We start from the raw sequence: 72,089 nt of genomic DNA, 5'->3' as shown, positions 1-72,089 counted from the left end.
GTCAGTTTAAGACCGTATTTTTAAGGGGAGAATTCGTCTCTATTAGAAAAAGGAATCTGTCCTTTGTTAATAACTTGAAAGAAAAAAAATTTGCTGCCAAAAAACCCAACACCTACTTTGTATGTGTATAATATATTTAAATTTATATGTATGTATAATATATATTTCATTTTTTCCTAGACTAATCTTACACTACAAATTTCAACATTACCACCATAGCATTTACATACATTCTAAAACTATCCAGTGATGTGGCATAAAATAGCTAACTCATTTTTACTGAGGATCATAAAATCTTAGAAGAATTTAGTTTGAAATCTCTAAACAAAAATTGCAAAAGTTAATATAAGGTAGAAAAAGAGAAATAAATTTTGACTTACTAGAGAAAAGGGTTCAGGTGCAGGATGAAGCATACCAAAGGCATATGAAATGTCATTACTTTGAAGAAAATAAAAGGATGACAAGTTTAGAAAATTAACTATCAAATTACATTTTTTTTAAGAGGGGCAGTTAAAATGTTGATGAACAAATATAAGATGATGACTCAGGGGCACTAAAAATACAAAATGTGTGGGTTCTACTAGATAATACAATAAGTACTGGGAGTTTCACTTTATAACCCGTCGTGATTAAACAGCATACTGCTGAAAATGCAGACGTGATACTACCATAGTAAAACCAGCCTTTTAAAAGATGTTTCTAATTAAATCATGAAAAATCAAAAAGAAAATGTTGAGAGAAGCCATTTTGAAGATTTTATTAATGGTGCATTCATGGAGAGGGCTTTATTAGATTTGAACTAGCAAATGCTAATGCTAGTGTACAAAATGATAGATAAGCATTTTTCCCCTTAAAAAGTTATTTCTTCTAGGGTAAAAAGTTTGTTTGTAATATAAGCATCCTTTGATTCAGTTAAATTCTAGTAATGAGGTACTTGACTATTTGAGTTAATAATACTTTAATTAATCCATACCTGTATATGATCTAGATGTGTTTATTGTTGCCATTTCTCACTTGGAATTTTACTCCTAAATAGGGGACTCCTTTTAATATTCAAATTGCTTTTATCAGGAGTCCAGAAGTCATTAGTTTTACTCGATATTAATACCAAAACATCAGGTGTAAATTGATCCATTATAGAAGCTCTTGTTAAATGCTTTCTAGTCAGAGCACAGTGGCTCACACTGTAATCACAGCAATTTGGGAGGTTGAGGCAGGAGGACTGATTGAGCCCAGGAGCTTGAAACCAGCCTGGACAACAAACACAGTGGGACCTTGACTCCACGTGCATCTTTAGTTCCAGCTACCCTGGAGGCTGAAGTGGGAGGATCACTTGAGCCTGGGAGATGGAGGCTACAGTGAGCCGTGGTCTTGCCACTGCACTCCAGCCTGAGAGACAGAGCGAGACTTTGTCTCTAAACAAATAAAATGATTTCTAAGGAAACCCAGGGAAGACCTAAATTAAGATTAACCCATGAAATATATGAATAATTCCAGAAGATGAAAGGTAGATTTCTTGTTTTGAACACTATTATCTCCTCATTCGCCTGGCTAATTACTCATTATCCTTCAAAACTTAGCTCAAAATTCACCATAGCTTGGAACCTTTTCCTAATTCCTTCCTCTTTTGGCTTCTAGATGCTCCCCTATCAACTTGTGGACATCTTGCTCTTTGCAGAATATCTCTTACCTGCAATTATAAAATCTAAAAAACTCTAAAAACCAGAAGCCTTTTTGTTTGGTGCAAATTTATTTGGGGGTAAAACTTGACCTATAAATTTATTTGCAGAAATAGTAAAATATTTGTTTGATTATGAGAGTGCTTCCCCAGACCATACAAAGAAGTTAGCATAATATATGGCATATGCACACTATAGGTCACCCTTGGTATCCTTGGGGGATTGGTTCCAGGAACTCCTACATAAAAATCCTCAGAAGCTCAAGTTCCTTATATACAATGGCATAGCATTTGCAGATAATCAACACACACCATCCCATATACTTTAAATCATCTCTGAATTATTTAAAATACCTAATACAATGTGAATGTTCTGTAAATAGTTGTTACACTTTTTGGAAATTTGTGTTATTTTTTATTGTTGTATCATTATTTTTTTTTTCCCAAATATTTCTAATCGTGGTTGAATCCACAGATGTGGAACCCACAGATACAGAGGACCAATTGTAGTATTTTTTAAAAAATGCTCTCAGATTTTAGAGGTTCCATTGAGGCTTGGGACCTCAATGCCATCTCACAATTCTTAAATTGCATCCTACCAGCTCCATTTCCCATTTGGATTCCATGACTCTTCAACATCTTACCATTTTCTTTAACTTTCGTACCCAAATGAACTTGCCTTCTATTTTGCAGAAAAAATGAAGCCATGAGGTTTGAGATCCCAACCAATTCATTGGCCATCCCCTGCCCTCATGACCACTAGTTGATCTATACTTGCTATTCATTCTTAGTTGCTTTTCTCAAGTCTCAGGGGTGTAGGGAGAGGGAAGTAACATATTTTTCTCACCCATCACAAGAATCGTGGTTCAGGCATCTATAATAAAAGACAGACTGAGAAGCAAAAAGCTTACAAATGTATTTAATATAAATTTTACGCAACTCACAAGCTTTTGGAAATAAAGACCTAAAGAAACAGAAAAAACAATGTGATATAGTTTGGCTGTGTCCCCACCCAAATCTCATCTTGAATTGTAGTTCACATAATCCCCATGTGTAGTGAGAGGGACCCAATGGGACGTAATTGAATGATGGGAGTAGTTGCCCCCATGCTGCTGTTCTCATTTTAGTGAGTGAGTTCTCATGAGATCTGATGGTTTTATAAGGGGCTTTTCCCCCTTTTCCTCAACACCTCTCCTTCGTGCCACCATGTGAAGAAAGACGTGTTTGTTTCCCCTTCTGCCATAATTGTATGTTTTCTTAAGCCACCCCAGCCATGCTGAACTGTGAGTCAGTTAAACCTCTGTCTTTTATAAATTATCCAGTCTTGGGTATGTCTTCATTAAGAGCATGAAAATGGCCTAATACACTATCTATTTTATATTTAGATTTGATTGAGAGTGGATAACAGTATAGAATTATGATTGGACAAAAGGAAGTATGATCTAATGGTAACAAACCAGGGGGAACTTAGCAAGACCTGTTTGTACAAATTCTTCTTTGTATCTCTGTGTCTTCGTTCTTTCCTCTGGGTATAGGAAGGATCCCTCTAGAATGAGTGTCTTATGACCTACTTTAAAGGATGGTCAGAGAATTATTTTATAGTCTGCTTCAGGGGAGAGCCACAGTAGAAGGTCAGAAAGACCTTCCTGCTTCTACTCTTTTCTCAAGTGCCAAGGTGCCAAATTTGGGGATAGTGTGTCCTGAACCCTGTCAAAGGTTAAAGTCTACTTCCCCAGTTTAAAACCTACATTCCTTATTCTTTAGATCTTAGTACTTACTGTCTACTCCAAAATTGTACTCTTTTGTTATTTCCATGCTTTATTTTCTCTTGTTTGTTTTTATTGTCCTATAAATATGTTTAACTGTCTCCAAGTCTTAAATTACACGCCCCCACACCAATCCCACATCCTATGCTGTCTCCTACTTACTTCTCCCACTCTCCTGTATTGCTTTATTAGCTGCTTTTAAAGAGGACATAATTCTTGCTTCCTCTATGACTTTCTAATACTCAAACTTCCTGCAATTAGTTTCTGCAGGGACTAGTGTTGGAAAAAATTACCAGTGATGTCCAGATAATCAAGTCCAATGGTCATGTTTGTTACCTATCTAGATGAATCCCCCTATGCCATTTAACACTATTGACATTTTCTTGAAACTCTCTACCCTTTGGTTGACATTTTACTGTTATTTCATTCTCTTCCACCTCTGTTCATTCCTTTTTCATTTCTTTGGGATTATTTCTTCTTGCCTGTCTCTTTCATACTGATGCCCCACAAAGTTCCAGTTTTTACTTACAGTTATTTATTTTTTCTTTTATAAATTCTTTGTGTAAATGTGTGGCAATCTCATCATTTTCATGACTTCAATTCTTACTTATAATGATAATGACCTCAATAAATGTATCTTCAATCCTAACCTAGTCCCTCTCCTTTATATTTATAGATGCAACTGCCTATCAAACATACTTCTTTAGATGTCTTATAATCACAATATATGTAACATGTCCTAAACTGAACTCAACTCCCACCCCCACCCCCATATTTCTTATTTATTCCTGCCACATCTATAGCAATGATGCTATATCCAAAACACAATCTAATTTTGTTAGATTAACCTCTGCTTTTTTGTTAGATTAGCCTCTGCTTAACCCTTCCTGGCTCTTCATTACCTAAAATCAGAACTTCTTAATTGGTATATCATGAGACCCTCCCTGATCTGCACTTCCTTACCAATTTCCCTGGTCTCATCTCCAGCCACTCCCAGCTTCATGGTTTAAACATTAGGAACTCTAAGCTGCTTATAGTTTTCCATGTTCTCTATGCTGTTTTATGATCTGCACGCTTGCTCGTGCTTTTTCTACAGCCTGAAATGCTATTCCAGCTTTTCTTAATCTTTCAAAATCCAAGACATTATTTCATCTAGGAAACAACTTTTATTGACCAGTGATTTTGAGAATAGGAAGAGCCAAAGCGATTTACTTCCAAAGGCAAGATCTGCAAGCCTAGTGTTGGGTGATGTTTATTTTATATTTTTATTTATTTTGTTTGAGACAGAGGCTGGAGTGCAGTGGCACGATCTCAGGTCGCTGCAACCTCCATCTCCCAGGTTCAAGTGATTCTCTCGCCTCAGCCTCCCAAGAAGCTGGGATTACAGATGCCTGGCACCACGCCTGGCTAACTTTTGTATTTTTAGTAGAGATGGGGTTTCACCCTGTTGGCCAGGCTGGTCTCAAACTCCTGACTTCAAGTGATCCACCTGCCTAGGCCTCCCAAAGTGCTGGGATTACAGGTGTGAGCCATCGCACACAGGCCAATATTTTAAATATCCTCAATGCTCCTTTGTAGGTATTTCAGAAGCGTGCAATGATTATTGAGGGCTCATTCAAGAACAGCTGTTGCAAAAGCAGTATTTTATTCTTCAATACTATTATGATAATATATTTGCATACCTAGCTCTTTCTAGGTTTTGTTTCCATTTCCTTACATCTTTCACTTGGGAACAAAAAATGTCTAGGTGTGAAGTAGATTAACCGTGCACCAGTTACCAAGTAGTCTGAGTCCAGTGAGACAGAACACCTCCACACGTAAGTTACATGAAGTGGGTTTATTAGTTATAGATAGGTAGCAAGGGACAACAGAAGCCTTGGGTTCATTACCAGTCATTCCCTCAAGGCTCAGGAAACCTGCCTAGGGAGCATGGAGTCTCAGCTGCAGGTGTCCCACTTGTGCCACACACAGCTGAGGGTCTCCAGAAAGCATCTAGCCCTGGGTTTTGTACCTCAGGAACATGTGACACTCTGGGCTAAAGCACTGAAGGACATCCTGTCTCCAGGATTGGACCACAACAGAGCTTGGGCTATTCTGGTGAATCCTTTCCTATCTTAGGATGTTGCATTTCCAGATCATTCTACAGTTATTCTTGAAAACTACAAGAAAGAAAGGGGGAAGAACTTGGTTAGTATAAGGCTACTTGGAGAACTGTTCTACACTAGGCCAAAAGTTTGTCTTTATGTCTTTCTCTTTTTATATACATATAGCTAAATCATTTCCAGAGTTGTACGAATCTGTAATACCACAAGCAGAGTTTGACTGCATTTTCCCCAACACTGAGTATTTTTATTAACATTTTCTTTTACTCTTGTTAATGCTTAATAGTGAAACAGAGCAGAGTATCTTTGTGTTAATTTGGATAATTTGCATACTCATGATGCTGTTCATTTTCCCAGATATTTTTTATTAGTGATAGTTCTTTGTTTTGCCATCATAATTTAATTTTCATGAGTTCTTCTTGTTCTCTGAATTACCATCCTTTTTAAATAGCATTCTGTTTATACCTTATGGTTACAGTATTTTCTGAAATATTTGTGAGGTATTATTGAGATTTTTTTTTCTTTATTTTCTTTAGCTTGAACCCTATTCTTCTTTGATGGTCATTTCTTTCTGCTTGTACTTCTTGATCATTCTCTTTCATAATACATGCTTCACTCAATTCCAAGTGATTCCTTCTTATCCATCGATGTTTCAGAATGTGACAATGAAAATAAGTGACTGTGTGCTGTGTACATGAGCAGTTTATCCACTGGCACGCTTTGCTTTAGGGTGAGTAGGGTGAGTAGGGTGGAGGGTGAGTAGAGTGGAAGCCAGCCATCATGCTGGGAGGCCCTAAAGCAACAAAAGAAGGCTTTGCTCTGGAACAGCCTTATCATACTCCTGAATTCTTCCCAGAGAAGTGGTTCATTTTCTTTGAAAAAGGAAACACTGATTTTGTTTTCTTTTTAACTGGGGAAATAAAAGCTTGACTTCTGAGGATTCTGCTTGCATGTGTATGTGTATGAAGGAGAGGGTGAGATGGGGGTGGAGGGAGACAACAGTGACTGAATTCCGTGTACACCCTGTCTATTAACCCCTGTCTTTAGAGTCCCACGTGTCATTCATGGGGTTTTGGAGGCCAGCTTCTCTCTGGGGCTCCGTAGGGCAGATCAGTCAGCCTGTTCTGTACTTTCTAGGTTCAGGCTCCCCCTTTGCTCTTTCATCAGTAACCACTCTTTCACTCACTTTCTATCTTGCAAAAATTGGTTGAAATTTCTCATCCAGTATATCTTTATTATTATATTTACCTGGATTTTCCTTCTGGGACATTGTTGCCCACATAATGTGCTTTTTTTTTCCCCTCAAATTAAGATGTTTATAGTTTTAATTCATAGGCTTTTTAAAACTAAGGAATTAACACATTTAAGTTCATATGTGATACAAATATTTTTGTCGTCTTTTTACTTTGGTTTATTTTGATGTAAAGAAAGTTTTAAATTTCATGTAGTCATCTCTCAGTCTTTCCTACACATATTTTTCTTCTATTGAATGTATATTTGGAAAATTCTACTTATTTCAGATATTTGCTTCTGGTAAATTACGTGTTCCTTTGGATTTTCAGTGTTTTATTTTTAATAATAAATATTTCATCTGTCTAAATGTATTTTGGTATATGGCAAATTTTCAAGCCTTTTTGTTTTCTTTTTAGTAGAAAAATTTTTTTCAAACAGAATCTTAGATGGAAGTTTAATTTATAAAAATTGGAAAGTTGGGCCGGGTGCGGTGGCTCAAGCCTGTAATCCCAGCACTTTGGGAGGCCAAGGTGGGTGGATCACGTGGTCAGGAAATCGAGACTGTCCCGGCTAACAGGGTGAAACCCCGTCTCTACTAAAAAAATACAAAAAAATTAGCCGGTCGTGGTGGCGGGCGCCTGTAGTCCCAGCTACTCGGGAGGCTGAGGGAGGAGAATGGCTCGAACCCAGGAGGCGGAGCTTGCATTGAGCCGAGATCACGCCACTGCACTCCAGCCTGGGCGACAGAGCCGGGATCCGTCTCAAAAAAAAGAAAAAAAAAATTGGAAAGTTGACCAGGTGCAGTGGCCTGTAATCCCAGCACTCCGGGAGTCTGAGGCAGGAGGATTGCTTCAGTCCGAAAGCTCGAAACCAGTCTGGGCAACATCATAAGACCCCTCTTTTTAAAAAAATTAAAAATCAGAGGAGCACGGTGGCACATGCCTTTAGTACCAGCTACTTGGGAGGCTGAAGTGGGAGGTCACTTGAGCCCAGGAGGTCAAGGCTGCAGTGAGCCATAATCACACTACTGCACTCCACTCCAGCCTGGGTGACAGAGTGAGACCCTGTCTCAAAAAAAAAGGAAAGTGGAATGGTCTAAGTGAATTTGTGTGAGAATGAAAATTCAATCAGTCCATCTGATTCCTTCAACCATGGTCCTATATTTGAAGTATCTTTAGTTTTTCAGAAGTAAATTTAAAAACAGTGGTTGGTATATGGTATAAAGTAAAAGTCAAAATTGATCCTATTCCTGAATTGCCAACCAATTATCTAAAAACTAATTATTGGTAAGCCCTTTTTTCCTGATTGAGTTGGAAAACACCTTTCATATATTAATTTACTACCCATCATAGATTCTATTTTAGGGATATCATTGACCTCTCTGTCTACTTTTATACCAGAATTCTACTGTTTTAATTAGTATAGAGTTACATGTTTCCATTTGTAGTAAGGCTGTGTGTTAGTCTACTTGCACTGCTCTAAAGAAATACCCTAGGCTGGGTAATTTATTAGGAAAAGAAGTTTATATTTGCTCATGGTTTTACAGGCTGTACAAAAAGCATGGTGCTGGCATCTATTCCTGGCAAGGCCTCAGGAAGCTTACAATCATGGTGGAAGGTGAAGGGGTTGTGGGCATTACACATGGCATGAGCAGGAGCAAGAGAGATAATGGGGAAGTCTCAGAGTCTTTTAAACAACCAGATCTCACATGAGCACAAAGAGGGAGAACTCACTCATTACTGTGAGGATGGCACCAAGTTATTCATGAGGGATCTTTCCCCATGACCCGGACACCTCTCACGAGGCCCCACCTTCAATATTGGGGATTACATTTCAGCATATTTGGAGGAGACAAACACACACTATATCAAGCCAATTCCCTCTTTCTTTCTTTCTCTTTCTTTCTTTCTTTCTTTCTTTTTTCTCTTTCTTTCTTTCTTTCTTTCTTTCCTCTTTCTCTCTCTTTCTTTCTCTCTTTCTTTCCTTTTTTCCTTCTTTCTTTCTCTCCTTCCTTCCTTCCCTCTTTCTTTCAAATCATCGTAACTTATATTTTCAAACAATGGTCCTAGTTTCCTGCTTTGCTCTACCCTATCTAGTCAGGTGCACAGGGAAAGTCAGGTCACCTACACAAAATGTGCTCAACCCATACAATCTTAGGGGTATTGATATTTTAATTCTGTAGTTAATTTTAGAACCATTTTTACTGATTTCCCTGTATTACAGCATTTGACTCATTTGTCTTTCAAAGACTAGTAAACCTTAATTTGCTTTAGCAGCTCTGAATGGATTTTTATTGTTTCTTACCACTGCCTTTCAACTCATGTAATTTGAAAACTAAATGCAAACTGTAAAACTCAATCAATCTGGTAGTATTCTTTTAATATCAATTTTTATATAATTAGCCTCCAAACTGTGTTCAATTACTAACAATTAATCTTACGCACTTTCAGGGACAACACTAATTTCACACTTAGCAGCATTTAAAAGAAAGGTAGTGTGAATACCATAGGGAAAAAGTCCCTCCCCAAGGAGTTATGCTTTATTATCACTGACTAGAGAATAAACGTGCTTTCCCATTGCAGTCTACTGTAGGGGCCCACATTTTCTTTAACTGTAGACCAGGAGAATTATGTAACAAACACACAAGAAAATCACACATACTTTAATTACAGTTTTCAGTGAGACAGCTAGCCTTTTAAAAATGATCCTGAATGTTCTATGTTCTTTTGACAATTTTCTCGAGTTAGTATTTTTATCAATGCTGTATGGTTAATTGCCCCATTAAGGCTGACTGTGAGAAACCAAACAACAGAACCATGATGGGACAAAGAATGAGAACAACAAGAGCTGAAGGTAGAAAATTGTAGAAAACTTCTTATCATAGAAGAAATGCTGTTAGAAATCAAGAAATTCCCCCAAACAGAACGTAGTCAGTGCTTAATACATGTTGTAATATGGAATCGCTTTTTAAATATTTATTACTGACTTTTTTCTTTAATAGTGCCAATTTCCAATTGACAAATTACACTCTATCTTAATACTACATCTATATGTAACTCCCTTAATATTTGCTATCTAAAGATCATATCATGTCTGAATCATATGAAAGTAATTTTTTTTAAATATCACTTTAGTTTCTTCTAATAATTCAAGGTCAACTACGATGAATAAACCAAGGTTTAAACTATTTCCTAGTGTCAAAAATATAATGAATACATGTTGGATTATATGACTGGTATTTAGCAAAAGGTGCACACATATCTGTTTACTTTGGTATTTCATGATTTTGACCTTTTAGGTGCTTCTTGTTAGTAATTGGTTGATGAGGAGTTGTAGCCAATTTTAATGTTTGTAATTCATACTCAGATATGCAAATTGATGAGCACATTATAAATTTTTAAAATTATCGGAACAATTTATAGTGCAAAGCGGCGTTGCTCCAGGGGCTGAGCAGTGGCCTGGGAACTCAGAGCCATGCATTTTAATTTTGATTAACTCTCAGTGTGACCACAGGCAAGTGCCTTAATCTCCCTGTATCTTGGATTATTTATCTATAATATGAATGTAACAATTTTCTTGCTGTAGCTAAAGTGAGGAATAACTATGAAGCATAGACTGGCTTAAAACTAAAGAGCACTATATATATCACACAAAAGACCAATATGAGGCTAAAGATTTTTTGGGTTTAATAAACACAGGTGTCATGTCATTCACACAAAGATAAGACAAATGGCCCAACATGAAAACCATGGAAATCACCATATCTCAATCTAGAAATTTTATTTAAATGAACTTAGCATAAGAAATAAACATTTGTAATGGTGTCAGACTTATGTGGACATTCATTATTAAATAAACTTTATTCCTTATTCTGTTTTCTTCAATGCTATCTTTCAAAAGTATAATAATGAATTTTAAAATGCTTTACTAGATACAGTCTTTAAAAGAAATCTTTCTTTTTCTCTCCCTAACAATGAGTAGGTTTCCATTAGGCATTTTAACTTTACACCAGGAAAACAAAAATTATACAAAGGCATTCAGCTTAAACTAAGACATTAGAAAACAACACTCAAATTCACAGTAATTCATAGCAAGGGGTAAATCTGTATTTTTAAACTTACCTAGTTTTTCCACCTGTTAAATAATATACTGTATCCTGAGAGCCACAGATACATAGGTGCAACTGGTGAGTTGATGATGGAATTCGAGTCTCTTTACTTTTCCATATATTGAAACATCAATCTTTTTAGCTTAATAAATAGTTCTGCAACACTGAATTTCAGCAGGGAGGCCATTCTCCAGTTGTGTATGAATACAATTTGAGTTCTAGTGTCTTCCCAAGCCTCCCTTGCATTGGGAAGCCAATATTTAGAAAGCTGTAGCAAACTAACACCTGTTAGACATAAATCACATGCAGAAATCTACAACTGGACAAGCTCAGGAAGATGTAATAGATCAAATCCATGAAGAACCTCACAATGAATTAGGAAAATCTTAAACTTAATCCTATAACCTGACAGGCAGTCAGCAGACTGACTTATGGAGAGCTATAATGTGGGAATTAGAATGAATGCCAGATGGCTTCTAGAAGTCAAATTTGAGAGAAAAAAAAAAGAATAAACTGCATTTGATGATAAGCACAGGGAGGGAGGCTGACAAGGAAAATGCAGTCACAAAATAACACACAAGGATGAACTAATATTTTACACTGTATTCTCTTTCTTTTGTTTCTCCCAGCCAGCTTGACAGAAAGTAGTAATATTTGACTAGTCACAAGCCTAATACCAGATGCCAGTTTGAACAGGTGCAAAAACAAAGAACAGAACACTTGCATTTGGAACATCAGCTCTTTATGTAGTCCCTGATATGTTTTGTGGGAACTCACCTACTAAGTTTCTTATTGCTATTTCCCTGATTGGGAGAAGTTCTATTTGATGAATACATAGCATATTCTGTTAGTTAATGGAAACAATTAAATAGGGGGAATGACCAATTCATCTGGGACTTAGTCTAATTCAAACAGTCCACCATCATGAGATGATATCAGTGCTGGAATTTTAAGATCACCAGGGTAGAAGAAAATGTGCCTGTTGCCTGTTACAATTACCACGCAATTGTAACACGTTACAACATTCTTTTACTTGTGAAAGATAGTGGAAGTTGGCACTGCCAATTATCAGTGTTAAATGTATGACCAATCAGTATGAAGGCCACAAACAAACCAGCAGCTTGTTCCATAGAGTCAGTTGGTAAATTGGATGCAGGAAGACAGAGGAACACACTATCCCTCCTCTGTAGGTGGTCTCTGTTTCATTAGGTTTCCAATTGATGTTGCTGCACAGTAATCCAAAAATGTGTGACGGGAACATCACTCTCATTTTTCATTAACACCCCCTCGCAAATGTGTTGGAGGCAGGTACAAAACAATGATTTTGCCAGGCTTACTTTTATCCTTTTGGAGACTATTTCTTATCCAACATCGCTGCTGGATGCTTCGTTTCTCCTTGTTTAGAATCACCGTAGTGACTCAACACTGTTTGATATGATCAACTTCCTTTAGGATGCTGTGGAAAGAGTGAGAGAGCTGCTAATCTTTAAAAGACAAGTGATTTAGGAAAATCAGCTTATATATAATAATGAATATTGACATGACTACAAGATAGGTGAGAAAAGAAAAAATAGAGATGATGCCTATTGTTTCAGGAAATCTACCAGCAATGTATAAAGCATGGAATTTTTGAGAGATCTTAGAGATCATCTTGACTGAATTCCTCATTTTCATTTTATAAATGGGGGAATTGTGGCTCATACTGGCTCTAGCTTTTGCAAAGCAATGCAATTACTGGCAAAAGCTAAGTCTGGAAAGCAGAATCTATGACTTGTGCTCTATTCAGTATACCATGTTCAGTCTATAATATGTGGATGCAGATAACTACAAAAACTACACAATTCACATCTTCTGCTTCCTTAAGCCTATATTGTAGCTTTTATTAATACAATTTCATCAAGTTATTATCTAAAATATTCTTCAATTTGTAGTTTTTGGAGAAATCATTCAGCATTATGCTATAAGTAGCAGTGTTAATTTCCTGGTAGAAAGTGTTACACTTTTTAGGTCGATTTCCTGAGACATTAGGTTCATCTGTTTTTCTTTGTATTACCTAACTTCAATTCCTGTGTTATTATTAGCTTGAAAGCCTGCCCTGAATCCTCATCTATTGATGGAGATGGTGTCATCTTGCCTTGATTGTATCCAGAAGCTTCATCCCCAAGATAAAGGATGGACACCTCTCAGATGACCAGCTTCTTTTGCTCGACTCTAGAGAAGGTTGCTTTCTGCATTCTGGCAACTGCCCTCTGTCTACATGATTAGACTCGTTGGTTGCAGTGCTTTCTGGAGTAATGAAGGGATCCAGTGCACAGGGCTTAACTTACTGGGCACAGTCTCTAAGCCACCTCCGCCTGAATGGGTCCCCTGTTTTTTCTCTTCTGCTCTTGTTGAACCATATCGCTGTTCCTTGTGCTCCAGGGAATTTCTTGCTCTGGTAAGTGGAGAATCACCATGCCTCAGTCATAGGCAACATACACCCAGAATGTTGAATCATGACATTTTTTTTTGCTCAGGATTATTTATCTAGCTACTTTGATAGCTAATGTAATCATTCCAGAATATGAATCTCAAGAAAAAGAATGACTGATTTCAAACTATTTAAAATTATTCAGAATACTTGATATTTTATATGTACAAATACAGAATAGTTTATAGATATATTACAGTTTGCTAAAATTTTCCCATCAGTCTTATATTTATTTCTTTACCACAAATGCTAGGAGTAAATTTGTTCTATTCATTGTGATTCATCTTTGTTCTATTTTAAGAGCATTGAGCCCTCATCACCAAAAAGAGAGTTCTAGAGGTAACAGTAACAGATACAGAAAAAATAGGTAGCAGGTTTTTGTTGTGTTTTCTTGTTGTTGCTAAAAGTCATGCGATTAACCATATCCTGTTTCTTATAGTAAGGGTAAATAAGAACATGCTAACCAAATAATAAAAACAAATGGTAAGTATACTAAGTGCATTACGGTGCTGCCAGACAAATGTTAATTTCATTTGTAACATTCATCTGTCTTCTTAAAGTTGCTTGCAAAGTTATCAGAAAAGATATAAAAAACTAAATTATTAGTCAATTGAGGAACTTAAAAATAAAAAATGTAATAGCCACTCAGTTTCTTCGGAAAAGTGTTTCCTTGATTCCTATCAATACAAATATTGTTTTTATGATATGATTAATGGAATGATTTAAAGATGGCTCTTTGTCATGCCACTTTGTTTAATGACATGTACGTATATCTTTAAATGTATCTTAATGAAATTATACATATATATCTATTTTTTAAGGATAATGTTCAAATAATGTTACTTTGCTTATACTCTTTGCTTGAGTAAAAGGATTTATTGTGCACAGAGTGTGCATGGTGTGGATTAAACCTTCTGCTCTTATTAAAGGATTTCTCTATCAGGGCTGTATCTTTTATGAAACCTTAACATCCCCAGGCTCAGAGTCGCTTGGGAGGCAGTCAAGTCTAAAACAAGTGTTTTTGAAAATGTAATTCCATATTGACTATGATATTAAAACTAACGAAAACTCAACTGAGAAAATGAATTTGGAGTTTAAATATTCAAATAGTGGAATTTGGGGCACAGCTATGTTGCCACAAAAACACACAAAACATAGGATTTGCCATAAGTGATTTATGTCCCTTGTGGCAATAACAAAATAAGAAAGAAAATATATTTACATAGTGAAAAGTTAGAGAATCAGTTAGCACCTGTAAAGCTGCAAGTAACAGAAAACTCAACTCAGGAATGTCCAACTGAGAAAGAGGATTGATTCTTCAAGCAAAGAAAATAAAGAGGTAGGGCAAACTTCAAGGCCACTTGATCCAGAGACTTCAGCTTGCCTCGAGTGCTTTTCTACCTCTCTAGTCAGTTCTTGTGGGTTTCAGAAAGGGCTCTACCCCATGGCTGCTTCCCACTGTGGTGAGATGATGCTTCCAGCTTCAGTGGGAGTCCATGCTTCTTCAATTCATGGGAGAAAAAGTTTTCAAGCAAGTCTACAGGACTCTCCCAGAACTGGGATTAGGGTCAACTTTCCCTAAAATTATGGATTATATAGCAAAGGGGTATGTAAGGATTATGTAGGGAAGGATTATGTAGATATGTAACACCTCCCCACCCACAAACACAATTTCATATTTATTTTTCTTTTAGATTCGGAGGGTACATGTGCAAGTTTGTTCAATGGATATAGAGTGTAATTGTAAGATTTGGGCTTCTAGCCTACCCATCACCCAAATAGTGACTATTGAGGGTAATTTTTAACTCTCATCCTCCCCTCACCATCCCCCATTTTGGAGTTCCCAGTGTTTATTATTTCCGTCATTACGTCCATGCGTACCCATTGTTTATCTCCCACTTATAAGTGAGAACGTGTGGTAACAAACCCTTATTTCTGAATGAATGGGGAATCTGATAGGTAATCAGTATTAGTGCATTATAGAATTAGACAGAATTTTCAAGTTAGATTTCACGTGTACCAATGAGATGTATTAGCCCAGTGCCCATCATTTTAGTTAGGAAAATTATCAGGGAATCTAAAACCTTAAATCTTAGGATATGAAAGGAATTCTATTACAGTAATAAAAATAAGAGATGTGTAAACTGAACCTTATAAAACAAGAAATGTTGGGAAAATATAGAGTCATACATTTATTAACAATAATATTAAGGAAAGTTATATTAAACACTTTCTATTTCTTGCTGGCATCACTTTAAATTTTCACATCCAATAACTCATCTCAGTGTTTTTTTTCTTTCTTTCTTTCTTTTTAGGTCATGAAAAAAATGGAAACTCTCTCAAGGACTAACAATCAGAGCTGTCTGGTTGACAAGGGACGTTGTGGTTGCAAGAACACCCTGAAGCAAGGATTCTACATCAAAGATTCAGGGGCAATCTGAGTTTGCATTTAAGATCCTTCTGCCTATAGCAGTAGCTTATATGTTATGTTCAATTGACATATAAGCACTGTGAAGAAATATTCTATTACAACCTCTAATGACATTAGCATTGTGTATTTCATAATGTAATTGTAGACAGAAAGTTGATATATTTAATTCAAATTATTATTATTCTTTAAAAACAAAACCTGAAAATTCAGTTTATCTACATAATTGGCTTAAGTATTTGTTGCATACCTGTTCCATACCAAGAAATAAGCAAGGTGTTATAAAATAAAACATACAAAAACTATGTCCCTTTTTACAGATTAATTTTTACCATTTTAAGTAAGAAATATAATCTAATGCCCTGAAGAGTTATTCAGTTTATTTTGGGAATATCATTACTTTGAATAGAAGATTTTACAAAAATAGATTATAACTGTGAGAAATTCTCAAAAAAATTAAATGACCATAATATTCTCATCTCAGAATAAGAGAAGTGATTTGGCTTAAGCTGTGGAAAATAAGTCCTTTAGAATCCACATTTCCAAGGAGTTGCAGTTGGCTTTGCATGTAGTGGCTACTCCTTTATAAAGCATACTTCTGTGTTCAAAGTCTGTAGCTAGGGAAAAGCAAATTTATCCTTTAGCTAAACAAAAGTTCAATGATGAGAAAGAAAGTACAGGAATTTGTGAGTATCTTTTTTCTCTTCGTGCTTAGGGAATGCATGTGCATTTCTGCAGCAAATAAGAAAATTAAAGGAAAGCATTCTCCTCAAGAATCTTTCTTTGAATTTCATATATAGACTCAGAAAACAGTATTGTTAGCGCTATTTATTCTGAGTAATACTTTTCAGTCAGATGTAAGCTGTTTTTCAATGTTTTGTTTTGGGGAAGGGTGTACTAATTTAACTAAAACTTTAAAAGGCAAATATAATGATTACAGTGAAATATGTGCTTCTGAACTAAATTTTCTCTTTGGTCAAATATCATTTGGATGGAATTTTTTCCCAGTCTCCATTTTCAAAATCAGTATAATTTGTGAAAAACTCTTTTGCTTATCAATATAACTAGACAACTAAAGTTCTAATCTGTCTAACACCTTAGCATTTTAATTTGTATTCATCTCCCTGTTGGTGATATATTGATATTCTTGTTTAATTAGTGGTATGAATGATAGAATCTGAGGTCTCAAATTATTTGCCAAAGTCACTGGGTTAACTCCTTAAAGCTGATCAGATGGGCTTTCTTTCTAACATCCTATTACAGGAGGTTTTTGTAAACTAGTATTATAAACGATTATTTTTAGTTAAGAGAAGCCCCAGGAAAGATTAAAAAAATGGAATAAAGACATTCCAGTTCTTGATCTTATCTTTTTCTCATCTCAACCTTTAGAGAGTCTTGCTGGAAGAACACAAGGAAAGGCAGGAAGGCTTCTTACAGATCTTTGAGACCTCCTTCCACTCAAATCCCAGGGGAGCTAGAACGCTATACCTCTGTGGTTCAAAAAGTCTTTGGACCAGAAAAGGGGCCTTTATCTGCCAACATTTCAAACATATTCAATCAAATATTGATCTAGAAAATCAGTTACTTTTTCCTCTAGCAAAGAGATTAAATTAGTACTACCTACTGAAGGCCTACACATGGTCCTCGGGAAGATAATGATGGTACCCTAGGCTATTCCTAGGATCAAAAGTTTATATGGACACCAAACTGATTTAACGTTTTCTGTAATGCATGGAGACAAAAGGGTGAAAGATCTGCTTGCCAATAGTAATGTGCTGGAGATTATCTCATGTGGCGAGTCCTTGCATCAAGAAGCCAGGTTATGGTTTTCAAATCCATCTCATCTCTGAAAATAAAAGAAATGGAACGTGGCCTGTTTCACCTCACTGAAAGGTTTTCATCACCAGAAATATCTGATGCCTCTTATTCAAGTTGACAGTAGCACATGTTCCTCTGACTCATAAACAGTCCTTCTCTCTATTGTGTCCTGTTTCCAAGAAGTACTTAATGTTATGTTATTAAAGAACAGGAGGTTTGTCTGCCTGTTTGTCCTCAAATAGGAGGCTATCAAAAATGACAAAAAGCTTTCCAAATTGTAAAATCAGTTGGAATTTCATGCTTATGAAATAATGTGTTCAAGTTGGTGTATGATATAAAACGTAAACTTTAGCCTCCACATGCTACACAATAGGGACAGCTCAATTTTAATTAGAAATTTTAGATTGCAGAGAAGCTCGTCTCTTCCAAAGTACCTATGATTTATTTATCAGTCACCTTTGTACTCTAAAAAAAAATGAGTTTTTTGAGTTGTCTTTGCGTTTACCTTTACCTAATCAAGGAAACAAGAAAAGATTACATATCTTACAAATTATGCACACTCAAATCAAAATTTCATGAGTTAGTAAAAGTAGGAAAATAAAACATTACCCTTTTTCCTATGGCAACAATGGCATCAGTATAACGAACCTATTAATTAGAAGCTAATGTTGTAGAGACTAGACATACGAAGAGTCATTATACTCAGTAAAAAACAATAATCTTTCAGGTTATGAGACTTTAGTTGTTTGACACAAAGGTTAGATTCTTAGGTAAGATGGGGCATATTTTGGAAATGTGGCTTTGGGTTTTTATGGCACTGGCCATAATACATTTATTATTAAGAAGATTATTTCAAACATTGTCATCATGTGGTCACTCAGTTGTTTTGGCTGAATTGACTGCTAATGCAACCAAATCAGTTCTCTGAATTCACTGTTGTTTTCAGCATCATGGCAATGCAGTCAAAGAATTATGGAAATTCTTGAGCAATTACTCTATGCTAGCCACTTTGCTAAGTGATGAGAATATAGTGATGACTAAAGATATACATGGGACCTCCTCTTAAATAACCGAATAATAAACACAATATTACTTCTGTAATAAGTGCTGTGAAAACGAGGTACAGACATCTGCTGAACACCTGGTTTGTGTAGGGCATTTTGTTTATTTCATAAACTAATATAGAATCTTGTATGAAGGTTGAAAAGATTAATTGCAAGTTTAAGAACTAAAGACCTCTGATTTCACAGGATCCTTGCATGGAAAAAAATGTCAGAAGGGTTCAGTTTATGGCAAGCTTAGTAGAAGACTGTGGTGTGATATGGCTTTCAAAATAACTCATGTAGCTTTAGTCCCATTAACAAAGCCCAGGGTATAGATTAAGGAAGGAAAAGGCATTTGTGTAATTGACACCAGTCACATATAGTGGGTTCCATTTCCAGGAAGTACAAATTAAAGTGGATATTAAAAATCTGGTGATGTCCACAGGAGCTGAATCCACATGATAAAAGGTCCAGAAATCATGTCTATGAGAAACATTTGAATAAAATGGAAAGCTTGGCACAGAGAAAACAAGGGGTATTATGATGGTGTCTTTAAATAATTAATATGTTGTCATGGAAGATAAATTAGATAATGTATAGCCATACATGACAGATCTTAGACCAACCAAAGGGAGGAAGTTACAAGTTTAGATTTAACATTAATGATGAACCTTTCAACAATAAAAGCTGGTTGAAAATGCAATGAATCACTTTGTAAGGCAGATTCCATGGCATTAGAAGTATTCAAATGGTGGCTTGAATAAAGTGTTTTTAAGAAATGCTATGGAAAATTTTCTTATATTTATTGATACATTAGACCAAATATTTTCTAAGGTTTCTTTCAACTCTAAATTTTTATGGTTTCATGTTATAGTTACTAGAAAAGCTCATCTTCTAGAACGCGCAAATGTAAAATTTTCATTCCTTCTGCAGAAATTTAGTGAAGGTCTATAATTGTGGTAAAATACGGATAAATAACACATAATTTCTGACCTCAAGGTATTATCATCTTGTGGAGATAACAAGTGCTTGAAAATAAGGAAATAATTCAGGATGGAATAAATGCTGTGATGCAGTTAGATGGAAAGATCTCTGAGAAGACATGATAGTATTCAATTCTGAAGGAGGTGGTAATGAAGGAGAGGCAGACAAGCTTAACAGAGAAGCCAGGAGTTAATTCTTCCTGCTTTTGTTTCTTTTTGGAGGATGAATAAAAAATAAGAAAGGTCAATAACTCAAAGGAAAGAGCACGTTACATTACCTCTCCCAGGTTACTTCCATTCACTATGAGAAATATTTATGCAATATTAGAAAAGTAGGGTTCTGTATCTGCCCTGAATTAAGTCCTATACTCAAAACAGAGGATAGAGTTATGGAGCATAGGCTCTGCTATAGAGCCCTGTACATAAGCTATAGACTTATATACACATTTTGGGCATAAAATCCTTTATAAATATATAAATAAAATTGAATATATCCTAACACCACTGTGTGGGTTTTTACCAAAAGCATTTTATTTATTTTTATTGAAGATCTCTACCTGAAGATGCGTAATTTCCTTTCTCTATAATGGATTTTAAAAACCCAGCTTTTAAAAATTTAATTCACCATACAATTCACCCACTTAATGTGCATGATTAACTGTTTTTAGTATACACACAGATACCACAGCTAACTTTAGAACATTCTTATCACCTCAAACTGCATCCCTCTAGATATGACCCCCACTCCCTCTTAGCTTCCTCATCCCCAAAAAACCATTAATGTTTTCAAGGTCCATGTGTGTTGTAGCATGTGTCAATGCATCATTACTTTCTATGGCCAAATAATATTTCATTGTATGGACACACTACATTTGTTTATTCATGAATTGGTGGGAACCTTTTGACCATTATAAATAATGCTGTTATAAACACTTGCGTACAAGCTTTAGTATGGATATATGTTTTATTTATCTTGGGTATTTACCTAGGAGTGGAATTCCTGTATTTTATGGTAACTCAGTGTTTAACTGAGAAACTGCTAGACTGTTTTCCAAAGTGGATCTACAATTTAATATCCCACCAGCAATTTTTCTATATCTTAGCCAACACTTTTTATTATCTGACTTTTTGATTCTAGTCATCCTACTAAGGGTGATGTGGTATCTCATTGTGGTTTCAATTTGCACTTCCCCAGTGACTAATAATGACATCTTTTTATGTGCTTATTGCCTATTTGTATAACTCCTTTAGAGAAATCAAAATTCAGATTGCTTGTCCATTTTTAATTAGGTTTATCTTTTTATTACTGAGTTGTAAGAGTTTTTTGTATATTTTAGTTACAAGCTTCTTATTAGATATATGATTTGTAAATATGTTCTTCCATTCTATGGATGGTCTTTTCACCTTTTTGTAGTGTCCTTTGAAGAACTAAAGTTTTTAATTTTGATGAAGTCTAGAATTATTTGCTTGTACAACAATAGAAAAAATAGATTGGACTTCATCAAAATTTTTGTTATGTCGAAGAATCCACTGCCAAATCTGAAGTCATTAAGATTTACAGCTATGTTTTCTTTTAATAGTTTTGTAGTTTTAGCTATTACATTTAGGTCTTTGACCAATTTGCATTGATGTTTGTATACAGTGTGAAGTAAGGTTCCACTCTTATTCTTTTGCATGTGGTCATTTGCCCGAGCAACATTTGTCAAAAAGGCAATTTTTCCCTATTAAATGGTCTTGGGACCCTTGTTAAAAATCAGTTGACCGTTGGCATATGGATTTATTTCTGAACTCTCAATTCCATTCCATTGATCTGTGTGTTTATCATTGTGCCAGTACCACACTCTCTAGATAACTGTGGCTTTGTAATGAGTTTTATATCCTCTAACTTGGTTCTTCTTTTTCAAGATTGTTTTGGCTAATTTGAGTCTCTTGCAGTTCCACGGACACTTTAGAATCAGCTTGCTAAGTTGTACAAGGAAATCCACTGAGATTTTGGTAGGGATTGTGCTGAATCTGTAGATTTGTATTGGGAGTATTACTATGTTAGCAGTATTAAACCTTCCTTCCAATTTATATATATGGGGTCTGTTTCCATTTGCTTAGATCTTCTTTAGTTTGTTCCAACAATCTTTTATAGTTTTTGGAGTATAAGGTTTGCGCATTTTTTGTTAAATGTATTTGCAAGTATTTCATTCTTTTTGGTACTATCTTAAATGGAATTTTTTTAAAATTTCATTTTCAGATAGTTCATTGCAAGTTTTTAGAAATACAGCTGATTTTTGTATATTGATCTTATATCTGGCAACCTATTCATTTATTCTAATAATTTTTAGAAGGTTTCTTAAGATTTTCTATACACAATACCATGTCATCTGCAAATAAAAATAGTTTTATTTCTTCCTTTCCGGTCTGAATGCCTCTACTGTGGCTTATTAAAAAATAATCTATAATTGAGAGAAAAAAGAGAAGGAGGGGGTAAAAAGGCAGATACTATGTTGAAACACGCATACATAGGTTTTTGTGAATTTACACTGGAACAATAATAGTCCAGTTAATAACAGGTAACAGTTTTATAGCACTTACTTTGTACCAAGCATTTTACACTTATTAAATTATTTAATAACACAACAATTCTATGAGGTTGTTGTTTTCATTTGATAGATCAAGGTGCTGAGGCATAGAAGTGTAAGTGGTTCCATAGCCCATAAGTGGCAGGGCTGGAATGAAGGAGTTACTAATAACAGCTAACAGTTGGACAAATTTCACAATTTCTAAAGCATCTTCAAATAGTGTAATAAATTTTTCAATTAATCCTCAACATCACTAAATAGAACATATGTCTCTATTTTACCCATAACACCACTGATGCTCAGAGATATAAAATGATTTGAAAAAGGTCCAGAATTAATGAGACAAAATCAGAATGGGAATTCATAACTTTTGACTGAGGCTTTATTTATTAGATCATATCTATACTTCTGAAAGCCTTTTCTACATATTGGAAAAGAATAATTTTCTAGAGCAGCCCAGTGACTTGTACACAGCGTAGAAAATATTGCAATTTCTGTTAGGGTTCTTTGGTAGCATGAAACAGAAAGGTATTCTGGCTAGTTTAAGCCAAAAGGAAACATTAGAAATTTATTGGAAGTGTATAAGGCAGCTCATGGAACTGGGGGAAAGGCATAACTATCAAGCCTTGCAAAGTCAGATCCCATGGTAATATGGGAATCTGGTACACAGGAACTAGTGAGCAATTTTTCCAGGGTCTTGTGATTAGGAGAAGTCAGTTCTAACTATTTTCCATTCTGGTGACACTCTGCTTGAGATTATAATTTCATGAAGAGTTTGATTTTGGTTGACCTGACATGGTCTATAGGCCCACATGTGGGCTTCCAAGTACCACAAATAATAAGTTAAATGAGGTATGAGAGATAGCAAAGAATTGGGACACTACTATCAAGAAGAGGTGGACACTGGGCCAGCCTAGCTCTAATCTCTAAAATATGGAAATAAAAAGTGATCATACTTTCAGCATTAACCTTTTAAAAGTTCCTTAGAAATTTATGCAGAGAAAGTATACTATGAATATGAACCCAATACTTAATACATTTTGTCTTATAGTCTTCCCTCCCCAAGATACTACACACATATGTATAGATAGATAGATAGAGAGATAAATAGATGTGGTTTGGCTGTGTCCACACCCAAATCCCATCTTGAATTGTAGGTCCCATAATCCCCATATATGGTGGGAGGGACCTGGTGGGAGGTAACTGAATCATGGAGGTGGGTTTTTCCTGTGCTGTTCTCATGATAGTGAAAAAGTATAATAAGATCCGATGGTTTTATAAAGGGCAGTTCCCCTACACATGCTCTCTTGCCTGCTGCCATGTAAGACACGCCTTTGCTCCTCCTTTGCCTTCCACCACGATTGTGAGGCCTCCCCAGCCATATGGAACTGTGAGTCCATTAAACCTCTTTTTCTCTATAAGTTACCCAGTCTCAGGTATTTCTTTATAGCAGTATGAAAATGGACTAATTTGTTAAATTGGTACTGGTAGAGTGGGATACTGTTATTCAGTTACCCGAAAATGTGGAAGCAACTTTGGAACTGGGTAATAGGCAGAGGTTGGAACAGATTGGAGGGCTCAGAAGAAGATAGGAAAATGTGGGAAAGTTTGGAACTTCTTAGAGACTGTTGAATGGCTTTGACCAAAATGCTGATAGTGATATGAACAATAAGGTCCAGGCTGAGATGGTTTCAGATGAAGATGAGGAACTTGCTGGGAACTGGATTAAAGGTCACTCTTGGTATGCAAAGAGACTGGCGGCTCCCATATTGCCCCTGCCCTAGAGATCTGTGGAACTTTGAATTTGAGAGAGATGATTTAGGGTATCTGGAGGAAGCAATTTCTAAGCAACAAAGCATTCAAGAGGCAGCAGAGCATAGAAGTTTGGAAAGTTTGCAGCCTGACAATGCCATAGGAAAGAAAACCCCATTTTCTGGGGAGAAATTCAAGCCAGCTGCAGGAATTTGCTTAAGTAACAAGGAGCCAAATGTTAATCACCAAGACAATGGGGAAAATGTCTCCAGGACATGTCAGATAACTTCTCATCAGCCCCTCCCATCACAGGCTCAGAGGCCTCAGAGGGAAAAATGGTTTCTTAGGCTGAGTCCGGGGCCCTCTGCTGTGTGCAGCCTCAGGAGTTGCTGCCCTGCATCCCAGCCACTCCAGCCATGGCTGTGGCTAAAAGGGGCCAACACAGAGCTCATGCCATTGCTTCAGAGGGTGCAAGACCCAACCAAGCCTTGGCAGCTTCCACAAGGTGTTGGTTCTGCAGGTGCACAGAAATAAAGAATTGAGGTTTGGGAACCTCCACCTAGATTTCAGAGGATGTTTGGAAACACCTGGTTGTCCAGGGAGAGATGTGCTGCAGGAGCCCTCATTGGAGAACTTTTGCTAGGGCAGTGCAGTAGGGAAATGTGGAGTGGGAGCCCCAACACAGATTCCCCACTGAGGCACTGCCTAGTGGAGCTGTGAGAAGAGAGTCACCATCTTCCAGACTCCAGACTCCAGAATGGTAGATCTACCAACAGCTTGTAGCGTGCACCTGAAAAAGCTGCAGACACTCAAGGCCACCTGTGAAAGCAGCTGAAAGGGGGACTGTATCCTGCAAAGCCACAGGGGTGGAGCTGTCCAAGGCCATGGGAGCCCACCCTTTGCATCAGTGTGACCTGGATGTGAGACATGGAGTCAAAAGAGATCATTTGGGAACTTTAAGATTTGACTGCTCCACTGAATTTTGGACTTGCATGGGACCTGTAGCCCCTTCGTTTTGGCCAATTTCTCCCATTTGAGATGGATGTATTTACCCAATGCCTGTGCCTCCATTGTATCTAGGAAGTAACTAACTTGCTTTTGATTTTATAGGCTCATAGGCGGAAGGGACTTGCCTTATCTCAGATGAGACTTTGGACTGTGGACTTTTGAGTTAATGCTGAAATGGATTAAGAACTGGGGACTGTTGGGAAGGCATGATTGGTTTTGAAATATGAGAACATAAGATTTGGGAGGGGCTGGGGTGAAATGATATGGTTTGGCTGTGTCCCCACCCAAATCTCATCTTGAATTGTAGCTCCCATAATCCCCACATGTCATGGGAGGGAGGGGTTGGGAGGTAAGTTTTTGAATCTTGAATCATGGAGGCAAGTTTTTCCCATGGTGTTCTTGTAATAGTGAATAAGTCTCATGAAATCTGATGATTTTATAAAGGACAATTCTCCTACACCCACTCTCTAGCCTGCTGCCATGAAAGACATGACTTTCCTCCTCCTTTGCCTTCCACCATGATTGTGAGGCCTCCCCAGTTAGGTGGAACTGTGAGTCCATTAAACTTCATTTTCTTTATAAATTACTCAGTCTCAGGTATTTCTTCATAGCAGTATGAAAATGGACATATATATATATAATATATATATGCACACACACATGTGTGCATATACACATGTACACATACACCCCCCACACATACATATATACACACAAGTGTATATATATAATATATAGACAATAAATATATGTACTATATATACAAATATGTACACACAAAACTACATACAAAATAAAGAAGGAAAATAACAATTTATTTAGAGGCCACAAAAATTTAAATGCATTTTTCCATTTTTCAGTGAGAAAAAAGTATTCCCATGATCACTTTACCTTGATTTTTATTTTTATCTTCACTTCAGAACACATGGTATAGTTATATTATAAGGAAATAATTATGAGTGTACTCTATGTTCAATAGTTCATCAGCATAAAAATTTAACTTAGAACAACAAAAGCTTTTCCTACAAGTATGACCAATATTGTAAATTGCCTCTAATACTTCATGCAGAAATGTGGCATGGATCGCTTAATTATAATTTTTTCCCATTAGTTTTGTTTTTCTTTATTATCATGCCCTCACTGTAAGGTTCTATAATGCAATTTACAAAAGAAAAGCCATAAGATGCTGGAGAGAAAATGAGAAAAATCAAGAGGAGGTATTAACAGAAAAACGGGTAAATGAAATTATTATTATGAATGGTGCATTGTAAGATTTCTGTACTGTACTTTTATATATAAAGGAGAGGAGCTGTTTTTTAAAGCTGCATTTTAACTGTGGCAAAAGTGCAGATTAATTGGTTATAAGTAAATGTTTATGATGAGTGCAGTTGTGTTGCTCCTGGTGAAATCGATTTGTATTCCATTGTTTCTTAAGACCTTTATTTTTCTGGATGGGCATTTCTATTGATTTATCAGTGAAGATATTTATAAACTTGGCTGCAGAGGATGCAGAGTGGACCGTGAACAAGGTGCAGAGTATGTGGGTTCAATAATTATGAATTCCAAAGGATTTTTCAGGTTTAGTTGAGTGGTGACATCTATTCTCTTCTCTGCTGCCATGGCATGGAATATAATTTTTGCACTGGCGTGTCACATTGGCCCATGAAAACAAAGCTATTTATTTCAAAAGAAACAATAGCAACATGATATGACAACTTGAGCTGGTCCAGTGCAATTCAATTGTGTTGTTTTCTGATAACAGGGGTATAGCTGTGTCATTGCTTTGTATCACTTTATCCATATAAATTTGGGTTTTTTAAGTCTAAAATACAAATCCAGCTTTTATTGGTTTTATTAACTTTAATAACTTATATTGTAATAACTGCTCTTCTTTGCATTAAACTTACATTAAAAATGATATAGGGAGACTTGAATTAAAGTTAATATGATTGCAGTCTATAATAAATAATTAGGCTGCCTTCAGATAATAATATTGTCTACTACTTGGGTCTATTTTTTAATTCTTTTTTTCAAAACTCTTATCAGTTGAGATGTTTATAGTTTAGAGAATATAGAATAGCAATTTTCTTATATAAAAAGTATAGAGAGCTTTTGTTTTTTCCTGAAAATCACCAATAATCGCACCTAGATTTTCAAATAAAAAGAGTACATTTAAATTTTATTCAACCAATTTAAAAAATTATTTTTCTGTTGTTTCCATAATACAAAGGTAGACTTTATCAGAAAAAACTTCCTGTGTTTTAATCTTTTTTCCACCTGCAGATAAGTACAAGCATGTATACTACACCTTTGAAAGTATAACAAATATGCCTGTTTTCATTTTCAGATTCTGCTGTGAATTCTCTTCACCACTGTGTTGAGAAAGCCCAGGTGCCCATAAAAACCAGTGAATATATGCAAATGTTATATAGTTACAACAATCTGTTTGGTATTAATAGATATTGTATATTAAATGCAAAAAAACAGAGGAACTTGAAGGGCAGAAATAAAACACACAAAGAAAATGCATGCTTTTGCTGATTAAGAAGTAACATTTATTTACAATCATTGTAATCTAGTCACGAGTGGTAATGAAATTTGCGACTGGGTTTTGACCATAATATTGCCTTCCCGAGTTGTCTTTTTCAGTAATATACGTCTACCCTTCAAGGCTTAATTTTAGGTATTTGTTTCTTCCTTCTGAGATTACTCATATCCACCCATGATCACTTTGTTTGATTTATGCTGGGTTAAAACATTTTGCTCTGGCCACCACACTCTATGACTGGGTTGGAGTTGTAGTAACAGTGGGGAAAGGAACATGAGACAACAAGCAAAATCAAAAACAAAACAAAACAACAGTAACAATAAAAACTGGCCATTATGGCCACATCTCTATTCTGGGAGAGGTGCTTGACTGTATTTGACTCCAAGAGGTGATGTGGTTAAGGGTGAAAAGGTGGTTCCCATTGTTCCTCCCCTGAAATAGGTCAACTGGAAATGAGTTTCAGAGGCTGGTTAAAGTGGTGGCTTTCACTTGCCTCCCAGGCTCCTGAGACAATGAAGGCAGGAATGGCAGGGTAACATTTGGTCTGTACTCCTCAAGGTAGATGGCTGCCCCAAATAGCTCATTCAGTGGATGCAAGGCCAGGGTGAGCCCATAAAAATCTGTCAAACATGTTTTTTTTTTTTTTCTTCTGCCATTCGTTGGTTGGGGAGCATAGAGAGAGACGTTTCCTTCTTTTAAATCCCAGTCCAAGGGAGGAAAGTGCCACATTGCCAGAAATGTACGGCCTTGAGAAGTGCATTTACTTGCTCCTAAGGCTTTTGTGAGACCAAAGGGTACCTACTTATAACTTTGGAGAAGTCACACCAATTACAAGGAGAGTGATTGTTTAGAGTAAATGAGTTGATGTAGATGATGTTTTTCTTATAATAGAAGAACAATCACTTTTAGTATAAGGGAGCAGATTACATGATTTATAAGATTCTTTCTAGCTCTGTTTCATATAGTGTTAATGACTTAATTTATTGCATGTTTCTGTATGTGTAGTAAGGAAAATAATATGAGGTTTAAAAAGAGCTTATTAAAAATCAGAAAAATGTGAAATATGTATTATTATTTCTAGGCAAAGAGTTGGAGCTCCATCTGTTACTAACCAAATCTATGACCCTTAACCTTTCTAAGGGTGAGAAGGTGGTTCCCATTGTCTCTCCTCTGAAATAGGTCAACTGGAGATGAGTATCAGAGATTGGTTGAAGTGTGGCTTATACTTGCCTCCCAGGCTCCTGAGACACTGAAGGCAGGAATGACAGGGTAGCTTATATGATAAGTGATTATATGATACTCCACCGTCATAGACAGGTCTCCTGGGTTTCCATTCAAGCAAAAGCTCTCCACTTACTGCACATGCTGTTTTCATTTATCATGACATCTATTTCTGGAACTTTTTTCTCCAACGTGCTCAAGAACTTCATTCATTCATTCAACAACTGCTTTTCGGACATCTACTTTTTGCAAGGCAAAAGATGGTAATACTTTGCAGACAAGACAAAATTCCTGTCCTCAAGAAATTCATATCACAAAGAGGCAAACTATGAAAACTGATCAAATGATATGTGACAGTTACTAGAAGGAAGGTGAGCATAGGTACAATGGGAGTGTAGTGAAGTTCACACCTTGAAGATTCAAACAAACTGACAAGACTCAAATTAACAGGAGAAAAGGCACACAAATTTATGAATGTGCATAAGCATGAGATCCATACGAGATATGAAAATCAAAGAAAGGTCAGATGGTTTAAGCTTATATACCATCTTCATAGGGGAAAGGGAGATGGGGAAAATGTAGGCACTTTGAGGGGTTGTAAATGATTTTTAGGGAAAATGAACAGGCCCAAAGAGCAGACAATAGTTTGTAAATGATTCTCTTTAAAAGCTGAATGGGACCAATAAGTTATGGGAAGGTAAGGGATAGAACTGCACTGTGAACAAAGGTTGTCTTCTTATGAAGATAAAGCCACAAGTAATCTCTTGGAACTGCTCTAGGAAGAATAGATTAAAAGTCTCTCTGGGTGTGGTGACGACTTTTATCTGTCTTATTCTATGAGATTATTTAATGAGATTCCTAAGCACGGGAACTTAAGAGAATTTCATTTCTTTTGGAAGAAGTTTTCCTCAGTCAGATAAGGGAACTGTCAGACAGTTCCCCTTCCTGAACTTGGGGAAATGGAGGCGCATTAAGAGAAAGAAAGTTATTGGTCTGAGGCAGCTTCGAAAGTCTTCCAATTTCCTTTTATTCAAAATTGCTCAGAGGTGGTTGCTGTGGCCCACTCCCGTAATCCTAGCACTTTGGGAGGCTGAGGCAGGAAGGATGGCTTGAAGCCAGGAGTTCAAGACCAGCATGAGCAACAGTGGGACTTCATTTCTACAAAAAGAAGTACTCAGAATGTCATACCACCTTACTTTAAAATATTGGCCTCTGTACCCCAACATTAGCCATGAGAAAGAAGCATCCTTCCTTACATATTTTAAGTACAGCCTAAAAGTTTCTCCATCCATAGTGAACTGTAACCTAACGGACTGTGTAAACAGACTACAACCTACTCTTTTGATTGAGTTTTGGCCAATCAAAGGTGGCCAACTGTTCAAACTGTATTCAGATAAGGCAAGGGCTGAGCTGTAACCAATTTAATGTTTCTGTATCTGACTTCCATTTTTTTCTGCATGTCACTTTCCTTTCTCTGTTCATAAATGTCCTTTGACTATGAGGCTGTGCTGGGGCATCTCTAATCCTATTCTGGTTCGAGGGCTACCCATTCACAAGTCATTCTTTGCTATTGTCAGTTAATTTGCAGGCCCCCAATCACTGGATCCAAGTTGGAAAAAAAAATTTTTTTCTCCCAACAGGGACATAGTGAATGATCGACTGCAGATGGGAGTGTGGCATAGGACAAGCAGAGAGAGCAGTTGCATAATAGAGAGCTTCAGATAAACAGACTCCTGATCCACAGCACAGCAGAAGAAAAACACGGGGGAAGGCCATCTCATGTCTGGAAATGGCTCCTCAGGGAGGCTTTCCATGATTAATTCATCACAATTCAGGATTGCCATCAGTATTGAAAATCCTGTTTATCATCATGCTTATAAGGCAGCCACCTCTCATAGGTGAACTTAACCTTAACTAAACTCTTTACACTAATTTATAAAACCTGAATGTCATGGTAAATTTATTATTAGAAACAGCTCCTCTTTGACTTTGCAATCTAATCCTAAGACCTGAGAAAAACAAAAACACATGTCTACAAAAAATAATTGTACATAAGTGTTTATAATGGATTTATTCCTGGGAGCAAAAAACTCAAAAACAACCCAAATATTAGGTGGAATATCCATACAACAGAACAGTATTCAACCATACAAAGAATGATCTACTGATAGAAATAACATGAACATTCTCAACAATTTCAAAATATTATGCTAAACTAAAAAAGTCAGAAAAAGAATTTACTCTATATAGCTGCATTTACATGAAGTACAAGTTCAGGCCAAAACTAATCTATGACAACAGATTGTATGGTATGATTTTTAATTTTTGCTTTGCAGGAAGGGGGAGCAATTGACTAGAAAGTCCTTGTGGAAACTTCCTGGAATGATAGAAATGTTCTAGATCTTGATTAGAGAGGTAATCAAGATATTTATAGCTCATAAAACTATATGTAAAATCTGGTTCTTCTGTAAAATGTAAGTTTTACCTCAAAAGATTACTGCAAACAAACATACACGAGAGAAAGAGATACCACCATGGAGTTGTCAAGGTCAAAATAAAAATGTAAATTGATCATGAAAAGAACCAAACTCTGTAAAATATATGAAGAGATTTATTCTGAGCCAATTACGAGTGGCCATGGCCAGAATCACAGTCTCAAGAGGGCCTGAGAACATGCACCCAAGGTGGTTGGGTTAAAACTTGATTTTATACATTTTAAGGGGGACAGAAGTTACAGGCAAACCTCAGCCAATACAGTAGGGTGTACATTGGTTCAGTTTGGAAAGGAGGGACAACTTGAAACAGGGGTTTTCAGGTCATAGGTGCATTCAAAGACTTTCTGATTGACAATTAGTCGAAAGCATTGAGTTATTATCTAAAGACTTGGAATCAATAGAAGGAATGTCTGGGATAAGATAAGGGGTTGTGGACAACAAGGTTCTTATTCAGTAGATGAAGTCTCGCAGGTGGCTTAGAGGCAATAGGTGGCAAATGGTTTGTATTTAAACCTTTCAAATGTGTTAGATTCTTACCTAATCTCTTCAGGATCAAAAAAAGATCTGGAAAGGGAAGGGGGTTCTCTACAGGATGCAAATTTCCCCCACAAGAGACAGCTTTGCAGGGCCATTTTAAAATATGTCAAAGAAATATATATTGGGGTAAAATAACTTCTTTCAGGGCTTGCAATATGTCATGGGATGCTATGCTAGAGCCAGGTTGAAATTTGGTATCTTATTGCTACAAAGTCTGTTTTGTCAGTCTTAAGATTTCTGTTTTAACGCTAGTGCTGGTCAGCTGTGCCTGAATTCCAAAGGGAGGAGAGTACAATGAAGCATGTCCAACCCCTACATCCCATCATGGCCTAAACTAGATTTTCAGGTTTACTTTGGAATCCCCTTGGCTGAGGGAAGGGGTCTATTCAGTTGGTTATGGAGCTTAGAATTTGATTTTTGGTTTACAAGATGTGTTAGGCCATTCTCACACTGCTATAAAGAAATACCTGAGACTGGATAAATTATAAAGAAAAGAGGTTTAGGCCAGAGGTGGTGGCTCGCACCTTTAATCCCAGCACTTTGGGAGGCCAAGGTGGGCGGATTGCCTGAGGTCAGGAGTTCAAGACCCACCTGGCCAACATGGTGAAACCCGTCTCTACTAAAAATTAGCTGGGCGTGGTGGCAGCTGCCTGTAATCCCAGCTACTTGGGAGGCTGAGGCATGAGAATCACTTGAACCCAGGAGGCAGAGGTTGCAGTGAGCTGAGATTGTGCCACTGCACTCCAGCCTGGGTGACAGAGCAAAACTTATTCTAAAAAAAGAAGGAGGTTTAATTGGCCCACAGTTCTGCAGGTCGTACAGGAAGCATGGCATCATCTGCTCGGACTTTGGGGAGCTCTCAGGAAACTTACAATCATAGCAGAAGGCAAAGGGGGAATGAGATGTCTCACATGGCTGAAGCTAGGAGGAAGAGAGAGAGGGGAGAGGTGCTACACACTTTTAAACAACCAGATCTCATGAGGTGGTCTTCAGTACGTCAGAAGAACAAAGAGAAGGTTGGAAATTCCAGGAAAAGAAGAAATGTTAGATATTGTTTCTCCAGAAAGTTCAATGGCACTAGTAAAGTTTTCAAGAGCTGGCAAGCGATGGTGGTGGGTAAAAGGAGGCTTAAAGTTGCAACAGTTTATTTCAGAAACCAGTAAATAAAACTGGTTTCAGGTTACAGCAAGCAGTTTCAGCAGCCAGTCTTGCAGAGAATTAAATTCTTGGAGCAGCATCATGTGCCCTGAGGGCTTTTGCCACCTGGATTCTCCACTCTGTTTTAGTTGAGTATGACAAGAATGGCCCAATTATTATCCCTTTTCACAGAGTAAATGTGAAAAAGTTAGTAAATAATGCAGGAGAGTGATTTGCAACTGAATTCAAAGTTTCTGAAAACAAATATAAGGAATTAACAAGAGAAAAAGCAGGCAAATTAGAATAGAAAAACAAGACCACAAAATAAAAACAGGAAGCACAAACCATGTATTGAAGAAGTAAGGTGGCTAGAGGAATTTGTATATTGTTCATCATCTGGGATGTCGTGGCCCAGGAATGGCCATGACTGGCTCCTGGATGGAGGTATTGAGAAGGCTCAGGCTCGCAAAGGAAGTGCTCTGGTGCAGCCACAGCTGACTCAGCCTTATTTAAGGTGTAAAATATCACTGCTCAGTTAGAGTCATGGCAGGCCTTGCCTGATTTTGGAGATTTAGGGGTATTTGAATAAACATAATTCACAATCTTATCCAAAACCTAATCAGTACACTCCAAACAATTCATGCCTGAAATACTCAGTTAAAGATCCCTTGAGATGTTCTCTATTTCTGGTTCCCAATTAAGCTGAAACAGGAACAGCTATTTGCATAGTATTTTGGCTTATTCACTCAACCCAGGTAGAGCAGAGATTAGTGAAAATGGAAACTAATAGAAGAATAAAACTGCACTACCCTCTGGAAAATAGTAGGTATTTGTTTTTGCAGTATTGATAAATGTTTGTGAGGTTCTGACTTTTCCAAATGGGTGGTGTGATTTTTACTTTCTTTTTTTTTTTTTTTTTTTTTGAGATGGAGTCATGCTCTGTCACCAGGCTGGAGTGCAGTGGCACGATCTTGGCTCACTGCAGCCTCCGCCTCCCGGGTTCAAGAGATTCTCCTGTCTCAGCCTCCCGAGTAGCTGGGACTATAGGCGTGCACCACCATGCTTAGCTAATTTTTGTATTTTTAGTAGAGATAGGGTTTCACCTTATTGGCCAGGATGGTCTCGATCTCTTGACCTCATGATCTGCCTGCCTTGGCCTCCCAAATTGCTGGGATTACAGGCATGAGCCACCGTGCCCAGCCTTTGCTTTCATTTTTATGCTGAAACAGCTCACATCCTAGAAAACCCTTCTACATACAACAGATGAATCCATAGGATTTAATTCTGACATTTCTTGTCATCGCATTCTGAAATCTTAAGTCATTGTTTGTTAAAAAGATGAACTCAACCTAGCATTTCTTTTTAGGTTCCCCGGAAGTTCTCATACAGAACTATACTACTGCTTACTTCAATTTACAAAATGAATTTCATGTTAGCTAGGTTTTTCCTAATATATTTTCACATCTGTAACTAAATATATATTTTCATAGATTCACATATCATGACAGAATTTATGATTTCAGTTATTGTGCCCCTAAAATTTGTGATGCTTGAAAATCATTTTTGATAAACAAAATTCATACTAGTGTTGACATATATAGAATATATGAATTTCAGCTTGCAAAAACCTAGTGGTTAAAATTTATAATCTATACAGTTCTTAACAGTTTTTATATCTGTACTTTCCTAACCTTCATTACACTTAATTTCAATTTATTTTACATATGGACATTTTTAATTTGACTTAAATTATATATTTTTTATGTATAGTGACATCTATAATGTGATCTAGCTTTTGCATTACTCATTTTCACCTCTTTAAAAAATATATATAATATTTTCTGATGTCATTACAGTATTATTCTTAAAGAATTCTAAAGTACATAGATATTTTGCATTAGTAACATATATATTAAGTGCAATAAATAATTATAAATTACACATAATTATAGATAATTGCACTTTGAAAAATGGTGACACACACTAGCAATTATGACTTCTAAGGTTTTTTTCACTTATTCATTGTTATTCACACTAAGTAATCATCATCATCAGGGATAACTGGTTATTTTTTTCTCCTTCATTACTAGAAAGAAGTTTCTTACTTATGATCAAACTATGTCTAAAATTTTATTGACAAATTGGCTATTAGAAACTTGAAATTTCTTAAGAAACAAAATAAAACAAAGTTGTAAGTACTGATTGGACTCCACTGAGGGTACTTTCTCAGTAACAATTCCTTCTCTGAGAACATTCCCTTACCATAGAAGTGACCATGATGTTTCAATGTGACCATTACTCTATGACAACAGTTGATGGAGCAAAAGTAAAGATGTCTGCTTAGAATGGTTAATTATGTCGTTAGAATGGTTAATTATGTTAACTACCAGTAACTTACCATGTGGTCTTGATCAAGTTTCTGAACCTCCATCCACAGTCTCCATATCTCTAACTTAGGGATCTAACCATTTCACATGTATCTTTGTGATTTCAGTTAAAGTCACCCATAACTTTGACTCAATTTTTAAAAAAGAAATGCAGATGTATTCACTATTCATCAATATAACACAAAATTCCAAGAGTGTACAAGTACTGGAATATTTAAATTAGTTACTAAATTACACGGCAAAGGACCCTAGTACTTTTCATCTTTCCGAAAGGCATTTCAGAATGCTTACTTAGCAACCTCCTGGTTGAAAGATGACTTCTGCCATTCTGGTTTTATCTCTTTCTGAAGTATAGCTTCACTTAGAAATATAACTATATCTGATGGAAGAAGGAGTACTTATTTCTTCCTGTGCATTCTTTTTCTTCTTTTTCCTTAGAGCAAAAAGTAACCTTTTCCGGAAGTACTTCAACAGGCCTCTCCCATATCTTATTGACCAGAAATGAGTAACATGCTCTCCCCAAATCACTTATTGATAAGGCAAATGATAAAGTATGATTGGGTTAGATTTATCTTGTTTTGAACTTGAGTCACATGGAGGTGTGGGCTATACCCCAACTCAGAGTTTTACGTACAAGAAAGAACAAGGGAATGCCTTTTAGGCAACGAACAGTGTTTTTCATATAACATGGCATTTATGGGCAGCAAACTAGATGAAGTATGTGACAAATCTTCTTAAATTTTAAGGATATGAAAAGGTATGCATATTTGGTGTTTCATAACAACTCATAAATAAAATCTACCATTCTGCCAGGTGCTCACACCTGTAATCCCAGCACTTTGGGAGGCCGAGGTGGGCGGATAACTTGAGTTCACAAGTTCGAGATCAGCCTGGGCAACATGGCAAAACCCCATCTCTACAAAAAATACAAAAATTAGCTGGGTGTGCTGGTTCATGCCTGTAGTCCCAGCTACTCGGGAGGCTGAGGTGGGAGGATGGCTTGAGCCTGGGAGGCAGAGGTTACAGTGAGCAGAAGTTCTGCCACTGCACTCCAGCCTAGGTAATAGAGCTAGACCTTGTCTCAAAACAAACAAACAGTCACCATTCTGACAGTGTAGTTGTTTTTGATTATTAGGAGAAAAACAATCATACTAAATATTCTCAAATTAATTCACACTAATTTGTGAATAACTGTTAGCCTTCTTATGTCTTAAAAGTTATTCATATTTAAAAAAAGGAGATGCTTATAAGCCAATAATTCAGTAACAAATAGATTTTCCTGTATAAAACAATGTAACCTAAAAAATGTTTGAACCGTGGAAGAAATTACCAAGGAATCTGGTGAAAACACATTTTTCAGTTGCCTCTGGAACCTACCTTCAGAGTTAGAACCTAAATTGTTCCTTCTTACCAGCTTCTTCCCTTCTCCTAGTTCTGAACTCAAAGATCCTGCATAGTGCCAATGTTAACGTGCAACTTTCGTGCATATGATAGAGAAATCACCAGTTATCCATGGAATTCCCTTAATGGACCATTTCAAAATTGCATTTGGATTTGATGGCTCAGTTTATCATATTTGACACAGTTTGAAAAAATGGGAAAATGTTACCTTGCAGGGCTTCAAGATTGGGAGGGGAAATTCAGAGTTACTTGTGTTATTTTTAACACCACCTGGAGGAGGCTCTACATCTGAAGACTTGATTGTTCAGCCTAGGGAGAAAATAGGTGCAATTATTTACCTTTGTACAATTTTAAGTTTGGGTCCAAAAGATACGCGGGTCACAGTATTGTTATCAGTATGCTTTAGGTCAGAACTCGATTTTGCTGATCACTAACTGAGCTGAAATTCCCCTATTGCATTTGCTTATATGGCCTAATATATTGTCTGTAGCTCTGGCACAGTGGTTTTCACATAATAAATACTTGTAGATTTGAATGGAAAGGAACTGAATTGAAAATACTCATTTTTTATAAGCCTTCTAAAATTGAATTGGTAACAAGATTCCATTCCTTAGATATTACTAAAGCTCGGTTTGTTATCATTTTAGGATCCAAATTTATATCTGAGTCCATCATGTACTTATAACAAACTTCTGAAATTTGTCTTCCTGAAACCTGATTAATTATAGAAGGATTAAATACTTTTGCTCTTTCTACCTAGTGTGGAACACAATTCAAATTTCTACTCCCAACTATAAAATGCTTTTTCTGTTATCCCTGGGTTGTTTCTGAAATATGGACTCTTTCATTGTGTATTATGCATTGGTTAATGAATATATATACATATACATAAATGTATGTGTGTATGTATCATGATGAATATATATACGTACATAGACATAAGTATATATGTATATATATTCATTGTGATATGATAATACTTATCTTTAAGAAAGAAAGATACTACTCTCAGTGAAATCATTTAGAGCACCTACGAGCAGGAGGGAGCAATATGAGATGGATCATAACACAAGGCCTATATGTATGTTTTCATTACTTTTTTCCAGGTAATAATTAAGTCTATGTGCCCACTAGGGAGAAGTAACCCCTTCTGCTTGGCCAACAAAGTTCATGAGGCAGATGACTTTACTGAATAGATCAACAGTCTCCCATTCGAAAAGTTATGTTTTAACTATCTACCATGTCCAGATTGAGTGTAACTTGGACGGGAATTGGCACTTGTCCTCGATTTTTTGGTTAGGATACTTTTGCTTCAAAATTGAACATTTTAGCTGAAATAAATGTATATCATTTGTGAAAATTGGAAAGGTATGGGGAAAAGTTCTATTCAAAAAAGAAAATTTTAAATAAAAATTAATGAGTTTGAAAAAATATTTAAAACATAATTTATGCCTTTTAATAGCCCTATACATTTCAATTATATTGAAATATATATGTGTTTTATATATATATATATATACTTTTTTTTTTTTTTTTTGAGACGGAGTCTCACTCTGTCCCTAGGCTGGAGTGCTGTGGTGCGATCTTGGCTCAATGCTACCTCCAACTCTCTGGTTCAAGGGATTCTCCTGCCTCAGCCTCCTGAGTAGCTGGGATTACAGGCACGCACCACCATGCCCAGCTAATTTTTGTATTTTAGTAGAGATGGAGTTTGACTATGTTGGCCAGGATGGTCTCGATCTCCTGACTGCGTGATCCGCCTGCCTGGTCCTCCCAAAGTGTATTTTTACTGCCTTTAAATTAGGGGTAAGCAGAAACACCCTCAGTAACTTGCTGGTTCCACTTCTTAGATCTTTTTATCCAACATATTTTCATATTTTAGGTCTAAACAGTGCCATTTTCATGCAAAATAAGCAGATAAATAAATAAATAAAATAAACAAATAATTAAATTTGGGGGAAGCACTGGACTCTATAACCTAGCTTGCTTTGAGGTGAATTTTGGTTTTGAATTATTAATTTTAGTCCCTTTGTCTGCTGACCTAGGATAGACAGATAATGGAGGAGAGTTGGATCACTTTTAAGAGAAAATTTTCTTTTTTCGTTGAAATTGCTACTGGGGCTGTGAATGGGAAAAGAGGACAACTGCAAATTGGCATGAAAGATCTTTTCGGGCAATGAAAATGTTCTAAAACTGGATTGTGGGGTGGAGCCAAGATGGCTGAATAGGAACAGCTCCAGTCTACAGCTCCTAGCATCAGCGATACAGAAGACAGGTGATTTCTGCATTTCCAACTGAGGTACCGGGTTCATCTGACTGGGGATTGTCAGACAGTGGGTGCAAGACAGTGGGTGCAGTGCACCAAGTGTGACCCAAAGCAGGGCGAGGCATCGCCTCACCCGGGAAGCACAAGGGGTCAGGGAATTCCCTTTCCTAGCCAAGGAAAGGGATGACAGACGGCACCTGGAAAATTGGGTTACTCCAACCCTAATACCGCACTTTTCCAGTGGTCTTAGCAAACAGCACACCAGGAGATTATATCCCATGCCTGGCTCAGAGGGTCCTACACCCACGGAGCCTCGTTTATTGCTAGCACAGCAGTCTGAGATCAAACTGCAAGGCGGCAGTGAGGCTGGGGGAGGGGGGCCCACCATTACCGAGGCTTGAGTAGGTAAACAAAGTGTCTGGGAAGCTCTAACTGGATGGAGCCCACTGCAGCTCAAGGAGGCCTGCCTGCCTCAGTAGACTCCACCTCTGGGGGCAGGGCATAGCCAAACAAAAGGCAGCAGAAACTTCTGCAGACTTAAATGTCCCTGTCTGACAGCTTTGAAGAGAGTAGTGGTTCTCCCAGCACACAGCTTGAGATCTGAGAACAAAGAGATTGCCTCCTCAAGTGGGTCCCTGACCCCTGAGTAGCCTAACTGGGAGGCACCCCCTAGTAGGGGCAGACTGACACCTCACAAAGCTGGGTACTCCTCCTCTGGAGTACCCAAAACTTCCAGAGGAACCATCAGGCAGCAACATTTTCTGTTCACCAATATCCGCTGTTCTGCAGTCTCTGCTGCTAATACCCAGGCAAACAGGGTCTGGAGTGGACCTCCAGCAAATTCCAACAGACCTGCACCTGAGGGTCCTGACTGTTAGAAGGAAAACTAACAAACAGAAAGGACATCCACACCAAAACCCCATCTGTACGTCACCATCATCAAAGACCAAACGTAGATAAAACCACAAAGATTGGGGAAAAACAGCAGAAAAACTGAAAATCCTAAAAATCAGAGTGCCTCTCCTCCTCCAAAAGAACACAGATCCTCACCAGCAATGGAACAAAGCTGGATGGAGAATGACTTTGATGAGTTGAGAGAAGAAGGCTTCAGATGATCAAACTACTCCCAGCTAAAGGAGGAAGTTTGAACCCATGGCAAAGAAGTTAAAAACATTGAAAAAAGATTAGATGAATGGCTAACTAGAATAATCACTGCAGAGAAGTCCTTAAAGGACCTGATGGAGCTGAAAACCACGGCACGAGAACTACATGATGAATGCACAAGCCTCAGTAGCTGATTTGATCAACTGGAAGAAAGGGTATCAGTGATGGAAGATCAAATGAATGAAATGAAGTGAGAAGAGAAGTTTAGAGAAAAAAGAATAAAAAGAAATGAACAAAGCCTCCAAGAAATATGGCACTATGTGAAAAGACCAAATCTATGTCTGATTGGTATACCTGGAAGTGATGGGGAGAATGGAACCAAGTTGGAAAACACTCTGCAGGATATTATCCAGGAGAACTTCCCCAATCTAGCAAGGCTGGCCAACATTCAAATTTAGGAAATACAGAGAATGCCACAAAGATACTCCTTAAGAAGAGCAACTCCAAGACACATAATTGTCAGATTCACCAAAGTTGAAATGAAGGAAAAAATGTTAAGGGTAGCCAGAGAGAAAGGTCGGGTTACCCACAAAGGAAAGCCCATCAGACTAACAGCTGATCTCTCGGCAGAAACTCTACAAGCCAGAAGAGAGTGAGGGCCAATATTCAACATTCTTAAAGAAAAGAATTTTCAACCCAGAATTTCATATCCAGCCAAACTAAGCTGTACCTTGAGATGCAGGCTTAGCCAGAAAAATTTTGGGGTAATCTATGCATCAAACTCACTAGACACTATTAGCTTTCTTTGCTGTCATCTTCCTGTGAGTTCATATTTCACATAGGTTGATATTAGAATAAAAATTCTGATACTTGGAGGAAAAAGAAAATCAGGTATGCTACACATCTGAAAGGCTAGTGTGGGGAGACCTGTTTATCTTTCTTGGCCACATACAGCAATACACCAATTATTAGGGGCAAGCTGAAGTACAGCATCAATATCTGAATATCTTCTACCCTCCTCCTTTCTTTTCCATTGACAGTGAATTTATGAAACTAACAACACCAGTACATCGCCATTGTAGAAAATGTGAAGAAGACTAAAGAATGCAAAGGAGAAAAGAACATTCATAGATAACCTCACTGTATACATAGAATCACCATTAATATTTCGTTCAGGAATTCCTAGGAATGCCTATTGTATACAGTCTACTCTGCTGGCAGTATAAATACAGAAATGACTAATACATACTATCTGTCCTGAAAGTAGGGGAGAGAAAAGGGGTTTTACCAGCCTTATGTAATGTACAGATTCAGAATTCATCTTATATTCTCCATGCTGTTTTAAGTCTTTTGTATAAAGCTTAGTATTAACATTGTTTGTATGATAGGAGAGTGCTTCTGCCTGGCCTTTCTGCGCTTCCAAGAGATACACGTTCGGAAAGTGAAAGCACGTTACCCAACCAGGGCGCCTCAGGAAGGGGGTGGTCTGAGGTGAAGGTTACTCGTGAACACCTTCGCCCTGCTCCACAAGCCTGGCATGTCTCATCTGGGTTCATCTTTTAAGATGTCAAAGTGCTCTGCAATGTTTTACAGTATTTTCCACTAAAAGTGTGTCATGTACATCAATCATGGCTTCAATTTTCCTGTCAGACTTCAGTAACCTTAAACTGAAGCTTTTAGAATTAATCAAAAGAGTAACTTAATTTAATTTTTCATGAGAGAATAACAATATGGGGCTTGTCTTCAACTGTCTGAATTATAAATATTTATTAATAAATGTTGTTGAATAAATTTTTACAAAAGGAGTTTAAAAGATGGATTTTTTTAAAGTCTAGCCTTGTTTTTTACATAAATAGCCAGCTGCTTTTCTTTTTCCACCTGAGGGTAAAGGGAATTGAACCTCCCTTCAGTGGAAACTCAGTGTCTTCACTTGCATAGAAAATTTATTTGTGTATTTATTTAAAGAGAGTCTGCCTACTTAAACTGTTAACCTTGTGGGAACCAGCACAGCTCTCTATAGCCCAGTATCTAGCACATTCTGGTGTTCAATAATTATTTGGCAAATAAATAAATAATTGTGTATAAGAGTAAGGGAGCTAGGCAGAAGAGTTGTCTTGATTAGTCATTGTCATATAAACAAAAGAAAAATAGGAAATAAAGCTGTAATCTTCCAGGAAGCCCCCCAAAATAGTCTTATCATTTAGCCAGCCATTACAAGCTCATTGATAATGTCTTATAAGTTTAGAAACTAAATAGGAGAAGCGATATTTTTCTTTACCACTCCTTCCTTTATTTTATAAACCACTTCATTCAGGTATGATTGGCATATGAAAAGCTATGCTTATTTAATATATACCTCTTGATGAGTTTAGGGATAAGCATCTACCCATGAAACCATCACTGCCATCAAGGCCACAGACATATCTATCACCTTCCAAAGTCTTCTCCTCCACCTTTATTATTATTGCTGTTTTGTTTTGATAAAAACATTTAAGACAAAGTCTAACCTCTTAGCAAATTGTAACTACACAATTCAGTATTCTTAGCTGTAGGCACTATGCTGTTCCAAGTGTAAATCTCTAGGACTTATTTATCACAAAATTTTCCCATTTCCATGCAAAACACACAAAAAGTTAAAAATTCTCAAAGCTTCCCATCCTACGTTCTTGATATATCCATGGGGAAAATTCATTCATTTATTCATCTATCTATGCACACAGTCTACACATATTTATAGAGCAGCTATTCTCTGCCAGAACTTTGATTAGGCATTAGGAATACACAGACTAATAAGAAGCAGTTAGTCTTTGTCTTCAAAGAGCTCACAGTATCATGGGAAAGAAAGGCACATAAAGAGATAGTTAAAACACCATCAGTTACAGAAATAACTACTGTTATTGCAGGTGTATAGAGGAAGGGAGCCGGCACGAACTTGGGGAGCTACAAAAAAAATTATGGGAAGGCTTCTTGGAGGAGCTATGCCTGAGCTTAACTTTAAAGGGTGAGTAGGATGAAGCTACAAGTTGAGAGAATTCTGAGCTTTCCTATGCAGAGAACACCACACAAGGCAAAGCAAATAAGTAAGACAGTGCAATGTGGACAGAGAACATGTGAATGTTAACCAGTGAGCCCAGAGATTCAAGGCCAGGGGGGTGACAGGAGCTGGATTGTGAAGGGCCTTGTTAATTAAAAACTACTTGAAAATATCAGTTTTAGTAGCTACATAATATTCTATCATATCAGTCAATCACAATCTATGTACTTGTTTTCCTAATATTTTAACATTTAGATCATGTATATTTTTTACTCATTAAATATTTGTGATAACAATTATTGTATACATATCCTTGTCTACGTTCCTATTTACTTAAGAAAAATATATTAGTGGGATATCTTCAGTTGCAACTAACACAAAAACTGACTCAAAGTGCATTAAAGAATAAAGGAAATTTATTGGATACTATACCTGAAAATATAGAATAAGAAAGGTTTCAGGGTTGGTCTATCCGTCAGCTCAATGATGTCACCAAATGCCTAATTTCTCTCTGTCTCTCTCCCTTGCAACCTCAGAGTAAGCTTCCTCTGAAGGCTAGTTCCCCTGGGGTTATGGAGTAGCTGCCAGCAGCAATCACAGCTGTGCGATTTCTCGACTTTGTCCAATGGGAGAGTCAAACAACTGTTAAACAGGAGGCTGCAATTGCTCATCCATCCTGAGCCAATTCCAGAGGCCACACAATGCCATACACTGATCAAAGGCTCAGGTTGGGATATCTAAGCCAGTATAGGTTTCTGTTTCATCATTTTTTCAACATTTTTAATGTTCCTATAGATAATCAAAAAATATGAATGCATAATTTCCAAATGAGGCAATAAAAAAAGATAGCAAATACCAACAGAAAAAAATTTCCTCATAACAAGCCGAGGATTTTTCCATGGCTTCTCTGTTTAAAAACAAGCCAACAATAAAGGAATGCTGTTTTCCTTAAAGTTTGATAGAAATTTTCTGAGACCCTCTCTGATCTTTGTACCATAAAAACTGTTTTTAAAACAAAACACCTCATGTTCTCACTCATAGGTGGGAATTGAACAATGAGAACTCATGGGCACAAGAAGGGGAACATCACACTCCGGGGACTGTTGTGGGGTGGGGGGAGGGGGGAGGGAGAGCATTAGGAGATATACCTAATGCTAAATGATGAGTTAATGGGTGCAGCACACCAACATGGCACATGGATACATATGTAACAAACCTGCACATTGTGCACATGTACCCTAAAACCTAAAAGTATAATAATAAAAAAAAATAAAATAAAAATAAAAATAAAAAAATAAAATAAAATAAACTGTTTTTAAAATGCTCATTGTGATAATTAAAATAATACAAATAAGCAGTGAATGTTTTCCTCCCCTAAGAAAGACACGTATTTATTGAGACTTTTTTCTAGAATATATAAATATATGTATTTTTATGAAAAAGTGACATAATACCTTGTGTATGTTATGTATGTTTCTTTTTAACTAAAATAGTTCACTTCACAATAACGTTTTATTGTCAATTCATACAGAATTACTTGATTCTTTTTAACAGCAACGTATTCCATTATATGCATCCATAATTTCTTTAGCTACTCTCCCTTTGATAGACATTTACGTTGTTTAAAAACATAAGCACCTACAAGAGACAATTTTAAAATTTAGTCTAGGTTTTTATGCAGTTAAAGAAGATAATTATATACATGTTTAATATTACATAATTTATTTTCTTTATTGATTAATTCACTCTGGAGCCAGTGTACTGCTAGAGGAAAGCAGTATCCTATAGATAGTCTCATGGAGAAAAGGATAACATCTACTCTTATGAAAAAGGGGTATGTTTTCCAAAACGGAGGTGGAGATACTTGTCAGGATTAAAATAATCTGGCATGAGAACATACCTTCATTATTCACCAAAAATAATGAATTAGTAAAGGGATTACCTATCTTGAGTTATGTTTTAGTATTACTATTATACATGCAACATGTTTAAGTAAATTGACAATTCTTTTATTTATTTGTACACAGGTTCCTAATTACTGTGTGCATCAGGAATTATGTCAAAAATTGCTTATTTCCATTCTTCAATAAGGGAGTCAAAATAGTCATTGTGTTCAGCTGCCTCTGGGTTAGCCCTGACAACTTTACCTGCTATAAACATTATGAAGACAATCACCCTTATAAAGTTGCTGAAACCAGTTCTTTTTATTCCCCAAACAAATAGTCTACCATCATTTTCTTTCTCTAACCCTGGTTTCAGAAGCTCAAAGCAGTAGCAACATTAACTGACCTAGACTTTTATTCAATTTCTCTCACCTGTCACCCCTCTGATGGTAGTGGCCATGAGCATATGCATGAACCAGAAGTAAATTGATCTTCCGATGAAGGGAAAGAAACAGAAATCTAAAAATCAGTGTCTGGAGGAAGAAAACATTATCATTTAGAGAGGTGTTAGTTCATGGTGTAAAGATTTGCAGAGTTATTTTATACATCCTCATTATCATGTTTTCCAATAGCAATGTAATATAATTGAACAAATACCCGAACAAATATGAATTTGCTAATTTTTGTAGTATACCTTATCAAACAAAGTCCCCAAGTTTTATTGAAACATTTGGCATGTTGTCCTAATTTTAAAATTTGCTTGTTCTTTGCAGGTAGAACTAGATGAAGGATACAAGTATGAATAAAATGTTAAACTACTCACAATTTCTTTGAAATAATGCAGGTGTGTTGAATATTCTGCATATTCCCAACTATGCAGCACCGCCTGCCGCAATTCATATTCCTTTTTGTGCTTCAAAGACTTGTTTAGGTCATTCTTCTAATTATGTTTATATTGTAGACTTGCTTATCCTACGACAGCATTATGAGTGGTTATCACATTCTAAAATGCCAGATACTTTTTAATTGTAATGGTGCCTACTTTTTTATCGAAACTATTCATATTTTATTACTGTAAACAACTTTGATCATAATGATGCCATTCAAAAGAGCTGATCAAGCTGAGAAAAATGAGAGTACAGTCGTAAAGTCACTCTACATGTAGCTATTAACATTTTATAGTGTATACAAGGAAAAGTGTTTTAAGTTGTAACCATAGACAAATAAGAAAATTAATTTTAAACACAAGGCTATGTTTTTAAGATTGGAAATAGTCTACTTAAATAATTATTATCAACAGATACTTTTACATTTCAACACATGACCTTCAATACAAAAAACAACATATAGTGGATTGTGCATTAGAGAAATTCAAATCATCTTACTTTGCCAGGGTAGAAAACAAGGTCTTTCATTTCTAGAAACAAATAAGAAAGAAACACACCATAACCTCACTTCAAAGCTATTCTCTGGTTACATTCCAGAAGGGACAAGGTTATAGATGAGGATTTTTAAGAGACACATTCTTACGGCACTTCTAGGATATAACACTCTCTTCAAATGAAATCAAAGACACTTACTGGGTCCCTACTATGTATGTGATATGTTGCAAAGTATGGCAGAGAACATGGCCTGTGACATAAGGAAGCCTATAATCGAGTTGAGGAGAGATGAGATAAACACATGAACAATTAAATACTAGAATCTCAATTCCACAAATATTTAAATAACAGTATGACAACAATAGAAGAAATACAATGCCATGTGTACGCCTGATGGCCAAGAAAACTAAAGAGAAACAGCCACTGCTGGAATTCAGAGGGAGAGTTCTAGGTTGGGGTGGTGAAATAATTTTTTATAAAGGAATTCTTTAGCTGGGTCTTGAAAGACTGGTAATAATAACATTTCATGTTTGCTTAATGTTTTGTAAGGTGTTGGAAAGTATTTGAAGCTGTAGGACAAACATGACTTAATCTTTCTGAAGTATCAATTTTACTTAGAACATTTTAAAACATATAAAAATAAACAGGGATTGACTATTACTATTATTTATTATGTAAACCATCAATAATGGTGACTAAAATTGTGAATCACTTTGGTCTTGGCAATGACTAAGTGCTACACATATATGTTATTGCTTGTCATGGAATCTGTCACTTATAATGAAATTGAAACTTTTATTTTCACAGAGAAATAATGGGCCTAAGAGATTTTATGGGTTGCTGTAAAATATTTTTTCTCCTTCTTGGGATACCTTTTGCTCAGTAAGCCTGGCTAGTCAGGTGGTTTCACTGACATAATTGGCTTTGATTCTCATGACAATCTCTGTGTAAGAAGCATAGGGTTTAAAGATGAACAAAGTAAAGCTCAATCTCTTAGTGGCTAACCAAGACTCATTCAGGTAAGAGCTGTCTAATGACTCCAAGTACAGTGCTTCTACTCTAATGGCACATGAACTCAGGGCCAGGTAGGTGATACAGTGGATTGCAGTGGGGCTGGGGGTGAAACAGTAGGTAGAGATCACAGAGAACAGGACAATATCCTCCTAAAGGCATGTAGATTCAACAAAGAAATTTCAAGCACTGGAGAGCAGGATTGGGTGGGGTCAAGGGGAAGTCTGAGCTTTATTTAAATTGTTTGTTAAAAATTTACAGATGGGAGTGGCTTCAAGATGGCTGACTGAAAGCATCCAGCACTCATCTCCTCCACAAAGAACCAAAATAGCAAGTAGATAATCATACTTCAAATAGAACGTCTAAGAGAGAACACTGAAATTCAATAGAGAAATGACAGGAAGGAACTGAGGCGTGGAAGGAGAGAGAAGTGAGCAGCCAACTTGGCCAGGATCATCTGAGAACCCAAAGATAATCCCCAGTGTGGGGAAAGGGTAAGAGAGAACCCAGAAGTCCATATTCCTATCCTAGATTCCTGCAACCCAAGCCATGGGAGAGCCTCATGATCTTTGTGGGCCCTGAGATTAGCGTAAGGAGCTGCCTGGGAGCCATGAACAGCATTTCTCCAGAGAGGGAGCTCACACAGGGTTCCACACAACCCCAAAGTCCTAAGCAGCTGCAGCGTGGTGTCATTTTGAGAGCCCAGCCCCCACCAGACTGCAACCTGCCATGAGACCCAATAGCCCCTGCATCTCCATATCCCTGCAGCCCCACTGATATTCCCTCTTGTCTTCCTGGAAGGCTATAGTGGCACAATGCTAGTTGCATCCAGCAGAGCAGCAGGATCCCCAGCTAGCACAAACAACGTTGTGCACCCCATTGAAGGGATGGTGCCCTGCACTGAGAGGCTGTCTCTGGGACAAAGGGAGCCAAAGCATGTGTTCTTCAGAGACTGAAACCTGCCTGCCTGAGTCCACTGCCACTGATAGCAATCTTCTTCCACCAGCAGCAGGGCTGCTGCATTCTTGCACACTCCCTGAGAACAGAGTCTCCTTGCCCACAACACCCACCACTGCTGTTACTAGGGACATAAGCACATGCCGCTAGTAGTGATACCCTTGTCCCGCCACCAGCAGCAGGGCCTTGCATACTTGCATATGCCAAAGGGCTGGCTATCCCACCCTCTGCCACCAGTGCTGCCATCACCCAAGCACTCTGCTGGGGACCTGGGATCACTCTGGCCTGCCTACAACAGCCTGCACCTGTGCACACCACCAGGGGGCCTGAGGACAAGCCCAGCTGGCCAGACACCATCCGATCCTAGAGCCCAAGCTTGCTACCTGGGAGCCTGGGGATCACTGCAACCCATCAACAACCACTGATATCTCAGCACTCCTCCCAGAGGCCTAAGGATAGTCCCAACCAGCCTGCCACTATGATAGCCAGCACCCAACTACGTGCACCACCTGGGAACCTGGGGACTGGCTGCCTTGACCATTGGAGCCAATGCTAAAACCAGCATGTGCTGCTTGGGAGCCCAAGGTTTATCCCATCACTACTACTACTATCATCCATGCCACACTCGCTGCCCAGAGGCTCAAGGACCCCTCCATCCACTTGACCCACTGTTGCCCACTGTCAGCACCCAAGCAAGCTGCTTGGAAGCCCAAGAATTGGCCTGCTAGAAACTGCTTACAACAGTGCCTATGTATACTGCCTGCGATCCCAAAAACAGGCACAGTTGGCCTGCTGCTTCCACCACTGGGGCCTGACATTCACATCCCTAGAAAATCCTCACCACAGCCTCCACTAATAACCATACCCTAAGCCACTGAGGAAGTCACAGACAGCACTGAAGCTATTTACAGTGAAAAAATAACATGGAGACTATACTACTGTATGCACCCAGAATCAAACTAAAGTACCCTACCGAACTAACACCATAGATAGAACTTCAACAAAAAGTCTCCCCCAATGAGAGCCAATCCAACAAGTTGGAAGAAGCAATTGTTATACCACATACACGGATATAAACATCAGGACACAAGAAAATGAAAAAGCAATCAAATATGACACCTCGAAGGGATCATAATAATTCTCCAGCAATAGATTTCAATGAAAAAGAAATTTATGAGATCCTAGAAAATGAAGTCAAAATAATGATCCCAATTAAAGAAGCTCAGTGAGATACAAGAGAAAATAGTTAAGCAATACAAAGAAATCAGGAAAGCAATTCAGGGTATGAATGAAAAATTCACCAAAGAGACAGATACTGTAAAAAAGAACCAAACAGAAATCATAGAACTGAATAATTCAATGAATAAAATTAAAAACATATTTGAACGCTTCAGCAATAGATTAGATCAAGCAAAAGAAAAAATTTAAGAACTTGAAGTGAGGTCTTTTAAAATAACCCAGTCAGAAAAAAAAATAAAGAATTAAAAAGAAGGAACAAAGCCTACATTACACATAGGACACCATAAGGTAACTATTTAAATTTTGGTTATTTGGGAAGGTAAAAAGGCCAAATACATAGAATACCAATTTAACAAAATAATAGCTGAAAATTTTCCAAGTATAGCAAGATATTTAGACATCCAGATATAGGAAACTCAGAGAATCCCAAATAGGTGCAACTCAATATGTCTTATCCATGGCACATTATAGTCAAACTGTCAAAAGTCAAGGACAAAAAAAGAATTCTCAAAACAGCAAAGAGAAAAGCACCCATCCCCACATCAGATTAACTACAGATTTCTTAGCAAAAATGTTATAGGCCAGGAGAAAATAGAGTGATTTATTCTAAGTGATAAAAGAAAATTTCTGCAAACCAAGAATTCTATACTCCAGTTATCATTCATAAATGAAGGAAAAATAGTCTTTCCCAGCCAAGCAAAAACTGAGGGAATCCCCACCATTAGACCAGCCCTACAAGAAATGCTTAAAGAAGTCTCACACCTGAAAGCAAAAGGATATCTACCATTATGAAAATACATGAAAATATAAAATTCACTGGTAGAGCAAAAACACAAATAAGGAAGAGAAAAAATTCAAATGTTACACTACAGAAAACAACCAAACCATAATGATAAACAACAAGAGAGAAAGAAAAGAAGGGCATTCAAAACAATCAGAAAACAATGAACAAAATGACAAGAATAAGTCCCTCAAGTCAATAAAAAACTTGAATGTAAGCCGACTAAATTTTACACTTAAAAGATATAGACTGGCTGAATTAGCCAGGCGTGGTGGCATGCACCTTGGGAGGCAGAGGAGGGTGGATCAGTTGAGACATGGAGTTTAAGGCTATAGTGAACTATAATTGCACCACTGCAGTCTATCCTGGGCAACAAAGTGAGACCCTATCTCAATAATAATAATAATAATCATCATCATCATCATAAAAGATATAAATTAGAGGAATGGATAAAGAAAAATATGGCCACTATATATTGCCTACAGGAAACTCATTTTACCTGTAAAGACACATATAGACTGAAAGTAAAGAGATAAAAAAAGATATTCCATGGAAATGGAAACCAAAAGTAAGCAGGAATAGTTATATAAAACAGACTTTAAGTCAAAAACAGAAAAAGTATACAAAGAAGGTCATTATATAACGATAAAGGAATTAATTCATCAAGAGGATATAATGATTCTAAATATGTTTGTACCCAACAATGGAGTACCCAGATATATAAAGGAAATATTACATCTAAAGAGAGAGACAGACTCCAATACAATAACAGTTGGGGACTTCAACACCACAATCTCAGCATTAGACACATCACCTACACAAAGAATTAACAAAGAAACATTGGATTTAAGCTACACTTTAGACCAAATGGAGCTGAGAAACATCTGCAGAACATTTTATCCAATAGCTGCAGAATACACATTTTTCTCGTTAGTTTATAGAATATTCTCTAGGATAGATCATACGGAAGGTAACAAAATGTCTCAAAATATTTAGAAAATCGAAATCATACCAAGTATCATCTCAGACCACAGTGGAATAAAATTGGAAATCAATAACAAGAGGAACTTTGGAAACAGTACACAAACATGAAAATTTAACAACATGCTCCTGGATGACAACTGGGTAAATGAAAAAATTTAAAAAATTTTTTAAAAATTGAAACAAATGAAAATGGAAGCACAATCTACTAAAAGATATAGGACATAGCAAAACAATGTTAAGCAGGAAGTTTATAGCAATAAATGCCTACATCAAAAAAGTAGAAAGATTTTGGCTGGATGCAGTGGCTAACACCTGTAATCCTGATAGCTTGGGAGACTTTGGCAGAAGAACTGCCTAGGGCCAAGAGTTTGAGACCAGCCTGGGTAACATAGGAGACCTCTCTCTACAAAATAAATAAATAAATACAAATTTTTAAAAGTATAAAGATGTTAACTAAACAATCTAACAATGCATCTCAAAGAATCAGAAAAGCAAGAACAAACCAAGCCCAAATTAGTAGAAGGAAAGAAATAATAATGATCACAGTAGAACTAAATGAAATAGAGACTAAAAAACACACACACACAAAATCAATGAAATGTAAAGTTGGTTTTCTGAAAAGGTAAAATCAATAAATCACTAGCTAGACTAACCAAGAAAAAAAGAGAAGAACCAAATAAACAAAATCAGGAATAAAAACGGAGACATTACAAATGATACTCAAAAACACAAAGATTATTTGAGACAATTATAAACTGTATGCTAACAAACTGGAAGACCTGGAGGAAATGGATAAATTCCTGGATACATACAACCTACCAAGATTGAGCCAGGAAGAAGCAAAAGCTGAACAGACCAATAACGAGGAATGAGATTGAATCAATGACAAAATCTTTCCCAACAAAGCAAAGTCAGGAACCAGATGGCTTCACCACCAAATTCTACCAAACTTTAAGAATTGACACCAATTCTCAAAAAAAATACAAATTAAAAATCATCTAATCAGGCCAGCCACAGTGGCTCAACCCATGTAATCCCAGCACTTTGGGAGGCCAAGGCGGGTGGATTGCTTGAGCTCAGGAGTTTGAGATCAGTCTGGGAAACATGGCGAAACCCTATCTCTACAAAGCATACAAAAATTAGCTGGATGTGGTGACATGTGCGTGTAGTCCCAGGTACTTGAGAGGCTGAGGTGGGAGGTTGGCTTAAGCCCAGGAGGTAGAGGCTACAGCAGTGAGCTGCATTCCAGCCTGGGTGACAGAGCCAGACCCTGGAAAAAAAAAAAAGAAAAAGAAAGACAGAAAAAGAAAAGAAGGAAAGAGAACACAACATCTAATCAATCACAAATATTAAAGAGGTATTGTGTGGCCAGGTACAGTGGTTCATATGTGTAATCCTAGCACTTTGAAAGGCTGAGGTGGGCAAATTGCTTGAGCCTAGGAGCTTGAGATGCGCTTGGACAACATGGTGAAACCCTGTCTCTACTAAAAATACAAAAATTAGCTAAGCATGCTGGTGCATACCTGTAGTCGCAACTATTCAGGAGGCTGAGCCTGGAGGATAATTTGAGCACAGGATGTGGAGGCTGTAGTGAGCCATGATTGTACCACTACACTCCAGCCTGGGTAACAAAATGAGACCCTGCATCAAAAAAAAAAAAAAAAGAAGTATCTTACATTCTTTTAAAAATATTGTCTTCAAAATCTTATGTGTATTTTGCACTTACAGCACATCTCATTTCACACTGTTCCTATCTCAATTTACAAAAAAAAAAAAAATATAGTTTTTTATTTAGGAAGACAGGAGGCCTCACTATGTTGCCCAGGCTGGCCTCAAACTCCTGGGCTTAGATGATCCTCCTACCTTGGCTTCCCAAAGTGCTGGGATTACAAATGTGAGCAGACTTGGCCTCAAATGTTCAATAACCACATGTGGCTGGTGGCTGCCATACTAGGTAGTGCTGTTCTAGCATATTAACTATGAATGATTTTTAAAGTTAGAAGGAATAATTGTATGTGTATATAAAATAAAATCACATCCACAGGTTACCTCTACAAAACAACACATGCATGCATACTGTCAAACATATGGACTTATTATTAGCTGAGAATAAAAACAGTATCTTGCCCCTTCAGGATGCTACTGTAAGGCGAGCAAAAATTAATACATGAAAAGTGCTTAGAACATCCAAGTACCACACCATAAGCACAATTAAATATTAGTTACTATTATCATTAGATAATCTACTGCTTTGACATTTTTCCACTACTGCTTGTTTCTGCTCATCCATTCATGTTATTATCTGCTAGCAAGTTTCTTGTGAAATAGAAGAAAGGCAATAACAGTTATCAAAGGTTTAAGAAAAATGCATTGGGGCAGGTTGCTTAGTGTGGGAGGATCAAAAATAAAGTAAATACTCGCAATTAAAAAAAAACACCAAGTCTCCTCAAACTATTCCAAGAGGAGTAAATTCTCCCTAACTTGTTTTATGAGGCCTGTAATATCCTGACAGCAAAATCAGATGAGGACATGACAAAAAAAGAAAACTACAGGCTAATATCCCTGATGAATATACATACAAAAATTCTCAACAAAATACTAGCAAATTGAGTCCAACAGGAAATCAGAAAGATAATATATCATGAGCAAGTGGAATTTATCCCAGGGATGCAAAGATGGTTCAACATATGCAAATCAATGAGCATAATACATTACATCAACAGCATGAAGGACAAAAATCATATGATCATCTCAATAGCTGCAGCAAAATTATTTGATAAAATTCAACAGTTTTTCATGATAAAAACTGTCAACAAACTAGAAATATAAAGAAAATATCTCAATATAATAAATCCCATCTATGACAAACTCACAGCTAACATCATACTGAATGGGGGAAAGCTGAAAGCCTTTCCTCTATGAACTGGAGCATGACAGGGATGCCTACTTTCTTCACTCCTACTCAATATTGTACTGGAAGTTTTAGCCAGAGTAATGAGGCAAGAAAAAGAAATAAAAGACATTGAAATTGGAAAAGAGGAATTCAAACTTTCCCGTTTTTCTGATGGTATGATCTTATATTTAGAAGTACCAAAGACCCCACCAAAACACTCTTATAATATGATCAACAAATTCCGTAAAGTTGCATGATGCAAATAACATACAATTAGTAGCATTTCTATAGACAAATAAATAGTTGAAAAAGAAATCAAGAAGGCAATCCCATTTATGATAGCCACGAAAAATAACAAAATACCTATGAATAAATTTTACCAAGGAGGTAAAAGACCTTTTCAAGGAAAACTACAAAATACTGATGAAATGAAGTGCAGAGGACACAGACAAATGTAAAGGCATCTCATGCTCATAGATCAGAAGAATTAATCTTGTTAAAATGAATATACTTTGCAAAGCCATTTACAGATTCAATGCAATCCTTATCAAAATAGCAATGTCATTTTTTAGAGAAATAGAAAAAAATTCTTAAATATGTATAGAACCCAAAATTAGCCTGAATAGCCAAAGCAATTTTGAGCAAAGAGAACAAAGCTGAAGCTATCACACTATCTGACTTCAAAATATAATACAAGGCTACAGTAACCAAAACAGCATGGTATTGGTATAAAAACAGATACATAGACTAATGGAACAGAATAAAGAACACAGAAATAAATCCACATATTCACTGCCAACTGATTTTCTACAAAGGCACTAGGAATATACATTGAAGAAAAATATCCTCTTCAGTAAGTGGTGCTGGGAAAACTGAATAACCATATGCAGAATAAAACTAGGCCCCTCTCTCTCACCATATAAAAAAAATCAACTCAAAGTGGATCAGACACCTAAACATAAGACTGAAAACTATAAAACCACTAGAAGAAAACATAAAGTAAACACTACAGAACATTGGACTAGGCAAAGAATTTATGGCTAAGATCTCAGAAGCACAGCCAACAAAAACAAAAATAGACAAACGGGACTACATTAAATTAAAAAGCTTCTGCACAGCAAAGGAAACAATCATCAGGGTTAAGAGACAACCTGTTGAATAGGAGAAAATATTTGTAAACCATTCATTTGACAGGAGACTAATATCCAGAATACACAAGGAACTCAAACGCAACAACAGAAAAACAAATAGTCCTTTTAAAAAAAAATGTGAAGGATATGGATACACATTCCTCAAAATGTTGACATACAAATAGTCAACAGGTATATTTTTAAAATGTTCAATGTCACTAGTCATCAGGAAAATGCAAATCAAACTCACAATGAGATATTTTCTTACCCCAGTTAGAATGGCTATTAGTGAAAATGCAAAAAAACAGATGCTGGCGAGAATACAGAACAAGAGGAACTCATTCACTGTTGGTGGGAATGTAAATTGGCATAGCCATTATGGAAAACAGTATAAAGATTTCTCAGAAAGCTAAAAATAGATCTACCATATGATCCAACAATACCTCACCTGGGTATTTATCCAAAGGAAAAGAAATCAGTGTAACAAAAGAATACATGCATCCCTATGTTTATTATAGCATTATTCACAATAGCAGAGTTATGGAATCAACCTAAGTGTTCATTAACAGATAAATGGATAAAGAAAATGTGGTATGGAATGTGGTACACAATGGAATACTATTCAGCTATAAAAATAATAAAATCTTGTTGTTTGGAGAAACATGGATGGAAGTGGATGTCATTATGTTCAATGAAATAAGCCAGGCACAGAAAGACAAATACTGCATGTTCTCACTCACATGTGGGAGCTAAAAATAGTTGATATCGTGGAGAGAGAAGAATGATAATTACCATAGGCTGGAAAGGGTGTGTCGGGAGGAGGAAGGATAAAGAGTGTTTGGCTAATGTATACAAACATACAATTAGAAGAAATAAGTTCTAATGTTCAATAGTAGAGCAGAGTGGCTGGTTAATAACAATATACTGTATGTTTCAAAATAGCTAGAAGAGAGGACTTGAAATGTTCCCAACACATAAAAATGATAAATGCTCAAAGTGATAAATACCCTAAATACACCGACTTGATCATTACACATTATATGCATATTACAAAATATCACAGGAACCTCATCAATATGTACAAACATTGTGTTTCAAAAATTTTTTAAAAAAATTAGTTGATGGTTATTTACGTCATAAAAATAGTTAAGCAAACAAAGTTCCTAAAAATAATCAAACAGACAAACAAACTCCTGGGATGGCAAACAAAACCTTATGGCTCTTAGGCCATCAGTTAATAATTTCTGCCACTTGCTACCTGTCTGTTATAGGACAGGGACAGGATCAAAGAAGGGGAGTAGAACCTGCAGGTAGATTCACATGAGTGAAGCTGCGAGGCATTGACCTACAAGACGTGTGACAACTCCTGATGTGCCTCTTCTCTGCATGGTCTGTCATATCCCCCTGGCTGGACTGCTCTCTGCTCTCCCCCATCTGCTCTGATCAGTCAAGATCAGTTGTAATCTTCTCTACTGAAAGCCTTCCTCGATATGGATTTCACTTGCTGTGTTAAATGATGTGGTTTTTACATTGACTTCCAAGGTTTGCTGTTAATTTCATTCATGATAGTTGTTTCTCTCAATGATTGTTTTATTAATTCACTCATTCAATATGCTCTTATTGGATGCCTCCATTGGAATTATGACTATAAGAAAGACAAGTCTGTATGACAATCTGTATTCAATGTGCGAGTAGGTACACAAAAGGTGCTCACTATGCTCACTACTACTTGAAGAATTCGTGAAGGATTTCTCAACTCTCAACATTATCAACATTTTGAGCTGGATAATTCTTTGTTGTGGGGGCTGTTCTGTGCATTGCAGGATAGTTAGCAGCATCCCTAGTCTCTAATCACTATATATGAGTAGCAACTCTCCCCCATCCAAGATGTGACAAGCAAAAATGTCTCCAGACATTGCCAAATATTCCCGGGGACAAAACTGCTCCAGTTGGGACCCATTGGAATAATAATTTTGAAAGCCTCCAAGTAAAAATAATGTAACATCAAACACCTTTTGGTAACAAGTTATAACAGAATTCAGGTGTGGGAAATACAACCACAAAAAGAGGCCTTTGAATCAGCAAAAAATACATTTTTATTTGAAAAGGTGGTTTCAAATAAGTTTGAGGAAATTGTGAAGATTTGAAATACTTTTGAATATATTAAAAAATTGAAAATTTCTCAAGGTAGAAATTTTTTTTAATCTAGTTACTGTAAATTTATTTGCCTAAGTAATACCTTTCGTTTTTTTAAACAGTACTTATTAATTTTGAATTCTATCCCATTAAACATGCTTTGAAAAATTCCCTACTCTGTGTTCATTATGTAACTATTACTGGTTGGATTGATACAATATAGACATTGCTATCCCACTATCTACCTCTGATAACATATCCCCTTAAGAACATCAATGATACTAGTCAGGACACTGATAACTAGCAAGGAGAAATAGGGACATTGTTTTAGGCCAGTGGTCTCAAAAATTAGAGTGCATCAGAATCACATGGAAGGCTTGTGATAAGAGATTTCTGATTTAATAGGTCAGGGTGGTGCCTGAAAATTTGTATTTCTAACTGTTCTGCAGGTCATGCTGATCCTGCTCATCCAGAGATTTCACTTTGAGAACCACTGCAAGGTATAATGAGAGCATCAAACCAAGTTACAGTTTCTATTTAGAGAAAAAACCTTTCTTGGTCTTTTGATGTGGCTAAACCTTACGACTGCTGACTGTTTCAGAAAGCCACAGAGTAGGGACCACAGATAAAGCATGAGCCTTTATAACAGAAATGACAGTAAGTAGCCCATGGACAAATGTTGGTGGCACTTTTCTCTTCCATTGCCATCGCATACTGGATATCTCTCAGTAATTGGGGGGCCTACTGCATTTAGATGTTCAGAGCTTTGTACAACGGGCTGAACAAATTATAAGTAAGTCTTAGATACCTTATCTGCCCTCAATGAATTTATAGGATACTTTAGACCCGCTTAACAATACAAAACAGCATAATGTAAAGGCAAAATTAATTCAACAGAAAACGAAGAAGAGAGGGAGAAATGATCTCACATCATTAATACCGCTCACGCCTGTAATCCCAGCACTATAGGGGGGCTGAGGAGGGTGGATGACCCGAGATCAGGGGTTCGAGACCAGCCTGGCCAACATGGCGAAACCCTGTCTCTACTAAAAATATAAAAAAATTAGCCAGGTGTGGTAGTGGGTGCTGAGGCAGGAGAATTGCTTGAACCCAGGAGACGGAGGTTGCAGTGAGCCCGATATGGTGCCACCGCATTCCAGCCTGGGCGACAGAGTGAGACTCCATCTCAAAAAAAAAAAAGCTGAGACGTAGAGTATAAGTAATATGCCCCAGGTGTCTATCTTTGTTAGGCAACAGAGCAGGGAGTCAAATCCAGGTGTGTTTAACCCAGAGCACAATGTTACTTCCTCATCGTTCACTTGCATCTGTTTTTCTTGAGCTGCTTTCCCTTCCTCATCCTCAGTATTTACCTATTTTATAAACTAACCTTTTTTATTTGTTTTTGTTTAGTAAATAAAAATGTTTGAAACCCAGCATGTTAGCATATTAGCTAAATATACTCTATACTAGAATCTCACTGCACCAACTTTAAGACTCAGTGAAAAGATAAAGTTTATCAATGTGGAGCTGACCTAAAAGAACAAGAGGACAACAGTGATTTATCTTTTAAAATATTTTTCAGTTTAATATGCCCTTTATTTGATATGCTAAGTAATTTTAGTGTATTAATATGTTTCAATACCAAACCGTATAGATGCATGAAAACTATAGAGAAAAAAATCCCTAAATAAATCAGTAGCACTAAAGGACATGGTAAGCAATAATTATAGAAAGATTAAGAATTTTAGAGCTTAGAAAGAAATGAATGAGAGAGAATTAAATATTTTGTCCATGTTAAGATTGCATGACTGTTTTATGAAAGTAATCAGGTAAACCTTCAGAGTTAGAAGAGATCAAATAGAACAGAGATGTGTCCTACATAGGAAGATTTTTTTCTATTCAGTAGATTCTTGTATCCTGAGAATTGGGTTCATATGAGTTTCATAAAGACTTCTCTACTGCATTGGTCTTCACAATTTAAAGTGCATCAGCATTATCTAATAGACTTGTTAAAACATAGATCTTTGGGCTCAACCCCCAGAATTTCCGACTCAGAAGGTCTAGGTAGGATCAAGAATTTGAATTTTTGAGAAGTTCCCAGGTAATGCTGGGTGCTGATAGCCAGGGACCACATTTTGAGAACTATAACTCTAGCAGTGGCAGCTACTTGCATCCTGTTTTCACACATCACTCTTTCTCACCCCTTTCCAGGGGAGAGATCCTGCCTGGGGTTTGCTCTTTACATAAACTGCCTCTCCTAATTTTGCCTTTTGGACTTCCTTTCCATGAAAGTCAGACAGCCACTTTTATTTTCTGATGCTCACAGAGGCATGATACATTGAAATTAGAACTAGATTGAGATTCTGGTGATGGCGTTTAGCCCTACACCTGCCACTAATTGCTTAGATATCAGTTACTTCATGTTTTAATTGAGGGATTGGGACTCTTTGATCCCTCAGGTATCTTTCAACTATTGATCCCTCAGGTATATTCAACTAGTTGATCCCTCAGGTATATTTCAAGTATGTTTCTCCTCCCTGAATAGAATGCTATGCCTCAGTGGGCACAAGAAAAACATTAAATATTTTCAGTGGCATGTGGTGATCTCTTAGGCATTTATGCTCCTGTCCCATGTCTAAGGAGAACTCTACTTCACTATGGGGAAGTGGCTACAGTGCTCTGGGACTCACAGCCCTTGGTCTTTGGCCCTGGTTCTGTTTGATCAACCTTCTCTGAGTCTCAGCTTCCTCATCTAAAAATGCATGGGCATGCATTCTATATATTATACAGATAAAAAATCTATATAATAACTTTAGTTCTAGCTTCTGCTTACCACCTTACAATTAATATGTGTCTATTATATGCCCATGTGGTAAATGACTTACATTAGTAAAATGTAAAAATGCTAAATGTGATCTACCCGTATGGTATTTTGTCAGTGAGCAGGTCCTTACTAATGAAGAGGAATAAATGTGTCATGCTGTAATTCCAGATATTAATGGCTCATTGTGCTATGGTGATGCTCCTTTCAGAAACACTTTCTCCCATACCCTTTAAGCAACAGAACAAATCACCTACCCTACACGTAATAAGTAGCAAGTCTTACTGCGTGAACAATAGTGGAGCCTGGAAACAGATCATTTATTTCGTTTATTCTCCATTCTATCTTTTCTGATCGCAGTGAAAAAGGAGTTAAAGCAAGTCTACTTTGGCCCTGGTTAGGAGCTGCAGGGAAATATGTGCATCACCTTTGTTCCCTTAGTAAGTGTAAGTTATAGACTCAGGAATGGACTGAGTTAAAAAGGAAACCTGATAAATGAAATTCTATATTTAATATTTGTAATTTTTAATATTTGTCTACAATCAGTTGCCAAATACAATTCCTTTTGTCTGGAAAACAAGTTGGAAGTTCCCTACTATAATTGTGTCACAGTAGTCATGATGATGTGAATGCATTTTTTTATTATATATTCACCTAGTGAATGTGGGATTGCACCTTTATTCTTCAAGGAAGCAGCAGAACCCCATGAAAAGAGCATTAGCCTGGATGTCAGGAGTGCCAGGAAATCAGGGTTGAGATTGCTGTTTGGATAAGATATCTTTTTTAAAAATTACCTTGAGGTTGTATTTTATCCTTCAATTAAATAGAAACTGATAAGTTAGAAGTTGAGCTCAGAGAAGAGCATGGCCCTTTGAGCCCATGGAAGTAACTTTGGAGATTTCTACAGAGGTCAATACAAGGGTGAAGAGAGCATCAGGGTTAAAAACATTCAAGGTGAATATACTGGCACTTGTGTGAAAAGAAGGAAATCAGTAAGGTTCATTGACACTGAGGACACAAAAAGTAAAGTGCTATAAAAGAGAGTCAGAGACAAGATCATCAAGTAGTTAAAGAAACTCTTCCAGTGACAATAGGAGACTAGCAGAAGTAAAGGCAAAAGAGCTGATAACATCAATCCTGGTATCAGAAGAAGGCTACTTTCCAATAGTCATTCACTTCTCTTTTCAAAATGCCTTTCATACATGCATCATCTTTTACAAGCGTGAGTGAGGAAGTGCTTCACAGGTGTTAGCTAAGTCAGGAGGTTAATGGTCTGAGCTCCGTTTTCTGAATCTCTAATTCACAGGCTACCCCATTCCTGATGGAAGAAGTAGGGTGAGCTCAGCCCCGATTAGTGTGCAGCCTTTCCTAACTTTCAACAGCCATGAAATTGATTTTTTTGTAAGCCCTCTATAACCATGATTGTACTTTCACCAGGCAAGTATCTTTGCAAACTAGATGACAAAATAAAAATATGTTGTTGCTGATGCAGCTTAATTTGTTAAAGTTCCTAATTATTTGGACACATACACAAATAAGTTAACTAAAAATGAATTAGCAATTACTCATTGGGAGTGGGCCAATGATAAAATAAAATTTAAAAAATCTTTAAAGCAATTTTATTTTTAAACTGTAAGAAATTGAGATTAAAATAATCTAATACATTAACTTTTATAGTAGACTGTACAATATATTAAGTGACTACTGAGAGGTCTACAATGTTTAGTGTATAATGAATAAAGCAACTTTTGGACCTTGCATTTATCTTATAGTTGGTGACCTAGAACACTTGGTTTCATAAACAAGTGAGTCATTTAAGCTATTTCCATTTCAGGCTTTCAATACATTTATCAGGGCTGAATTTACTGGCATGAATTCATCTTTAAGTTTTTTAAGTTTAAAACTGAAAATTTATTTCCAGGACCAGGATTTGGTTGGCAATGATGAGCCACAAAAGCTGAAAGAGTTTGAATTGAGAAAACATGGAAAATTATGGAAAATCTCAGCACCAGGGAAAAGGTAGATGTTAGAATTCATCAGCTTTTCTTGACAATCCTCCTCCCCACAACAACTACCTGTTCAGGTACATCAGGTATTTTACTAGCACACAGTGAGCTTCAATTCACAGACTAGAATTCAGACACAAGCTTTCAGTACTTTGTGGGAAAAGAAATATAGAGCAAGGATCCATTCTTAGGTGTCCACAGAACGTAGATGGAGAATAAGTAACAAGAGGGGTATCAGAGAGCAACTCAGAATTTATATGGAAATTGCGGTAATGAATCTGGGCATCGGTTACAAGAAGGAGAAAGATCTTCCACTGCAACTAGAAGCAAAGTCAAAACAAGGAAGCAGAAGCCCAAGATGGGTTTGGTGAAGAGACACTAAAACGTGAACCTTCACATGTCCTCTGTCCAGGGACTCGTTTGTCCCAGAGCCTGAGTGGGGCCTAGGTCTGAAGTGGAATAGACATTTACAGTTTTTTCAACCTTTTGTTCTGCAAACGTATCAGATCCGAAAGACTGTACCTCTTCCCTGGAGGAGGACAGAAGAAGGGAGAGTGGGAGAACCTTGAATGGACCAAGTTTGAACCTTGATCTTGACTAGGAGAACATATATTTTTGTAATTAGGAACAACAATAATGAAGAGAGAAGATTAATAATTTTTTTACCATCAATAGAAATGACACACATGGGCTTGAGTAACTCCAAAGCTAAATTGACTTTGTTTAAAAAGATTTTGAGGAAAGTTTGGCACATTTCAGTCATGATTTGCACAATTTGACATAGCAATACAAATATCTGATGCCCTAATTACATGCCACTTTTTCATGCTTTTTTTTTTCCTTTTAATCACTCAATCTTAGCAAGTTTTTGCCCTCAAAGTTCCAAAATAAGAGACTGGTGTTTTGAATATAATTTCATTAATAGAATTAGCACAATAGGCAGGGCACAGGATTTTTCCTTCTGTACTCTTCTTTCGGCCCATCTGGTCCAAAATGCTCCTCATATGAGGTGAACTGCAACCACCATTCTACTCAGTTTATTCTCATGGTTTGAATTATGTCTCCCTGGAGGGGTTACTGCTGTTGAAATCCCTTGTGCACTTTTTGAACAAATGGCTGCTGCCAATCCTATTGCTCAAAATTCCACAGGGGAGTTTAGAAGGTGAGTTCCAAATTCACTGTGGCTGAACCAGAAAAGTACATTTGAGAGCAAAATTCTGCAAAAGAATTTGGCAAGAGATTATTCTTGAGAGTTCTCTTTCCTTCTAAATGCCTAGAAATTTGGGTTGATTTTTATCACTTTAACACAGTGTTTCTCAACAGCAGCATTGTTGACATTTGGGACTGAGTAACTCTTTTCTCAGACGTGTGTGCATTATGGGGTGTTTAGCAGTATTCTTGGCTTCCACCCACTAGAAACCACTAGCACACCCTTAGCCAGTTTTGACAATCAAAAGTGTCTCCAGGCATTGTCAAATGTCTCCTGGAGATAAAACTGCTCTTAGTTGAGAACCACTGATTTATTTATTTATTTTAATTTTTTTTTTCTTTTCTTTTTTTTTTTTTTTTTTGAGACAGAGTCTCGCTCTGTCACCCAGGCTGGAGTGCAGTGGCGCGATCTCGGCTCACTGCAAGCTCCGCCTCCCGGGTTCACGCCATTCTCCTGCCTCAGCCTCTCCGAGTAGCTGGGATTACAGGCGCCCACCACCACGCCCGGCTAATTTTTTGTATTTTTAGTAGAGACGGGGTTTCACCGTGGTCTCGATCTCCTGACCTCGTGATCCGCCCGCCTCGGCCTCCCAAAGTGCTGGGATTACAAGCGTGAGCCACCGCGCCCGGCCTATTTATTTTAATTTTTAACAGCTTTATTAAGGTATAACTGATATACAAAGAACTGCACATATTTAAGGTGCACAATTTGATAAGTTTGGACACATATAAACACCCATGATACTATCATCACAATCAAGGTAACAGGCATATTCAACACCTCCCAAAGTTTCCTGTGTCCTCCCTTTTTCTATGATAGGAATACTTCACCTGAGATCTACTCTCTAAACAAAGTTTGAAGTGCACAATTGTTAATAGGCACTATGTTACATAGTGGATCTCTAGAACTTACTCATCTAGCATAACTGAAGCTTTACACCCACCAAATGACTTCTCATTTCCACTACGTGAGAACCATTGATTTAATACCTTTAAAATACTTTGATTCTCTAGAAAAGATGACTAATTAGATTTGTAACAATATTACCAATAGATAGCTATCCATATGCAATCCTGTATTTTATACCTTTAAAGAAGCACTATGCATATGTACAATCTAAACATGATTAATATTGTCTTTTTCACATTACTCTTGCCATCCAACCAACAAAATGTAATATTGTCTCGATCATGGATTATTGAGCAATTGAGAACAAAACAACAATAAAGATAAAATTATTAGGTGACCCATAAACCAATATTGAAATAAATAAGCACTGAAATAACTAGTAATTCTGTTTCTACAGCTAGGCCATTTTTGTATTTTATCTCCCTTTTAAGGAGCTATTTTTCATTCATAGCACTGTTGTAAATTATGCACAGCAGACTTCTTCATTTAATAGGTTCAGGTCAGAGAATGATTGTATTTCAGCAGTTGGTATTCAGGGATTTTGTAATTTATGAGGTTTATTAATTTAGCAGATTATTTGCTTAAGATGCCACTATCCCTTCACCAAGCATTCACTGTGAGAATTTCTGGTCAGTTTAGCATTTTTAAGAGAAGCTTCAGTATTTAGAACATTCTCATACCCCTCAAAATTATATAAATTCCACAAAATTTAGCACATAGGAAGTGATTACAAGAGAAATAAAAGAACTGTTTTTTCCTTTTGTGCATGTGAAGGAGGGTAAGTGGAAAACCGGAAGTTAGGGGCTGAGGAAGAGCACCTTATTGTTCCCTGGAAGATTCAACAGGGAACGAAATTAGAAAGAAACAGGTACTGTAAACGCCAATATAGAAAGTGCTTACAGAATTAGGCCCCCTAAAGAGGGCAATCCCTAGCATTTCTGAGAGGATCTCGAATTGGTCCACTGCTTCTTTAATCACATTACAAAACAGGCAAGAACAAAAAGAGCAGGGAGGTCTCCCTGCTGATGCAATGGGAGGTAAAGGACTCAGTGCCAGATGACTCAGAAAGGTATAGGCAAGTTTCTTTTCTTTGTATTTAGAAATATGAACTATTGCCACAGGATATATTTAAAACAAGAAAATGGGTTATAGGAAATCATATAAAATGGTATTATTTGCAGGAGCTTATGTGTCCCCCCAAATCCAAATCTGACTCTAGTGTCCTCTCAATGTCCAAATGAAAATGCAACCATCGACTGGAGTACTTCCCCAAGTATAGACATGTCACCAAATATCCTTCTTTAGCAAAAGGGCTTGGCTAAGTCATTGGAAGCCAATCAGTATGACTAAAATGAATCAGATATTTTTCCTCTAAAATAGGCTTCCTGTATTCTTCATGGAAAAAAAAAAAGCCTATTTTTCCCTCCTTTCTCTCCCATATAACCTTTCAAGAATCTTCCTCCTGGTGTCAGTGGTGAACTCCTCTCTGCCTCATACACGCTTCCAGAATTTCTGCATCTTCACACTTTTCTCTCACTTAAAATTACTTTCCACTCCTTCCTATCTGCATCTGATTATCTTTAAAGCTGTGGCTAGAGCCTCACCTCTTACTGAATCCTTACTTGAACTCCACCCTCCACACCCACCTCGAAATAATATCATTAATCTCCAAACATTTATGGTCCTTGGTGCCAGGATCAGTCATTTGTCATTGCCACTCATTGTATATTTTAATATTTTAAATGTGCATGGTTTATATTCTCAGTGATAAAATAGGAAGCTTCAATATAGAGATGATTAATACTTCAGCATATCCTTTATAGATAATTACTATTTTAGAAATATTTAGGTGAAATTAACTGAGAAGGAGGTGGTATCTCTTTGTTGCTTACATAACCTGACATTCAGGCATCCCTCTCCTTTCTCTGTGACCTCCCCCCACCCAATTCCAAGCATCTTGCTACCTGCACCCTGATCCTAACTAGTTCTGTGTTTCCACTTTCTCCCACAACCTCTAAGATTGCATTGCCTCCTAGTATGCAAAAATAATGAGTTAGATTAATACCTGCCCATAGTGACTTAAATTTTTTTTTTTTTTTTAGTTTTTTAAAAATATTTTTATTATACTTTAAGTTATAGGGTACATGTACAAAACGTGCAGGTTTGTTACATATGTATACATTGGTGTGCTGCACCCATTAACTCATCATTTACATTAGGTATATATATATATCTATCTCTCCTAATGCTATCCATCCCCCCTCCCCCACCCCACAACAGGCCCCGGTGTGTGATGTTCCCCTTCCTGTGTCCAAGTGTTCTCATTGTTCAATTCCCACCTGTGAGCGAGAACATGCGGTGTTTGGTCTTTTGTCCTTGCGATGGTTTGCTCAGCATGATGGTTTCCAGCTTCATCCATGTCCCTACAAAGGACGTGAACTCATCATTTTTTTATGGCTGCATAGTATTCCATGGTGTATATGTGCCACATTTTCTTTTTTTTTTCTTTTTTTTTTATTATACTTTAGGTTTTAGGGTACATGTGCACAATGTGCAGGTTTGTTACATATGTATCCATGTGCCATATTGGTTTGCTGCACCCATTAACTCGTCATTTAGCATTAGGTATATCTCCTAATGCTGTCCCTCCCCGCTCCCCCAACCCCACAACAGTCCCCGGAGTGTGATGTTCCCCTTCCTGTGTCCATGAGTTCTCATTGTTCAATTCCCACCTATGAGTGAGAACATGCGGTGTTTGGTTTTTTGTCCTTGTGATAGTTTACTGAGAATGATGTTTTCCAGTTTCATCCATGTCCCTACAAAGGACATGAACTCATCATTTTTTATGGCTGCATAGTATTCCATGGTGTATATGTGCCACATTTTCTTAATCCAGTCTATGCCACACTGACTTCCACAATGGTTGAACTAGTTTACAGTCCCACCAACAGTGTAAAAGTGTTCCTATTTCTCCACATCCTCTCCAGCACCTGTTGTTTCCTGATTTTTTAATGATGGCCATTCTAACTGGTGTGAGATGGTATCTCACTGTGGTTTTGATTTGCATTTCTCTGATGGCCAGTGATGATGAGCATTTCTTCATGTGTTTTTTGGCCACATAAATGTCTTCTTTTGAGAAGTGTCTGTTCGTGTCCTTTGCCCACTTTTTGATGGGGTTGTTTTTTTTTTTCTTGTAAATTTGTTTGAGTTCATTGTAGATTCTGGATATTAGCCCTTTGTCAGATGAGTAGGTTGCAAAAATTTTCTCCCATTCTGTAGGTTGCCTGTTCACTCTGATGGTAGTTTCTTTTGCTGTGCAGAAGCTCTTTAGTTTAATTAGATCCCATTTGTCAATTTTGGCTTTTGTTGCCATTGCTTTTGGTGTTTTAGACATGAAGTCCTTGCCCATGCCTATGTCCTGAATGGTATTGTCTAGGTTTTCTTGTAGGATTTTAATGGTTTTAGGTCTAACATTTAAGTCTTTAATCCATCTTGAATTAATTTTTGTATAAGGTGTAAGGAAGGGATCCAGTTTCAGCTTTCTACATATGGCTAGCCAGTTTTCCCAGAACCATTTATTAAATAGGGAATCCTTTCCCCATTTCTTGTTTTTGTCAGGTTTGTCAAAGATCAGACAGTCGTAGATATGCGGCATCATTTCTGAGGGCTCTGTTCTGTTCCATTGATCTATGTCTCTGTTGTGGCACCAGTACCATGCTGTTTTGGTTACTGTAGGCTTGTAGTATAGTTTGAAGTCAGGTAGCGTGATGCCTCCAGCTTTGTTCTTTTGGCTTAGGATTGACTTGGCGATGCGGGCTCTTTTTTGGTTCCATATGAACTTTAAAGTAGTTTTTTCCAATTCTGTGAAGAAAGTCATTGGTAGCTTGATGGGGATGGCATTGAATCTATAAATTACCTTGGGAAGTATGGCCATTTTCACGATATTGATTCTTCCAACCCATGAGCATGGAATGTTCTTCCATTTGTTTGTATCTTCTTTTATTTCATTGAGCAGTGGTTTGTAGTTCTCCTTGAAGAGGTCCTTCACATCCCTTGTAAGTTGGATTCCTAGGTATTTGATTCTCTTTGAAACAATTGTGAATGGGAGTTCACTCATGATTTGGCTCTCTGTTTGTCTATGATTGGTGTACAAGAATGCTTGTGATTTTTGTACATTGATTTTGTATCCTGAGACTTTGCTGAAGTTGCTAATCAGCTTAAGGAGATTTTGGGCTGAGACAATGGGGTTTTCTAGATATACAATCATGTCATCTGCAAACAGGGACAATTTGACTTCCTCTTTTCCTAATTGAATACCCTCTATTTCCTTCTCCTGCCTGATTGCCCTGGCCAGAACTTCCAGCACTATGTTGAATAGGAGCGGTGAGAGAGGGCATCCCTGTCTTGTGCCAGTTTTCAGAGGGAATGCTTCCAGTTTTTGCCCATTCAGTATGATATTGGCTGTGGGTTTGTCGTAGATAGCTCTTATTATTTTGAGATACGTCCCATCAATACCTAATTTATTGAGAGTTTTTAGCATGAAGGGTTGTTGAATTTTGTCAAAGGCCTTTTCTGCATCTATTGAGATAATCATGTGGATTTTTGTCTTTGGTTCTGTTAATATGCTGGATTACATTTATTGATTTGCATATGTTGAACCAGCCTTGCATCCCAGGGATGAAGCCCACTTGATTATGGTGGATAAGCTTTTTGATGTGCTGCTGGATTTGGTTTGCCAGTATTTTATCGAGGATTTTTGCATCAATGTTCATCAAGGATATTGGTCTGAAATTCTCTTTTTTGGTTATGTCTCTGCCAGGCTTTGGTATCAGGACGATGCTGGCTTCATAAAATGTGTTAGGGAGGATTCCCTCTTTTTCTATTCATTGGAATAGTTTCAGAAGGAATGGTACCAGTTCCTCCTTGTACCTCTGGTAGAATTCGGCTGTGAATCCATCAGGTCCTGGACTCTTTTTGGTTGGTAAGCTATTGATTATTGCCACAATTTCAGAACCTGTTATTGGTCTATTCAGAGATTCAACTTCTTCCTGATTTAGTCTTGGGAGGGTGTATTTGTCGAGGAATTTATCCATTTCTTCTAGATTTTCTAGTTTATTTGCGTAGAGGTGTTTGTAGTATTCTCTGATAGTAGATTGTATTTCTGTGGGATCGGTGGTGATATCCCCTTTTTCATTTTTTATTGCGTCTATTTGATTCTTCTCTCTTTTCTTCTTTATTAGTCTTGCTAGTGGTCTATCAATTTTGTTGATCTTTTCAAAAAACCAGCTCCTGGATTCATTAATTTTTGAAGGGTTTTTTGTGTCTCTATTTCCTTCAGTTCTGCTCTGATTTTAGTTATTTCTAGCCTTCTGCTAGCTTTTGAATGTGTTTGCTCTTGCTTTTCTAGTTCTTTTAATTGTGTTGTTAGGGTGTCAATTTTGGATCTTTCCTGTTTTCTCTTGTGGGCATTTAGTGCTATAAATTTCCCTCTACACACTGCTTTGAATGTGTCCCACAGATTCTGGTATGTTGTGTCTTTGTTCTCGTTGGTTTCAAAGAACATCTTTATTTCTGCCTTCATTTCATTATGTACCCAATAGTCATTCAGGAGCAGGTTGTTCAGTTTCCATGTAGTTGAGCGGTTTTGAGTGAGTTTCTTAATCCTGAGTTCTAGTTTGATTGCACTGTGGTCTGAGAGACAGTTTGTTATAATTTCTGTTCTTTTACATTTGCTGAGGAGAGCTTTACTTCCAACTATGTGGTCAATTTTGGAATAGGTGTGGTGTGGTGCTGAAAAAAATGTATATTCTGTTGATTTGGGGTGGAGAGTTCTGTAGATGTCTATTAGGTCCACTTTGTGTAGAGCTGAGTTCAATTCCTGGATATCCTTGTTAACTTTCTGTCTCGTTGATCTATCTAGTATTGACAGTGGGGTGTTAAAATCTCCCATTATTATTGTGTGGGAGTTTAAGTCCCTTTGTCAGTCACTCAGGACTTGCTTTATGAATCTGGGTGCTCCTGTGTTGGGTGCATATATATTTAGGATAGTTAGCTCTTCTTGTTGAATTGATCCCTTTACCATTATGTAATGGCCTTCTTTGTCTCTTTTGATCTTTGTTGGTTTAAAGTCTATTTTATCAGAGACTAGGATTGCAACCCCTGCCTTTTTTTGTTTTCCATTTGCTTGATAGATCTTCCTCCATCCCTTTATTTTGAGTCTATGTGTGTCTCTGCATGTGAGGTGGGTTTCCTGAATAGAGCACACTGATGGGTCCTGACTCCTTATCCAGTTTGCCAGTCTGTGTCTTTTAATTGGAGCATTTACCCCATTTACATTTAACGTTAATATTGTTATGTGTGAATCTGATCCTGTCATTATGATGTTAGTTGGTTATTTTGCTCGTTAGTTGATGCAGTTTCTTCCTAGCCTCGATGGGCTTTACAATTTGGCATGTTTTTGCAGTGGCTGGTACCGGTTGTTCCTTTCCATGTTTAGTGCTTCCTTCAGGAGCTCTTTTAGGGCAGGCCTGGTGGTGACAAAATCACTCAGCATTTGCTTGTCTGTAAAGTATTTTATTTCTCCTTCACTTATGAAGCTTAGTTTGGCTGGATATGAAATTCTGGGTTGAAAATTCTTTTCTTTAAGAATGTTGAATATCGGCCCCCACTCTCTTCTGGCTTGTAGAGTTTCTGCTGAGAGATCAGCTGTTAGTCTGATGGGCTTCCCTTTGTGGGTAACCCGACCTTTCTCTCTGGCTGCCCTTAACATTTTTTCCTTCATTTCAACTTTGGTGAATCTGACAATTATGTGTCTTGGAGTTGCTCTTCTCGAGGAGTATCTTTGTGGCATTCTCTGTATTTCCTGAATCTGAATGTTGGCCTGCCTTGCTAGATTGGGGAAGTTCTCCTGGATAATATCTTGCAGAGTGTTTTCCAACTTGGTTCCATTCTCCCCGTCATTTTCAGGTACACCAATCAGACGTAGGTTTGGTCTTTTCACATAGTCCCAAATTTCTTGGAGGCTTTGTTCATTTCTTTTTATTCTTTTTTCTCTAAACTTCCCTTCTCTCTTCATTTCATTCATTTCATCTTCCATCAGCGATACCCTTTCTTCCAGTTGATCGCATCTGCTACTGAGGCTTCTGCAATCTTCGCGTAGTTCTCGAAACTTGGCTTTCAGCTCCATCAGCTCCTTTAAGCCCTTCTCTCCATTGGTTATTCTAGTTATCCATTCTTCTAATTTTTTTTCAAAGTTTTTAACTTCTTTGCTATTGTTTTGAATTTCCTCCTGTAGCTCAGAGTAGTTTGATCGTCTGAAGCCTTCTTCTCTCAACTCGTCAAAGTCATCCTCCATCCAGCTTTGTTCCGTTGCTGGTGAGGAACTGCGTTCCTTTGGAGGAGGAGAGGTGCTCTGCTTTTTAGAGTTTCCAGTTTTTCTGCTCTGTTTTTTCCCCATCTTTGTGGTTTTATCTACTTTTGGTCTTTGATGATGGTGATGCACAGATGGGTTTTTGGTGTGGATGTCCTTTCTGTTTGTTAGTTTTCCTTCTACCAGACAGGACCCTCAGCTGCAGGTCTGTTGGAGTTTACTAGAGGTCCACTCCAGACCCTGTTTGGCTGGGTGTCAGCAGCGGTGGCTGCAGAACAGCGGATTTTCG

The sequence above is a fragment of the Hylobates moloch genome, unplaced genomic scaffold (assembly GCF_009828535.3).
Source record: "Hylobates moloch isolate HMO894 unplaced genomic scaffold, HMol_V3 SCAFFOLD_15, whole genome shotgun sequence".
Lineage (NCBI taxonomy): Eukaryota > Metazoa > Chordata > Mammalia > Primates > Hylobatidae > Hylobates > Hylobates moloch.
The sequence above is the reverse complement of the archived record's forward strand: the minus strand, read 5'-3'. Positions refer to the sequence as shown.